This window comes from Coregonus lavaretus (genome assembly GCF_964263955.1).
Source record: "Coregonus lavaretus genome assembly, chromosome: 9".
NCBI classification, from domain to species: Eukaryota; Metazoa; Chordata; class Actinopteri; order Salmoniformes; family Salmonidae; genus Coregonus; species Coregonus lavaretus.
The window spans coordinates 26,206,321-26,278,409 of record NC_139996.1 but is presented as its reverse complement, the minus strand read 5'-3'; the positions used below and the strand labels follow the sequence as shown (position 1 = coordinate 26,278,409).

The 72,089-nt window shown below is 41.3% G+C and overlaps 3 protein-coding genes across 4 annotated transcripts; 1 reads left to right on the top strand and 2 right to left on the bottom strand.

The window, feature by feature from the left end:
• Window positions 1-8,385: 8,385 nt before the first annotated feature.
• Window positions 8,386-14,724, top strand: sephs1 (selenophosphate synthetase 1). Of its 2 annotated transcripts, none has more exons than XM_084168332.1 (10): window positions 8,386-8,412; window positions 11,554-11,682; window positions 11,997-12,093; window positions 12,183-12,286; window positions 12,500-12,607; window positions 12,701-12,855; window positions 13,041-13,131; window positions 13,334-13,433; window positions 13,584-13,796; window positions 13,914-14,724. In XM_084168332.1, exons 2-10 carry the CDS (start codon window positions 11,587-11,589, stop codon window positions 14,126-14,128), a joined length of 1,179 nt encoding a protein of 392 aa, XP_084024458.1. In that variant the 5' UTR covers window positions 8,386-8,412; window positions 11,554-11,586; the 3' UTR covers window positions 14,129-14,724. The 2 variants fall into 2 exon arrangements, with proteins under 2 accessions (XP_084024458.1, XP_084024457.1); XM_084168331.1 differs by having other exon boundaries at window positions 8,386-8,426; window positions 13,914-14,723.
• Window positions 14,725-17,593: 2,869 nt separating this feature from the next.
• LOC311134976 (carnitine O-palmitoyltransferase 1, liver isoform-like) lies at window positions 17,594-30,507 on the bottom strand. The gene is made up of 19 exons (XM_084168765.1): window positions 30,327-30,507; window positions 27,430-27,589; window positions 27,042-27,181; window positions 26,715-26,886; window positions 26,452-26,553; window positions 24,811-24,948; window positions 24,585-24,662; window positions 24,376-24,483; window positions 22,774-22,858; window positions 22,372-22,567; window positions 22,096-22,281; window positions 21,515-21,620; window positions 20,734-20,850; window positions 20,419-20,583; window positions 20,164-20,298; window positions 18,926-19,078; window positions 18,649-18,762; window positions 18,382-18,474; window positions 17,594-18,253 (listed from the first exon to the last, which is right to left on the bottom strand). The coding sequence occupies exons 2-19, from the start codon at window positions 27,568-27,570 to the stop codon at window positions 18,167-18,169; spliced, it is 2,316 nt and encodes a 771-aa protein (XP_084024891.1). The 5' UTR covers window positions 27,571-27,589; window positions 30,327-30,507; the 3' UTR covers window positions 17,594-18,166.
• Window positions 30,508-34,497: 3,990 nt separating this feature from the next.
• LOC311134482 (choline/ethanolamine kinase-like) lies at window positions 34,498-62,577 on the bottom strand. The gene is made up of 11 exons (XM_084168169.1): window positions 61,755-62,577; window positions 61,405-61,513; window positions 49,705-49,818; window positions 44,484-44,617; window positions 44,231-44,335; window positions 40,788-40,846; window positions 40,264-40,351; window positions 39,686-39,794; window positions 37,369-37,475; window positions 36,943-37,024; window positions 34,498-36,683 (listed from the first exon to the last, which is right to left on the bottom strand). The coding sequence occupies exons 1-11, from the start codon at window positions 62,102-62,104 to the stop codon at window positions 36,627-36,629; spliced, it is 1,314 nt and encodes a 437-aa protein (XP_084024295.1). The 5' UTR covers window positions 62,105-62,577; the 3' UTR covers window positions 34,498-36,626.
• Window positions 62,578-72,089: the final 9,512 nt, after the last annotated feature.

Below are 72,089 nucleotides of genomic sequence, written 5' to 3'. Positions count from 1 at the left end.
TCTCCAAAAGAATGTGGTGATCGATGGTGTCAAAAGCGGCACTAAGGTCTAGGAGCACGAGGACAGATACAGAGCCTTGCTCTGGTACCGTTAAAAGCTGAAGCGTTTCGTATACATTATTTGTCTTCAGGAAGGCAGTGAGTTGCTGTGGAACAGCTTTTTCAAAAATGTAGCTCTTTCAGTAGTTTAGTTGGAATAGGGTCCAGTATGGAAGGTTTAGAGGCCATGATTATTTTCGTGAATGTGTCAAGAGATACAGGATTAAAAAACGTGAGTGTCTCCATTGATCCTAGGTCCTGGTAGTTCTGTGCAGACTCAGGACAACTGAGCTTTGGAGAAATACGCAGATTCAAAGAGTAGTCCGTCAAAGAAGTTCAATTATTAATCGCTGCTGAAGTGAAAGCCATCCTCTGGGGAATGCTGTTTTTTAGATAGCTTCGCGACAGTATCAAAAATTAATTTAGAATTGTTTTTATTCTCCTCAATTAGGATGGAAAAATAGGCTGATTGAGCAGCTGTGAGGGCTTTTCGATATTGCAAGGTACTGTCTTTCCAAGCTAGTCGGAAGACTTCCAGTTTGGTGGCGCGCCATTTCTGTTCCAATTTTATGAAAGCTTGCTTCAGGGCTCGGGTACTTTTCTGTATACCAGGGAGCAAATTTTTTGTGACAAATGTTTTTAGTTTTTAGGGGTGCAACTGCATCTAGGGTCTTACGCAAGGTTACATTTAGATCCTCAGTTAGGTGGTTAACCGATTTTTGTACTCCAATGTCCTTGGGTAGGTGGAGGGAGTCTGGAAGGGCATCTAGGAATCTTTGGGTTGTTCGAGAATTGATAGCGCGGCTTTTGAAAATCCTTGGTTGGGTTCTGAGCAGATTATTGTTGCGATTGCAAACTTAATACGATGGTGGTCCGATAGCCTTTTGGAGTGGGTCTGTGGATTTTTCCATGTGATTATTGAAGTCACCAAAAGTTAGAATATTATCTGCCATGACTACAAGGCCCGATAGGAATTCAGGGAACTCAGTGAGGAACGCTATATACGGCTCAGGAGGCCTATAAACAGTAGCTATAAAAAGTGATTGAGTAGGCTGCATAGATTTCATGGCTAGAAGTTCAAAAGACGAAAACGCAGTCTTTTTTTTGTGTAAATTGAAATTTGCTGTCGTAAATGTTAGCAACACCTCCACCTTTGCGGGATGTGCAGGGGATATGGTCACTAGTGTAACCAGGAGGAGAGGCCTCATTTAACACAGTAAATTCATCAGGCTTGAGCCATGTTTCAGTCAGGCCAATCACATCAAGGTTATGATCAGTGATTAGTTCATTTACAATGACTGACTTGGAAGTGAGGGATCTAACATTATGTTGCCCTATTTTGAGATGTGAGATATCACAATCTCTTTCAATAATGACAGGAATGGAGGAGGTCTTTATTCCAGTGAGATTGCTAAGGCGAACACCGCCATGTTTAGTTTTGCCCAACCTAGATCGAGGAACAGAAACGGTATCAATGGGGATAGCTGAGCTGACAACACTGACTGTGCTAGTGGCAGACTCCACTAAGCTGGCAGGCTGGCTAACAGCCTGCTGCCTGCACCCTATCTCATTGAGGAGCTAGAGGAGTTAGAGCCCTGTCTATGTTGATAGATAAGATGAGAGCACCCCTCCAGCTCGGATGGAGTTCGTCACTCCTCAGCAGGCCAGTATTGGTCTTGTTTGTGGGTGAGTCCCAGAAAGAGGGTCAATTATCTACAAATTCTATCTTTTGGGAGGGGCAGAAAACCGTTTTCAACCAGCGATTGAGTTGTGATACTCTGCTGTAGAGCTCATCACTCCCCCTAACTGGGAGGGGGCCAGAGACAATTACTCGATGCCGACACATCTTTCTAGCTAATTTACACGCTGAAGCTATGTTGCGCTTGGTGACCTCTGACTGTTTCATCCTAACAGCGTTGGTGTCGACGTGGATAACAATATCCCTATACTCTCTACACTCGCCAGTTTCAGCCTTAGCCAGCACCCTCTTCAGATTAGCCTTTACGTCGGTAGCCCTGCCCCCTGGTAAACAGCGTATGATCGCTGGATGATTATTTTTAAGTCTAATATTGCTGGTAATGGGGTTGCTAATGACTAGGGCGGGGGGATTTATATTACTCTCTGTACTTACTTGTGGCACAGACGCTGTTTCATCCTACACTTAAATTGCCCTTGCCTAAAGATTGCATCTGAAGCTGGGCTTGCAACTTCGCTATCCTCACCATAAGGCGATAGTTCTCCTGCATATTATGAGTACAGCGACTGCAATTAGATGGCATAGCGTTAATGTTACTACTTAGCATTTCTGCTGGTGGAGTCCAGATAAAGAGTCCGGGGTGAAGGAAAAAAGTAGAGTGAGGAAAAAACGAAGAAGTTGGTAAATGTGTTAAATGCAGAGTTTAGATTCAACTGTTATTAAAGGTAAAAAACAAAAAGTTTGGCAGGTATCCAAGTAGCAACAAACAGCACAGCAGCACCAAAAAAAATCACTGTTCTGCATCATATGCTTAAAGATTTGAAGTATTTGCTGTACTAGAACTAAGGGATAATGTTTGCTTTATAAATGTTTTATGTTCTAAATCTAGAAAAACATGCCAAAATGCTAAAGAAATTAGCCCTGGAGCAATAGTGCTATAAAACAAAACAAAAATAAATGTGGAGATTTGTATTACATATTTGAAGAATGTAATATTATAATTAAACAATCAAGACATTTAAGCACTTGTTGGACAATAATTGTAAAAATGAAATGCCTATTATGGTGTCTGACAGAATTAAAAACAAAAAATAATATTAGCCCATCCAAGTTATACTGAACAAAAATATAAACGCAACATGCAACAATTTCAAAGATTTTACTGAGTTAACGTTCATCTGAGGAAATCAGTCAATTGAAATAAATTCATTAGGCCCTAATCTATGGATTTCACATGACTGGGAAGACAGATATACATCTGTTGGTAACAGATACCTTAAAATAAATGGGCCTCACAATGGGCCTCAGGATCTCGTCACGGTATTTCTGTTCATTAAAATTGCCATCGATAAAATGCAATTGTGTTCGTTGTTCGTAGCTTATGCCTGCCTGCCCATACCATAACCCCACCGCCACCATGGGGCACTCTCTTCACAACGTTGACAACAGCAAACCGCTCGCCCACACAATGCCACACATGTGGTCTGCAGTTGTGAGGCCGGTTCGACGTACTGCCAAATTCTCTAAAACCATGTGGTAGAGAAATGAACATTAAATTATCTGGCAACAGCTCTGGTGGACATTCCTGCAGTCATCATGCCAATTGCACACTCTCTCAAAACTTGAGAGATCTGTGGCATTGTGTTGTGTGACAAAACTGCACATTTTAGAGTGGCCTTTTATTGTCCCCAGTACAAGGCGCACCTGTGTAATGATCATGCTGTTTAATCAGCTTCTTGATATGCCACACCTATCAGGTGGATGGATTATCTTGGCAAAGGAGAAATGCTCACTAACAGGGATGTAAACAAATTTGTGCACAACATTTGAGAGGAATAAGCTTTCTGTGCATATGAAATATTTCAAGGGATCTTTTATTTCAGCTCATGAAACATGACCAACACTTTACATGTTGTGTTATATTTTTGTTCAGAGTACTTTTGGAGGACAAAAGTGACTTTGTTTTCACAGTTTTGTTTTTTTACAGGTGTTTTGTTACATATACACTACCATTCAAAAGTTTGGGATCACTTAGAAATGTCCTTGTTTTTGAAAGAAAAGCATTTTTTTTGTCCATTAAAATAACATCAAATTGATCAGAAATAGAGTGTAGCCATTGTTAATGCTGTAAATGGCTATTGTAGCTGGAAACAACTGCTTTTTTATGGAATATCTACATAGGCATACAGAGGCCCATTATCAGCAACCATCAGTCCTGTGTTCCAATGGCACGTTGTGTTTGCTAATCCAAGTTGATCATTTTAAAAGGCTAATTGATCATTAGAAAACCCTTTTGCAATTATGTTAGCACAGCTGAAAACTGTTGTGCAGATTAAAGAAGCAATAAACTGACCTTCTTGAGACTAGTTGAGTATCTGTAGCATCAGCAATTGTGGGTTCGATTACAGGCTCAAAATGGCCAGAAACAAATAACTTTATTCTGAAACTCCCCAGTCTATTCTTGTTCTGAGAAATGAAGGATGTTCCATGCGAGAAATTGCCAAGAAACCGAAGATCTCGTACAACGCTGTGTACTACTCCCTTCACAGAACAGCGCAAACTGGCTCTAACCAGAATAGAAAGAGGAGTGGGAGGCCCCGGTGCACAACTTCTAGGCAGAGTTGCAAAGAAAAAGCCATATCTCAGACTGGCCAATAAAAGATTAAGATGGGCAGTCTGAGATATGGCTTTTTCTTTGCAACTCTGCCTAGAAGGTCAGCATCCCAGAGTCGCCTCTTCACTGTTGACGTTGAGAAAGGTGTTTTGCAGGTACTATTTAATGAAGCTGCCAGTTGAGGACCTGTGAGGCACCTGTTTCTCAAACTAGACACTCTAATGTATTTGTCCTCTTGCTCAGTTGTGCACCGGGGCCTCCCACTCCTCTTTCAAATAATCACGAGTCCACTCTGAGTTACCTTCACCAACTCAACAGTCCCCAACCTCTCCTCCACCCAAACTGACACCACAAAAGCAAAGATCCATTCACTCTACAAATCTCACTCCCACTGGGCCAAAATCATCCTTATCATCCTTGGGATGAGGCCCGAATTTGGCGGTCCTCGCCGCAGGTACTTCACCCTCACCCTCAAAAAGTTCCATCTCTGAACTACTGGAGAAAGTATTGCTGTTTTTACACTTGACACCCACCTTCCTCACATCACTACTTCCCTCTACACTCAACTTCTTCTCAGCAGTCATCACTGCACCTGCTACCACATTCTCACTCGTCATGTTCCATTTCCTCCTCAAGCTCTTCCAAAAGTTCTGTGCGATCCTCCATTCCATATTCATTCAAAACATATTCCATATCTCTCCTTTTTTTCTTGTCCATCATGTTCTCCTTCACCAGAACTTTCAGAAGGCCTCTGTAATCCCCCACTCCCTGTTTATTCATAATATGCTCCAATTTCTTCCTTATTTCCTTTTCCGCCACCCCCCCCCCCCCCCCCTCCATTGCCTTGACAGCAGTGTCATGACCAGTAATACATATTACCATCATGAGATTTTTAAACCCAGCCCTCTGCTACTCTCAGCCCATCCAACCTATCTCCGTAGACCACCCCCTTTTGATTTCCACACGCCATAAAATGTTTTACTGTGCTATGATGTCTCACATGAACTATGAACTCCTTTAATCGCATAGTATCCACAGATTGTACGTTAAAGATAAATATTTTTCCTAAGAGCATTATTATATTGTTGATTGATTGACTATGGCTTTCCAAATCGCCCAGCACTGCTATTTTTATTTTTTAGCCATTCCTGAACCTGTGACCAGAAACAAGCTACATGGGGACAATACCAGAATAAATTATCTAATGATTCTATTTCTTCACAGCAAAATCTGCAGAGCTGAGATTTTTGTATGCCCCATATATATAACATTCTGTTGCTGGCAAGAATTTTGTATAATAATTTAAATTGAAAATCTCGAAGTGTTGAATCAAGCATTGGTTTGTGTATCAGTTCATCCACCATGTAACAAGAATTGGTACATCAAACATTTCTTCCCAGTTATTTTGCAAACTGTATGGTTGAGCTGTCTGATGGAGTTGACATAAATCCAGTAAATTGCATTTTATGAAGACGAAAAAACATTTAGGAGGTTGTTCCTTTACATAGTGTGATACAGTAGCTGATACTTTGGTCTATCAAAATATAGATTTAAAATGTTGTAAATATTTAGACAATTATTTGTGGAAATAAAATTGAAATTGTTCCATCTTTCAAGAATCCCTGAGCTATAAAACTGCACATTTTTCTCTCTGCCCCATGGCAAAAAAAATTATTTCACTAATTTTCACTTAAATATGTATTTTTGCTGGAAAATGATGGCCTAGCCACTTTTAATTATGCCCAGCCACACAGCAATTTCTGCCTACGCCGCTGGTCAGAATTGTGCTAGAATATGAAGATCAAGTGATATTGTCAGAAGTGATGACGAGCAAGTACACACAGTGTTGGGGAGAGATTAGGGTTAGAGTTAAGGTTCAAATAACTTTTGTGATAAAAAGAAAGGTGCCTTATGTCCTGTGTAGCATGGCCTGTGAGTGAGGAGGAGTGGTGATGGCCTAGGTTACTGTAACTTTTCAGCTGGGATGTGAGCTCATATCTTCCTCTAGTGTTTGCTAGGGGCCCAACACCTTTTTGGTACTGTTGGAACATTTCAAAAGCCTTCTCCCCTTTACTAAACACTGGGGAAAACATCTTGACATTAGGAATTGTCTACTGTAAATTATGGTTTATGTTCCCATGGCTCAACCCTCATATCCAACATGGACTCAGAGCATTTCATATCATTCTGTACGTAAATCCGCGACACTGCTTTTAGTATAATATTGTAGCGACCTTAACACAACACTCTTGGCGTAACGGTTAAGGCGTTGGCTTGACAGTTGCTGGACCTGGGTTCGAATCCCAGTTGGAGCTACCCCCCAAATTTGCTACATTGGTGTCAGAAGTGGGATGGTGGCTGTGGGGCCATTGGAGAGGTGTGTCCACGTGAGGGACTTGGTATAGAGAAGCGTGGGGACATGCTCTCCCAAAGGAAGGGGTTATGTAGTGATCTTAACACAACACCTAGCGACTTCATCAAGAGGTTTGGGCCTCTTGGGATAACAGATAAGGCATTAGCTTGACAGTCACTGGACCCAGGTTCAAGTTCCGGTTGGAGATACCCCCCCCAAATTCGCTTCAATATATGTTACATTTCGTATGGTGTGTATTAATTTGTGGATGTCCATCATCCATTTCGTATGATATGTTACGAATGCAAATCATATGATATGTTACGAATTTGCAATTCGTACGATATGTTCTGAATTTACTAAATGTACAATATGTTGTGAATATGCTAAACGTATGATATGTAACGAATTCCAATTTATTGTGGTTAACGTTAGCTAGAGGTGGCTAGGTAGCTAACACTATCTAGGCTAGGGGTTAGGGTTAGGAGTTAACTTAAAGGGTTAGCTAACAGGCTAAGTAGTTGCAAAGTTGATAATTAGCTAAAATGCTAAAGTTTTCTGTGATGTGATTCGAACACAACCTTTGGGTTTGCTATACGTTCACGTTATATGCCTACCCATCCAACCACCCTCTTTTTGTTTTTATCTTGTAGCTCAGTTGGTAGAGCATGGCACTTGCAACGCCAGGGGTTGTGGGTTTGATTCCCACGGGGGACCAGTACGAAAAAAGTATGAAAATGTATGAACTCACTACTGTAAGTCGCTCTGCTAAATGACCAAAATGTTAAAAAATGTACCTTAAGTAACCTTCTTTCTTATGTAACCATACCAAATGTAACATATCATACTAATTGGAATGTCTCAGATTTACGTTTACTATGTTACGTCTAGTCTATGAGACCAGTCTGTCATATCAGATCTATCCAGTAATTATCAGATGCATCAATGCTATGGTACCCCCTCATCTTATCAGTGCCTTAGTCCTGACATATAAGGTGTATAATTGTATGAGCTGATTAAAATTACATTTAGCAAGTCGGCTAATGCAAACCTTTCATTCAGGCATTATTTTAAAAGGAAAATGATCATTTACATTTACATTTAAGTCATTTAGTAGAAGCTCTTATCCAGAGCGACTTACAAATCAGTCTCTTTCCACATGGTTAAAACCACACACTACACATTTGATAAAAACAGATACTGTGCATATAACCTGGAATTCTGAGTTAATTTCACAATGAATGTACAATCATATAACAGTACGCATGCACTGTTTCTATTGTGAACTCTATAAACTTGATTAGAACATCTGTGATTGCATACTGATCTCTATCATATTGGAGGGAAGACTAAATTAAAGGTACAATCCATTGTTGACTTTTTATTGCCAGACTCTGCGGTTCTTTAAAGGGGAGGTAAAGGCGCCATTATCCTTGCGAAGGACCCTTTGTGATCTCGTGCTTTACCTCAAGATTTCCCCCCCCGTTGTGATGACTGTCCTCACCTTGTGATATTATCTGACGCATGTACATCTATTTATTTTATGCATTTCCCAACGCCGATAAAATGAAATATATTCTGTTGTAAAACAAAAAATAAAAGTGAATAGATTTTTCGTCAGGCTATCTTCAAGGTCACCCGATTTACTCCAAATGCATTCTGGTACTGTCCCTTCTCTTGTTTCGGGAGACCCGCCGCTAAAGCAAAACCGGTAAGGATAAACTGGTGAGAGCAATTAAAGGGGAAATGTTATACGAATATAACTCTGGTTCAGCCCAATAAATGCAAAGGGGGGGTATTTTAAATATATTTAATGCAGCATATGATTACAAACTGTGTGCCAATTGCATGTATTTCGCTATTTTATTGTTACAAAGTCTGTTGTAGCACGTCTCGCATGGCGCTGTACAGGAAGGGGTTAATTTTTTCCACCGCCGACATTTTTATGCACTGCTTTCCCGGTTACTTCGAAACATAAAATGCTATTTTTCGTTCTGGTTTCGATTATTTAAATTATTAAGAATACAGTATTGTTTTTATCCGCTTTTTAACTATTGTATGAAGCCCGTTTAGTCACACAAACGATGTCCCACTTGATTAATAGTTAGCACATCAGCTAGCTAAACTCATTGATTAGCAAACAGGCTATTACTTAGCTAACGTTAGCTCTCTGGCAGGCTACAATCATGCAGCTGCATGACAGGAAAAGCTCACAATTATTGATAACAGATTGTTTTATTGTCTGTAGATAGTTAATTGATTAATATTGGTCACTTATGACTGCCGAAATTGAGTTGGCTGAAAATGTCTGGTGCATGATTTAATTTGAGCTGGCGCACACTAGCTCAACTTCACATCCTCCTCGCACTGTTTCAGGAGCGTCAAAAACGCCCCTCTCAAAGTCTAACTAGGACCCCAAGCGCAACAATTTAGCCGGAGCCATGATAAAATACAGGATCACACAGTGACGCAAGTTAGCCTGCAGCTGGGATAATATAATATTTAATGTATTCTATTTTTGTTTTTATTTAGCCATCAAATTACATGACCAGATCGACTAGTTAGGTCTGATTCTATGTCCAACGTCCACGCGTCTCATCATTGATTTATATATAGACTGACTGGAGGTGCTGTTTTGAAGCCACCCCGCCTCCATCTTGGCACTCCCCTAACGTTAAACAAATAATATATAATAATAATATTCCATTTAGCAGACGCTTTTATCCAAAGCGACTTACAGTCATGCGTGCATACATTTTTACGTATGGGAAATATTTTGGAAGCTGTAGAAATGCATTTATTCATGTCTACATTTGTTATGCCACGTTTGTTCTATTAGACACTTTAATGTAAGCTAAACATGAAACAAACATATATATATATATATATAGAAACATTTCGTTTTAATGTTACTGTCCCCACTACAACAACAAAATTCTTAAATACATGTAATTTTGTCCTTGAAACATTTAATTGAATTACTGTAGAATTACATTAATTCCTATGGAGGACAGCTTCTTCTGGGTAGTGCCAATATGGCTAACCGGTGGCTCAAAGCCACTTATTGGCCAATACATAGCATCAGCAATTCAAGGTTTATATATACATCATTGCTATTAATCTGTCACTGCAAAGTGAAACAGACATGTGGATAAATAAATGGAAACTGGTCTCTGGTTGCTATGTCAGTGAGTGGTCAACAAAAGCACAGTTTTTATACTCTGATGATTTAGAGGAAAACATAGCTCAATGTAAAACCACGTTTGGGCTATGTGTTTTCTCGGCTGTACTTGTCACTTTAAACAGGTGTTTATGTTAAAGTGTATCAATGGAATAATTGTGAATTTGGCCAAAACGACAGGTAACTGCCAAAATAAAGGAAACACCAACATAGTGTCTTAATAGGGTGTTGGGCCACCATGAGCCGCTAGAACAGCTTCAATGCGCCTTGGCATAGATTCTACAAGTGTCTGGAACTCTATTGGAGGGATGCGACACCGTTCTTCCACAAGAAATACCATAATTTGGTGTTGTTGATGGTGGTGTAAAACGCTGTCTCAGGTGCCGCTCTAGAATCTCCCATAAGTGTTCAATTGGATTGAGATCTGGTGACTGAGACACACACACACCCTTTAAACCCCCTATGCTATTTTGAGACCCCTCTTTCAAAGTCACTGAGACCTCTTCTAGCCGTGGTAGCCAAAATAATGGCCAACTGGGAATTTTTACACATGACCCTAAGCATGATGGGATGTTAATTGCTTAATTATCTCAGAAAACCACACCTGTGCTCACTAGCTCACAAGAACAATCAAATACTAGCTCTCCTTTCTTAGACAAAATCCATGGAACAATCTGTGTGGATGGATTTATGCTACATATAAAATCGAACACGCACACACATTATCACACATGTACTGCTGCTACTTTACATTTTTACATTTACATCATTTAGCAGACGCTCTTATCCAGAGCGACTTACAAATTGGTGCAATCAACTTATGATAGCCAGTGGGACAACCACTTTTTCTTTTTATGGGGGTGGGGGTAGAAGGATGACTTTATACTATTCCAGGTATTCCTTAAAGAGGAATACTTTCTCTATCCGATGCCTATTCACTTTACCCATGTCTACATGTACATATCTACCTTAATTACCATGTATCCCTGCACATTGATATGGTGTTGGTAATCCTTGTATATGGCTTTATTCTTGTTTTATTTCTTGTGCTTTTTTCATTTGTCTTATTTAACTCTGCATCGTTGGGAAAGAGCTTGTAAGTAAGCATTTCACTGTAAGGTCTACAGCTGTTGTATTTGGTGCATTTGACAAATACAATTTGATTTGATCTAAGAAGTTAACTTTTCCCTTTTATCGAGCGATTCATTTATGCTTTATTCTAGATAGGATTTTGCAACAAATTCAAGCCATTGATCAACTGATTCAGCCTTAAAGATACATAAATGCAGTCATTTTTAGTTAGATTAGGTTTTTGCAAGTTAACTCACTTTGGACATTTTTTAGTTATAACCTAATCTCCAGTAATAGCACTTTGAGGTACTAAATCATTCTTCAACACTATTGATACCAGAGGGTAAATTGTTCAAATCAAATGTCTGCATAAGCATCCACTATGCCTTTACCTTTTCAGTTTAGTAGTAGTGACACCACAACTGAATATTTCATGTTTCAAACCCTCTCTCCTTTACTCATCCCTCGGTCGTTCTCTCCTTATTCACTGTATCCTGATCCTGGATGCTAATTGTTTGAACAGAGAAGAGGTGTAGTCAGTGGCGACTCCAGCCATGTTTCTCATCCCTCTCTCCCCTTCTCCCTATCTTCTGTCCTCAGGTTATTGACTGAGGTCCCAAAGTGTCTCCAGCCATGTCTGTCAGAGAGTCATTTAACCCAGAGAGCTACGAGCTAGACAAGAGCTTCAGACTCACACGCTTCACTGAGCTCAAAGGAACGGGCTGCAAGGTGGGTTTTTCTACACCCCTGGTGTTGTGAACAGAGCGTTATTAGGGTACATCAAAGACTGGCTACTGGTATAATGGCAGTGAATAGAATGTTATTGTCCACTTAGTCTTTGCTGCTTCCGAATGTTTCCTTGCTGTGTCTCTAGCTTCAACCTTAAATCATGTTTGGGAGCAATGAATAGACATTTACTTTATTTTTTAAACTATACAATGTAAAGTGTGGTGAGTTTGAGAAAAGCACTACAAATGCAACACATTAGGATGATGATTATGCTTGACTTGTAGTTCTAAGGTAATCTGCTTGTTATTCAATAGGTGCCCCAAGATGTGCTACAGAAGCTTCTAGAAGCCCTGCAGGAGAACCACTATCAAGAGGATGAACAGTTCCTTGGGGCCGTCATGCCCAGACTTGGTATGAACACACACACACACACACACACTTTATTCACATCCATTCTTCAGATAACTTTTACAGTTTAATAATAACTCTGTTCTTTGCAGGCATTGGTATGGACACCTGTGTCATCCCCCTCAGACATGGGGGCCTTTCTCTAGTCCAGACGACAGACTACATCTACCCAATAGTGGACGACCCCTATATGATGGTGGGTTCTCATTCTGTACCCCTCTTTGTGTTAATGTTTTCAGGTATACCTCACATGCTTTAGGTCCTATGAGTATCGTATAGATTGAGTAGTTACTGAGAGCTTTGGACTGGAGTCGTTTCTTTCACCTTGAGCAGAGTACATGTTATCTTCATTCATATCTACAGTAAATCATGTCAATAATGCCTTCTTTATACCTGTCTGTGTCTATAGGGGCGAATTGCGTGTGCCAATGTTCTAAGTGACCTGTACGCCATGGGAGTGACGGAATGTGACAACATGTTGATGCTACTGGGGATCAGTAACAAACTGTCAGAAAAGGTGCATGGCGATACACACACACACACACACACTCACCAATGTGTAGCACCCAGCCACTAAATAGTCCCTCCCCTGTCTCTGTGTCCCTGTCAGGAGCGGGACAAGGTGATGCCTCTAATCATCCAGGGGTTCAAAGATGCATCGGAGGAAGCAGGCACATCTGTGACGGGGGGACAGACTGTTCTTAACCCCTGGGTGGTCCTGGGGGGGGTGGCCACCACCGTCTGTCAACCCAACGAGTTTATCATGTAAGAACCCTCTACTCACAGACAGCTACCCTCCTGTCTTTCACTCTTTTGGGGATTTCACTGTTATTCAGATCTCTCTCTCGCTCTCTCTCTGAGCCTCTAAACTCTAATTGCTTTGATCATGTGAGCCATGTTCTGTGTTGTGATAGTAATGATAGCTATGGTGATGATGTGATGTCTTCCAGGCCAGACAACGCAGTGCCAGGAGATGTGTTGATTCTCACCAAACCTCTGGGGACTCAGGTGGCTGTGGCAGTACACCAGTGGCTGGACATTGTAAGTCTCAACACACTAACCTCTCCTTTGATTTACTGTATTGTAACTTAAACACTAAAATGTCAATGTAATGAACAAGGCATCTGTATCCGTCAAAAAATATCAACCTGTACAGGACAGTTGGACCCAATCAAAGCTTTATCAGTCGTTGCCGTGCCTCAAAAGTGGTCTAAAGTCATGTGTATATGTGTCTGTCCCTCAGCCTGACAAGTGGAATAAGATCAAGCTGGTGGTGACTCAAGAGGATGTAGAGCTAGCTTATCAGGAAGCTATGATGAACATGGCCCGGCTCAACAGGACAGGTACACACACAGCCTGACTCAACAGAACAAGTGCCTGTCCTCAAGTTGTTCTCCCCCTTCTCTCTTTTCCTTCTCTCCTGTCTAACTTCTACCATTGTTTGGACCAATGTAATGTGAATATTGATGTCGTTTTTGTTTTTCTCTCTCCAGCGGCGGGTCTGATGCACACCTTCAACGCTCACGCCGCCACTGACATCACTGGCTTCGGGATTCTGGGCCACGCCCAGACATTGGCACGGCAACAGCGTAGCGAGGTCTCGTTCGTCATTCACAACCTCCCTGTGCTCGCCAAGATGGCCGCTGTGTCCAAGGCCTGCGGGAACATGTTCGGACTCATGCACGGCACCTGCCCCGAGACATCAGGTGCGTGTATGTTTGTGTGTCTCTGGCCGTGCATGTGTTTTTGTCGGTCTGTTGTCTAAGTTCTCTCACCTCTCTTTCACACACATACTCATCAGCCACCTCTGTCTCTATCTATAGGGGGTCTGTTGATCTGTCTTCCCAGGGAGCAGGCAGCTCGTTTCTGTGCTGAGATCAAATCTCCTAAATACGGCGAAGGCCACCAGGCTTGGATCATCGGCATTGTGGAGAAGGGCAACCGCACCGCCCGCATCATCGACAAACCACGAATCATCGAGGTCGCTCCTCAGCTCTCCACACAGAATGTCAACCCCACACCCGGCGCAACCTCATAATACCTCCCCCCTGCAATGCAGACCGGAACCACAGAGCTCGGCCGAGTTTTTTTTTGACTCATTCTAGAAAACCATCCTAGAGTGTGTCAAATGTATACACGTACACTACCGTTCAAAAGTTTGGGGTCACTTAGAAATGTCCTTGTTTTCTAAAGAAAAGCTCAATTGGTAGAGCATTGGTAGAGCATGGCGCTTGTAACGCCAGGGTAGTGGGTTCGATCCCCGGGACCACCCATACGTAAAAATGTATGCACACATGACTGTAAGTCGCTTTGGATAAAAGCGTCTGCTAAATGGCATATTATTATTATTTTGTCTATTAAAATAACATAAAATTGATCAGAAATACAGTGTAGACATTGTTAATGTTGTAAATGACTATTGTAGCTGGAAACTGCTGATTTTAATGTTATATCTACATAGGCGTACAGAGGCCCATTATCAGCAACCATCAGTCCTGTGTTCCAATGGCACGTTGTGTTTGCTAATTTTAAAAGGCTAATTGATCATTAGAAAACCCTTTTGCAATTATGTTAGCACAGCTGAAAACTGTTGTGCTGATTTAATGAAGCAATAAAACTGGCCTTCTTGAGACTAGTTGAGTATCTGGAGCATCAGCAATTGTGGGTTCGATTACAGGCTCAAAATGGCCAGAAACAAATAACTTTCTTCTGAAACTCATTCAGTTGCAAAGAAAAAGCCAGATCTCAGACTGGCCAATGAAAAGAAAAGAATAAGATGGGCAGTCTGAGATATGGCTTTTTCTTTGCAACTCTGCCTAGAAGGTCAGCATCCCGGAGTCGCCTCTTCACTGTTGACGTTGAGACTGGTGTTTTGCGGGTACTATTTAATGAAGCTGCCAGTTGAGGACCTGTGAGGCGTCTGTTTCTCAAACTAGACTCTAATGTATTTGTCCTCTTGCTCAGTTGTGCACCGGGGCCTCCCACTCCTCTTTCTATTCTGGTTAGAGCCAGTTTGCGCTGTTCTGTGAATGGAGTAGTTCACAGCTTCGTACGAGATCTTCAGTTTCTTGGCAATTTCTCACATGGAATAGCCATTTCTCAGAACAAGAATAGACTGATGAGTTTCAGAAGAAAGTTATTTGTTTCTGGCCATTTTGATCCTGTAATCGAACCCACAATTGCTGATGCTCCAGATACTCAACTAGTCTCAAGAAGGCCAGTTTTATTGCTTCTTTAATTGGCACAACAGTTTTCAGCTGTGCTAACATAATTGCAAAGGGGTTTTCTAATGATCAATTAGCCTTTTAAAATGATCAACTTGGATTAGCAAACACAACGTGCCATTGGAACACAGGGCTGGTGGTTGCTGATAATGGGCCTCTGTATGCCTATGTAGATATTCCATTAAAAATCAGCCGTTTCCAGCTACAATAGCCATTTACAACATTAACAATGTCTACACTGAATTTCTGATCAATTTGATATTTTAATGCACAAAGAATTGATTTTCTTTCGAAAACAAGGACATTTCTAAGTGACCCCAAACTTTTGAACGGTTGTGTGTGTATATGTGTGTATATATATATATATATATATATATTATATATATATACACACACACACACACACAATTAACTGGGTTGCGGTGTATGTACACCTGCCTCAGACCGACAGAAGCCTTAGGGGCAGGTCATCACACAATGGACGCACTATCAACTAAAAAAGAAAACATCTCTAAAAAGTAAAAATCCATTTGCCTTTTGTCTGTTGTAATCTGTTATGTTTGACTGAAGAGGCAGGCAGCTTCTGGGTTTAAGAATAGATTATGATTATCCGATTCTGTTGATTCATTTAGAATCTTTAGGAGACTCTGGGTGTCCATTGCCTCTTGGGCTCTTTTTAAAGGGTGCTCGCTCTCGACAAGCATGTGTAAGAGATTTTTTTTTTTAAGCGATGGGTAGTGATATAGTGTTTTTGTTTGTCCGTTCACTTTGTGTACAGTTTAAAAACCTAGTTCTAGTTTAAAGCTGTAACCGATGCCTGGAAAGATTGAAAATCTACTTTCAAGAGGAGAAAAGTGTGCTTTTTTACTTTCACTTTTTGTATCCCCCCCCCAAAAAACAAATAAATCAAATAGATTTTTATTTTCTTGCCAGTTGTTTTACAAGAGCACTAACAAATTGATGGAATCTAAAGGAATGCATGATCAAATTGGACTCCCTCTGTTCAAATTGCTGCCTTGAACTTCAAATCAGTGATAGAATCAGTCATAACAAGGACATTAAATCCATTCTGTCATCTTACAGGCAATGAACAGAACGTCCTGGTATACTTTGGTATACTCGCCTATGGAGATGTGATCACACTGAGTAGGATGTCTCAACTCTGTTGCATTGCACACACCTACCTTTTTAATGAAGCAGGTATCATAAGAGGCAGATGAAATGGCAAGTGTTCAAGTCTTGGTTGACACTGTGCTCCATGAAAATAGTACCAGTGCATCCATCTGTAGCAGAGCTTACACCAGCTGATTCTCTGTATACTCTTCCAGTACCTAGAGGTTCCATACAATTTGTATACCGGTAGTGTACTTTTCTCAGATTTGCCAACACTGTAGTATTCCACACTATCCCAATAAATGTACAATCTGCGTCTAATCATCCTGTTTGGGATGAGTGTAGTCTTAGGCTTAGATTCAAATCAGATCGAGCATTAACCAGAATTGGCCGACATCCGCATAGCAGATGTTTTGGTTGTAACTGCGGTATGGCCTAACATATCGGTGAGCGGCTGCTTCTGTGTGTCACAAACCACTCCCTAATCCCTACCACGTTAGAAGTTCAAAACGGCGCTATAAAGTGTAGGCTCTATCGATGTTCGAAATAATGACTCAAATGTCAAACCGTTGATGTTAGGCTAATGCATGTTTTCATGTTCATTTGGATGGGGGATTTATATACTATCAGTCTGATTTGAGTGTTTGAACTTCTTACATGGCGTGTTGCATTATAGTCGGTGTGGTTTCAGTGTATCCGATGGCAGTGTCCGCAATAAGGTAACACAAGACGCTTCTGGATTTGACAGCTCTATGCAGTTCCACCTCCGACACCGCCAAAACAACCGCTATGCAGATGTCAATCTGATTGAATCTAGCCCTTAGTACTCTACAGTCATCTGATATAAGGCCTTCTCTAATGTCTGGTACCATAAAGGGTTGTATGGCACTCTGCTTTCAAACTGAAATAAAACTGGATCTTCTCTTACACTGAAGGACTGCGTTTGTTCTCTCCTATTGTTTCTTAAAGTAGGAAGTAGCCATCTACACACAGCAACATTAAGTTGTCATTATGCCATGTAGTAACTAACCAATTTGTACACCAGAATGTAATTCCTTTGCTATACATGGCAACTGGAAATGTATGTGGTGTAGTTGGCCACACAGCTCAGGTATGAGAGTATTCATTTTTATCTGTGTCCTCAAGTCCAAAGAAGAGGTAAAACAAACAATCAACATATCCTTTATTATAATATACTCTAAACACATAAATATGATTCAGATATAACAGATTCAGATATACTACCTTATATATTACAACACTTAAATACTCAAAACAGTGGTATTTACAGGTGTACACATATACACATATTACAATCAGAAGCAAATACAGCTGCCTCTGAACTAAACAGATGCGCTGCCTATCCTTAAAAAGCTACATCACTATATCATTTTAATACAATCTAAATCATATGACTCAATGTTCTTTAAGGCCACCAAGGCATTTTGTGCTTCATTGCTCTTGCCAGAATCGGTTCAATACTATGTTAGAAATTCACTGCCATTTTATAGAAGAGATAGTGCGAAATAAAGTCAAAATGCTTTATTAAATATGTATTTCTGCAAAACAATTCCCTCCTGCTATCTGAGTAAATATCCAAAAGATCTATAACTTGACCCAGTCTAAAGCCGTTACCCAGAAGAGACTAGTCGTGACCCGCCGTTTGGGAAATAATGTAAAGTCACAGAGCATGAAAATGTGGTAGGAAGTCTATAAAGACCTTCCAGTCTGTCTACTTATCACATCTCTTTCTTGTCTTTTTGGTCGAATAGCGCACGAATGTCCAGCATGGCCTGTCGAATGTTCTGTCCAAAGCGGTACGAGTCCTACAGAGAAAGAGACAGACAGTTGTTTGACCTGATACAGATCCAGCTAGATTGCCATTAAGTTAGTATGTGAGTGCTATATACTCTATGGTTCATTAGGTTTGTGTAGTGTTACACAATGGTCTCACTGTCTCAGGGCTGGAGAACTTGCTGGAGATGTGGAATGTGATGAGGTTCTCTCCTACAATGATGTAAGAGACGCCATAGCCGTCATCAGCCACCTGGGGGCGCAGGAGAGACATCAGTACCACTCACCCCTAACTCTGACTACTTCATAGAAGTAAGAAGCAGACATAGACGAAGTAACAGAGAAGGACACAATGGCAGTAGGACTTGAAAATCTGGTCCCAGCTAATTTCTTTGTGTGTGTGTTTGTGTGCGTGCAGTAGACTCACAGGGCCAAACCCCCCTCCTGCCCCCACGTATCTGGGGAACTTGTTGATGTCGACCATGTTGAGCTGCTGTTGAGGAGTCTGACTAGTGGACAACCTCCAGGGCTCTGACAACACCTACACAGAGGGGGAGCGAGAGAAGGGGAGGAGAGAGAGGGATGGGGTCACTTGAGGAGATGAGTAAGCATAAATCTCTGATATTATGTCACTTGGCCTCCAAAGTATAATTTAACACATATAATGGCGTTGACTACACACACACTGAGAGAAGCGAGCTGACCTGTTTGAGGAATGGTGAGTCGATGCTGAGGTACTTGGACATGATGTAGAGACAGAAGAGGTGTCTGTCGATGCCAGAGCCTGTCATGGCCAGACGATACATGTTCTGGTGTTTGTCTGCAGCCTTCCGGAAGAGGTCCAACCTCTGGGCACTCTGCTCACAGAGACAACAACAGAGGATATTCAATCAAAACCTAGATCCAGCTAAAAAACACAACAGATAGTGCAGTGGTGGCCAACCTCCACCTGGAGAGCTACTGGGTGTGCAGGGTTTTGCTCCAGCCCTACTCAGACACACATGATTGTACTAATCAACTGTTCATCAGCACCTTGAATAGCTGAATAAGGTATGTTAGTGCAGGGCTGGAACAAAAGCAAAAAGTGCATAGCCAGTAGCTCTCCAGGCCACCCTCCTCTGGCTAGCCAGGTACAAGTTCAGAGTCCAGAAACAGACATTTGGGTCCTGGTCACCTATTTCTCAGAGTCAGAATGACCTGAGCCTCACTGGCAGAGTTACATCATGTCACTCTCTATCAGTAACTCCCATGGACAAGGCTACTGACCTACTGTGTTTAACATCAGATACAGTCAAACGTATCTGTTGAGTCCCCTGTAGCTCAGTTGGTAGAGCGTCGTCCAGGGTAGGGGAGGGAATGGCCGGCAGGGATGTAGCTCAGTTGGTAGAGCATGACGTTTGCAACGCCAGGTTTGTGGGTTCGTTTCCCACGGGGTGCCAGTATTACATTTACATTTTAGTCATTTAGCAGACGCTCTTATCCAGAGCGACTTACAGTTAGTGAGTGCATACATTATATATATATATATATTTTATACTGGCCCCCTGTGGGAATCGAACCCACAAACCTGCCGGCCATTCCCTCCCCTACCCTGGACGACGCTGGGCCAATTGTGCGCCGCCCCATGGGTCTCCCGGTCGCGGCCGGCTACAACAGAGCCTGGATTCGAACCAGGATCTCTAGTGGCACAGCCTTAGACCACTGCGCCACTCGGGAGACATGAAAATGTATGCACTCACTTAACTGTAAGTCGCTCTGGATAAGAGCGTCTGCTAAATGACTAAAATGTAAACGTCTGGTCTAGATCTAGCATGTATAACATGTATGTGGAAGGTGACTGTTACTGCTCTTGGGCTGTCATTAGTGCATTCTATATTGCCTCTGAAATTATTAACAAAGGCACACAGTAAGAGAGGTGTGTGTTTAAGGTGTGTGTCCTCACCTTAGTGTTCTTGTCCTCCATGGCTCTGACGAAAGCTGTGGATTCTATGGTGCAGGAGCGAACCGTCTCTGTCCTACCCTCACGGAACATCCGGGTCATCGAGGCCTCATACGTCAGACAGAACTCCCCCTTATCCTACAACACATAGACAACAAATACATTCAGTTTCATTGCTAGAGATATGATATTGTTCATCTGTTGTCTATTCATGACACACACACACACACACACACACACACACACACACACACACACCCTGAATTGAGCCAGCTGCAGTGCTAGCTGTATGAAGGCATCAGGACTGGTCCTACTGTTCTTGATCAGGCCTTTCCCAAACTCATCAAACAGACAGCAATGGAAGTCCACGTCATCAGCTATCTCCTTTGCAACCATGTAGGAATCCTCGATGACCTCCTGGCACTGAGGGAGGAGGAGAGACCAGAAAGGGTCAGACAAGACACAGGACAGCCTGTAGAAACTACTGACTGGTCTACTGAACACAACACTAAACTAGCTTTTACTCTTTACTAAAGCTACAACTTCTTATCCCTAACACATTAGAAGCCATACCTCCAATGGAATGTCCCATTGTAGTTTGGCGGGGGGAGGCAGGCCCTTGCTGATGTCTCCTTTGCAGTGCCCCTCCTCTGTGTAGCCCAGATGGAAGCAGTCCGTTGCTAGGACGTACTACACAGAGAGCACAGCAACCATTAGATTCACACAACACACATCCCAATGAATCACACCATGTCATATATTGTGTTTTAGAAGAACAATATTTGTAATACATCATTAATACACCATCAATAGGGCCGGCTCCAGACATAAGTGGCCGCTTAGAGCCACCGGCCACTAGAGGGCCCCCGACCCCAAAAACTCAGTCAGGGTCTCAACTTACTGTTGAGAGTAAGAATAGTAGAATACACCAGGTGCAATTAGCTGACAATTAGCCATGTACATTTTTTGATTGGTAGTTAGTCTAGCCAGCTTGTAGTAATCATGGCCGAATACCGACCGGGCACGACGCAGGGCACGTGCCCAGGGGCCCTGACCTCCATGGGGCCCACATAGATTTTTTAGTCATTCTCACTCAGATATCATATTAATATGACATAGTCATGGCAAAATGTGTAGAAGTTTTGGAAATTAGCTTTAAAATTTCAAAAATATCTCTACACCACATGGAAAATGGTAGAATTGCAGGAAATTAGGTATACATCGTAAATTTTTCTCTTCGCCGTCAATAGGGGGGCCACAACATTTTTTGCCACGAGGTGGGGGCCCCCCAACCAAATCGCCTTAGGGCCCCCAAAAGGCTAGAGCCGGCCCTGACCATCAATAATATTGTTACCTCCCACATGTGTCCTACAATGGGAGCGTCTGCCCACGCGTGTTCTGCATTGACCCCCAGTTTACCGTTCTTATAAGCGATCAGGGTGAAGGATTTGTCAAACCACCTGAGAGAGAGAAGGCATATCAGGTTAAACACTGAAACACACTCATCATAAAGGCAGTGCACAGAACAGCAATATAGCACTAAACTATCCTCACTGAAATAGGCCTACTTTACAACACATATTTTCTTCCTTCTTTCCTGTCCTGTCTCACCTGTCATAGCACTTCCCGTTTGTTTCACCTGTCATAGCACTTTCCGTTTGTCTCACCTGTCAGTATGAAAGAAAATAAAAAATGTATGCACTCACTAACTGTAAGTCGCTTTGGATAAGAGCGTCTGCTAAATGACTAAAAAAATAAAATAAAATAAAATAATAGCACTTCCCGTTTGTCTCACCTGTCATAGCACTTCCCGTTTGTCTCACCTGTCATAGCACTTCCCGTTTGTCTCACCTGTCATAGCACTTCCCGTTTGTCTCACCTGTCATAGCACTTCCCGTTTGTCTCACCTGTCATAGCACTTCCCGTTTGTCTCACCTGTCATAGCACTTCCCGTGCAGCAGGGACTTGGCGTACAGGTCCAATGATCTCAGCTTGTCAGGGTCGTAACCGTGCGCCTCGTCGTCAAGGGTGAGGAAGAAGGCTGATGTCTCGATGGCCTCCAGAGAGGCTTTGTTAACACCCTGGCTGAAGTACTTCAGACGAGCCCGCGCCCAAGGAACTCTGGGAGAAGATAAGAGGTGGCCTTTTTATTTCTGATGTGTGTGTGAGGAAGGGGGGAGGTTGCGCTTTCATGTCTATATGTGTGAATACCTGTTGCCGGCTGTGAGGGCAGCCAGTTTGAGTTCCCCAGGCTGTGGCTCTGTGGTGTCGTTGAGGATCCTCTGGAACTGAGTCTCCAGCTCCGAGGGCCAGAGGTGACGTCCCCCGTAGTACAGCCACACCTTAAAGAAGCGCCCCTTATGGTACACCACCAGGTGCTTCCGGTCACTCAGGTGCTGAACAAAGTCTGGACCAAGGAGTAGGAGAGGGGGAGAGGACATAGAAAATTATAAGGGGGTGGGGGGATGCACATGACACTCCTCTTGAATGATAGCTTTTGTCTAAGATGGTTGGAAGATGCGTCTGACACAAACTCATGTTCATATTGATTCATGCAACTACCCAGCGATAGTCTGATAGTGTTATGCCCCCAGAAGGCAGCAGTGTACGCACCTGTCTCTATGCCAGGGATACGTGTGGTGTTGAACATCCTCTCCATCTGATAGGAACACATGGGCACCACCCCCAGAGCCCTCAACTAGAGAGAGAGAGTGAGAGGAGAGAAAAGAGAGAGGGGTTACTTTAGTAGAGGGCAACTCCACGGCAACAGAATAATGGTGAGACCCTTTAAAAGTATGCCAAACAAAAACCATTGACTGCAAAGATAAACAAACCATACAAATCTATGCACAAGGACTACATTTAAAAGTTCAATGCAGCCATTTTTATCTCAATATCAAATCATTTCTGGGTAACAATTAAGAACCTTACTGTGATTGTTTTTAATTAAAATGGTCAAAAATTAACAAAAATGGCTTCTTAGCAAAGAGCAATTTCTCAAGCAAGAATTTCGCTAGGACTGTCTGGGAGTGGTCTGAGTGGGGAGGGGAAAACTGAAAACTAGGTGTTAATGGCATCCCACCAAAACAGGCTGAACTTTTAGGTGGTCTTTTCAAACAGCTCTTACACTAAAAGGGCATTATCATAATTTTCACAATTTCACAGTATTATTCCAACCATACAGTGTGGAAATATATATATCAAACACTGGGAAATCTAGTTTTTGACTACACTGGGCCTTTAACAATTTCCACAGAAGATTTTACAAAAACACATTTACGCGAAGAACAGTACAGATGTGAAGTTTGGTAACAGAATGACTGTGAAATCTTCCTCAGTTTATTAGGTGACCATGTTTTCCAAAAACTCTTAAATATCTACTCCGAGTTAAGATTAAAAGATCTTTGCAGAAAGAATGGGGTGTCAGCTATGATATGACCCCTTGAACTCCAGTAAGTGGAGTGGAATAACAGCCAGTAACAGAATGATGGTAAGATAAAATAATGGGTCCATTTCACGACACGTTTTAATCACTTAATAAATCATCAACCAAATTGTTATCAGTAAAAACACTATAACTAATTGGTAGGTCTACCTTTACTTTTTACTTCTGTGAACGTTCTTTATCCTCCCTCCTCATAAGGGAGTTTTATTTAATTTTTTTTATCTCAAAGATATGTGGGTTTTTGGTCACAGAAATACAATATCTATTAAACTTACAGAAGGCAAATAATTTCTGCAAAACTAAATATAATGTTGATATTAGTTATTGTGTTATTATGTATTTCTAATACCGTAATAATTTTTCTGCTAGAAGTTTTCTAGGACCTCTTTTCCATCTGTTTGACCAAAAATCTAAGCATTTGCTTATTCCTAATTTTCAGGAGGGAAAATAGTTAGAAAATGTATATGTGCCTTCATTTAAAAAAAATGTATACTGTTAGCTTTCATTTGACACCAAATTTGATGTGCTCCTATGATCTTCAAATGTTAGTGTTCATGGGGCTTTTTACATGGAAATGCCCTAGAGTATAAACAAGTCGAAGGCAGTGGGATGATGATTTAGGTGAACAGAGGGAGATGACCTGGGCTATTTAGGGGGTAGAGAGAGGGCCGAGGGTCAAAGGGGAAATGGGGGAGGGACCTCAATACTCTCAGGGGTACAGAGAGGGAGAGAAGGGGGGTGAGAGAGACAGAGAGAGGGGTACTCGTTACCGGTGCATGTTCTCCTCTCTCTAGTTTGCGTCGGTACTGCAGCATCGCGTGAACCACATTCCCTGCTCGAGCTGCCTGTCTGTGTGTGGGAATCACGTACAGCAGATCCTAAAGCAGATCATCAAATACATCATTAGGTAAAGGTTACTGGATACATCTCAAGCAATGCCATGTTAACCTGTATGAGTACACATATAGACATGTCTTACCATGGTGTAGAAGTTACTGTTGACCATGATGGGACTCCTGCCTCTCAGGTAGATGTACTCCTCCCACCAATCACTCACCTGTAAAACATAATCTATTACAATCATTTGTTCAACTACTATTACTTTGTTTTAAAGAGCACTTTGAGCACTCACCAAAACAGCTTAATAAATAAAGTTACGACATTATCATTTCATGTAACCTGACATCACACTTCGGAATACGTACGTAGTTAGTAGCCCACCAGGATTTGAGAATGAGGTATTTCTGGAGTTTGGGTGCCTGGTCCTTCTTGAAGTCATTGGCCACCACCTCCATCTGGTTGTACTGCTCATCATCTAGCAGGGGGCGCACTGATTCCAGGTACTGCAAGGTCACAGAGATTATATGATATAATACTGATATGTAGTGTACAGTTGATGTCGGAAGTTTACATACACTTAGGTTGGAGTCATTAAAACTCGTTTTTCAACCACTCCACAAATTTCTTGTTAACAAACTATAGTTTTGGCAAGTCGGTTAGGACATCTACTTTGTGCATGACACAAGTCATTTTTCCAACAATTGTTTACAGACAGATTATTTCACTTATAATTTACTGTATCACAATTCCAGTGGGTCAGCCGTTTACATACACTAAGTTAACTGTGCCTTTAAACAGCTTGGAAAATTCCAGAAAATGATGTCATGGCTTTAGAAGCTTCTGATAGGCTAATTGACATAATTTGAGTCAATTGGAGGTCTACCTGTGGATGTATTTTGTAAACGCAGTGCCTCTTTGCTTGACATCATGGGAAAATCAAAAGAAATCAGCCAAGACCTCAGAAAAAAAATTGTAGACCTCCACAAGTCTGGTTCATCGTTGGGAGCAATTTCCAAACGCCTGAAGGTACCACGTTCATCTGTACAAACAATAGTACGCAAGTATAAACACCATGGGACCACGCAGCCGTCATACCGCTCAGGAAGGAGACGCGCTCTGTATCCTAGAGATGAATGTAGTTTGGTGCAAAAAGTGCAAATCAATCCCAGAACAACAGCAAAGGACCTTGTGAAGATGCTGGAGGAAACAGGTACAAAAGTATCTATATCCACAGTAAAACGAGTCCTATATCGACATAACCTGAAAGGCCGCTCAGCAAGGAAGAAGCCACTGCTCCAAAACCACCATAAAAAGCCAGACTACGGTTTGCAACTGCACATGGGGACAAAGATCGTACTTTTTGGAGAAATGTCCTCTGGTCTGATGAAACAGAAATAGAACTGCTTGGCCATAATGAGCATCGTTATGTTTGGAGGAAAAAGGGGGTTGCTTGCAAGCCGAAGACCACCCTCCCAACCGTGAAGCACGGGGGTGGCAGCATCATGCTGTGGGGGTGCTTTGCTGCAGGAGGGACTGGTGCACTTCACAAAATAGATGGCATCATGAGGAAGGGAAATTATGTGGATATATTGAAGCAACATCTCAAGACATCAGTCAGGAAGTTAAAGCTTGGTCGCAAATGGTCTTCCAAATGGACAGTGACCCCAAGCATACTTCCAAAGTTGTGGCAAAATGGCTTAAGGACATTTTGTAAACTTCTGACCCACTGGGAATGTGATGAAAGAAATAAAAGCTGAAATAAATAATTCTCTCTACTATTATTCTGACATTTCACATTCTTAAAATAAAGTGGTGATCCTAACTGACCTAAATGTCAGGAATTTTGAAAAACTGAGTTTAAATGTATTTGGCTAAGGTGTATGTAAACTTCAACTGTACATACATGGTTCTACACTGGTCCTGGTCTATCACTCTCCTAAACAAATGTGATCAGTTTCATATTGTATTTCATCCAAGCATATGAGACACATAACCACCTTTCTCACCCTGGTTATGGTGTCGTCCACGCTAGGCACAGGTAGTCTGGGTAGGGAGGCCTGGAAGCTGTAGAGGAGAGGTCTGCGCCCAGAGAACATCTTCACCAGACTCTGAGGACAAACAACACAATGACTGGGTTAATTGTCAGAATAATCAAATACTCATGGATGAGAATAAGAGCTCAGAAAATATATTGTCTTGATTCTGAGCTATGAGTGAGCTGCTCTTTTGGTCATGTTTATTTTGAAATAGAGACATTTGACAGACTTACCAGCCAGAGTTTGGTGCAGAAGCTCATTTTGCCGTGGGACTCAAAGATCCAGGTGTGGTAGGAGAGAAGGGCCTTGAGAATGTACCTCAGCATGAGGATGAGGGAGAGCCACAGCCCCGTGGCAAACAGGATGGCACTCAGCACTGTCTGGGTCTGCACTGTCATGTAGCCACTGGAGAGAGGAGAGAACATCAAACAATCTAAATGTTTATTGTCCTTCAAAAGAAAATTATTTCAACAGATAACCACAGTTACATACTTTATCAGAAAAAATATGCATCGCTCTTCCCCAAAGCCTGTTCATCATTGTGTTATTTGCTCACTGACCTGACAGGCAGGGTCCTCTTGATGGTGTCTATCATTCCCAGTGATGGGTCTATCCTGGCATACATGGTGCTCATGATGGCTATCACCGCGATCAGCCAACTGGATGGACTGGCAGGGTAGACCCCTGTCAATATCCCATTCTGAAATAAAATAATATAATTCAATGTTCATTTAGATAGTTAGACTACAAACAGACCAACAAGGCTATTCCTGGATGTGCAAGCATTTATCCCAGCCAAGCACTAGGCTTCACACACCTGATTTAATCAAGGTAACAATAATAGCTTCAATCAGTTGTTTTAGTGCTGGACTGCAACAAAAACCAAACAAGCTATCAGGTCCAGGTTTGGTAATGACCGTAGGGCTACTTAATCGTTGGAAAACAAACCTTAAATCTTATGGCACGCTTTCTCCATGACGTCACTCCCGACAGGTAGATGTGTTTGAGTACCTCACGGCTCAGGTGGAGGTCGATGCCGTCTGGGGTGACGGTGAACTGGAAGCCAACCGCCTGATGTGCCTCCGCCATCCCGGTGACGTTGAAGACTCTGTTAAGAGAGAGAGATAGACAGAGGCATTGAACTTCAACTGTTTACACACGTGAAGGTATTTTAAAATGTTTGCTATTGCGCAATTATCAAACCAAACCAACTTTAGGTGGGAATGAAGTCAACCCTTAATCAATTTCAGCTGAGAGAAACTGGGCTGCACTGCCTCCTTGGGACCCCCCACCACCAATTTGTATATACAGTTGAGGTCGGAAGTTTACATAAACCTTAGCCAAATACATTTAAACTCAGTTTTTCACAATTCCTGACATTTAATCCTAGTAAAAATTCCCTGTCTTAGGTCAGTTAGGATCACCACTTTATTTTAAGAATAATAGTAAAGACAATGATTTCTTTAAGCTTTTATTTATTTCATCACATTCCCAGTGGGTCAGAAGTTTACATACACACAATTAGTATTTGGTAGCATTGCCTTTACATTGTTTAACTTGGGGCAAACGTTTCGGGTAGCCTTCCACAAGCGTCCCACAATAATTTGGGTGAATTTTGGCCCATTCCTCCTGACAGAGCTGGTGTAACTGAGTCAGGATTGTAGGCCTCCTTGCTCGCACACGCCTTTTCAGTTCTGCCCACAGATTTGCTATAGGATTGAGGTCAGGGCTTTGTGATGGTCACTTCAATACCTTGACTTTGTTGTCCTTAAGTCATTTTGCCACAACTTCAATATATCCACATAATTTTCCTTCCTCAGGATGCCATCTATTTTGTGAAGTGCACCAGTCCCTCCTGCAGCAAAGCACCCCCACAGCATGATGCTGCCACCCCCGTGTTTCACGGTTGGGATGGTGTTCTTCGGCTTGCAAGGTATCCCCTTTTTCCTCCAAACATAACGATGGTCATTATGGCCAAACAGTTATATTTTTGTTTCATCAGACCAGAGGACATTTCTCCAAGTCTCCATGTGCAGTTGCAAACCGTAGTCTGGCTTTTCTATGGTGGTTTTGGAGCAGTGGCTTCTTACTTGCTGAGCGGCCTTTCAGGTTATGTCGATATAGGACTCGTTTTACTGTAGATATAAATAGTTTTGTACATGTTTCCTCCAGCATCTTCACAAGGTCCTTTGCTGTTGTTCTGGGGTTGATTTGCACTTTCCGCACCAAAGTACGTTCATCTCTAGGAGACAGAACACGTCTCCTTCCTGAGCGGTATGACGGCTGCGTGGTCCCATGGTGTTTATACTTGCGTACTATTGTTTATACAGATGAACGTGGTACCTTCAGGCATTTGGAAATTGCTCCCAAGGATGAACCAGACTTGTGGAAGTCTACAACTTTTTTTCTGAGGTCTTGGCTGATTTCTTTTGATTTTCCCATGATGTCAAGCAAAGACGTACTGAGTTTGAAGGTAGGCCTTGAAACATATCCACAGGTACACCTCCAATTGACTCAAATGATGTCAGAAGCTTCTAAAGCCATGACATCATTTTCTGGAATTTTCCAAGCTGTTTAAAGGCACAGTCAACTTAGTGTATGTAAACTTCTGACCCACTGGAATTGTGATACAGTGAATTATAAGTGAAATAATCTGTCTGTAAACAATTGTTGGAAAAATGACTTGTGTCATGCACAAAGTAGATGTCCTAACCGACTTGCCAAAACTATAGTTTGTTAACAAGACATTTGTGGAGTGTTTGAAAAACGAGTTTAAATGACTCCAACCTAAGTGTATGTAAACTTCCGACTTCAACTGTATATATATATATTTTCCTTCAGTTTGAAAGCTAATTTCATGGAATTTTACATATTTTGCCATTGCTCATGAGGTGTTCATATGCCATCTCAGGGGCCCCGCGGCACATACCCTGCGTGCCCATTCGGTAATCCGGCCCTGGAGAGAATTTTTATTTTCATAGGCTCATGTAAACAATGACAAATAAATTGCCCCAGGCAGGCCTCTTGTAATTTTAGGGATTTGTTAAATATTTTGAAACTGTATGTGGAGGTCATAAGTCTGTTTATGTTGTGGCCCGGTTGACTGAAAAGTTTGCTTGAATTTCTTTTTCCATGTCATATGACGGGCCAGCAGCCAAGTGGAGCAAAGTTGAAACACCAATTATAGTCTAGGCTACTGGCATGCTCTCAGACGTAGGACTGGTTTAAAAATATAAACACTGCAGACTAGGAAGAGCATGTGAGGTCTACTACACCACAGACCACATAATGAAACATTTTACAAGGTGAATTCATTCAAAATATTATAATAAATAGGCTAGATCAGTGGCATAATACACAATACAGTGCCATCAGTGCCAAATTGATATTTTTCCAGTATAGCTTTATATTATGTGTCCGGTCACCTAAAAGTTTAGATTTAGGCAAATTTAGTTTTTAACAATATAAACACTGAAGAATGACACGATTCATTCCCTTCAGCTAACATTTACTTTAGCAAATGAATTGTGATGATGCAGATTTCCTATGATAAACATTTGTCTAGCCTATTACACACAAATATTGTGTGGCACAAAGGGGCCTACAGAATAACTCACTTTTGGCTTGCTTTTGTTTGTCAAACATCAGAAATGGTTTCCATAGCTATCAGGTGCATGGACAGTGAGAGCACTATACCCAGCACCAGCAACAAATCCATATGGTACCTAACTATACTAGGCTACAGTATTACATACTTTAGTGTCTCAGAGTCATGGACAGCTACAGTAGCCTAAGAAATTATACATTATAGCAATCTAAAAACCAAACATTCAGTAATTCCATACCTTTTTGCAAATGGATTCAATTCAAGCTTGCTGAAGTGAAACAGAAGAAGGCAGTGACTGTGGTTTCTCTCAGTGGAATTCCTCTGGACCAGGGCTGAACCTCTCTCTGTGTTCTGTGAGTGACTCCTATGCCCTTGAAGTGTCTTTCCTCAGGTACTGAGAGCAATGCTATCCCCTATGCTTTCTCCCTTCCTCCCTCTCTCTCTTTCTCTCTCTCCGTACGTCCCCTATGCCCCCCCCCCCCCCCCCCCCCAACCCCCCCTTCTAGACTTTTCTATCTGTAACTGGACACCATCTAGAGCTAGACTGTAACCTCACGTGGCTGCTGACTACATAGCGTTCAAACCCCTACAGAGTACACCTATAAATACTTGATGTTTATTCATCAATCTATTTACGTATATATTCACTTTCAGTCATGGCAACCAGTGACAAATGGTTAATTAATCATTCATAGTTATAAGGTATGTTTTGAGGCAAGTTTAATCTCTCTCTCTCTCTCTCTCTCTCTCTCTCTCTCTCTGTAAACAGTGTGTCTATGGTGGCTGTGTTATGTAATAACCCACCATGTTCCGTTTTTGTGTCACTACACCTGTGGACACCTCACTCCCTGTTTTTCTCATGGTCTGACAGGCTTTAAGCTTTAGTCAGTCAACCAAGTGTCCTGGGATTAGTTAAGATCAATGGCTTTATGTTTCAAATACGTTTTATTCTTCTTTAACCTATTAACCTATTTCACAAATACGTTTGTCACAAATTGCTTATTAGTAAGTAAACCCCCCAAAAGAGTAAACAAAGGCAAAGGTTGGAAAGACAAACTCCATAGGAATTCTTTAAAAGGAAAAAAAAAGAGGTTGGGAGCCCATCCTCCTCTGGGTAGAGATTTAAGGCACAGACAGATCGGTAGTATTGTCGAGTGTCTGCCGGCCGAGAGTACGTAGCACCTCTGAACAGAGTGCCGGACGTAAATTGCAAATCGAGTACAAACCGATGTAGAACCAATGTAGAAACAGGATAAAATTATTTTTATATATATGATATTACACAACGCACCGTCAGCAAGCGAACGAATGGCAAACAAATGACTTCCTACTGTACCGACAATCGTCTGGTGAGTTTTCTCCTTCAGAGTACTTTAGTTCAAGTTGTCATTAAAGGCAGAGCGAAAGCATGGCAAGGCTTATTGTTGCTGACACAGAATGGTACTGTCCTCATGTAGCAAAGATCCACCTTGACGATGAGTCTGCGTTTTTCCAGATGCGCTCAACTAAAATCTGGGCCTGAACCCCAAACAGAGCAAGCCAAGGCAAATCAGATTGATTGATGAAAGTTTGTGTCAGAAGGAGAGGTGAAGTAGGGCTTCATAGCGGGTGTAGATGGGTAGAGGAGGGAAGACAGTGAGAGAGAGGGAGTGAAGATCCAGCGTTTCAGCAGTGTTGTGTTCTATACCTGGCATGTACACCTGGTCACCCAGCACTGTCCCCTGTCCAGCTAACGCCATCTTCTCAGCCCCTTCCACCTAGGACCAGATACGGGAGGATTAGATAGGCCTATGGCATTAAACGCAACTTCATATCATTCAAGAGAACACTCAGGTGGTGGTCTCACCTGCCCCCACTGCCCAGACTGATGCCACCACATTCTCAGAGTTATTTCCTCCAATCACAAACAGCCGGTCGGTGGTGCCAAGGAAGTAGAGGCTGGGAAGGTCAACAGTGGCTTTGGTTTGGGTAGGGAGCAGCTCAGCCCACAAGTCTGGGAAAGAGAGAGAAAACAGGAGTATGTGTGCACGTACGAACGTGTGTGCATGTGTGTGTCTGTATGTTAGGGGGTCCAAGGCTGTTATTCATTAGACTGCAGCCTGCAATTGACCAACATGTAAGGTTGAAAGGAACAACTCCACTCACTACCTGGATTGAGACAAGACTGTTTTACCTCGCCTGGGGTCATACTGTAGAAGCAGCTTTTCTCCAGTCCTCTGGATGTTCCTCAGGACATAGAGACAGGGGCCCAGGCTGGTGGCCAGAGGGAGGTCATGGGACAGGAACATGGTTAACTGAAAGTCAGTCAGAGGCAGAAAGGAGACAACAAACCTGCAGCAGAGCACACACACACACACACACACACACCTATGGTTGGACAGAGTCAGTTAACTCAAGTTCACTTTTTGTAATTTTAGTACACACATTTTTTTGTTATTGTGATTAATCGCATTGTCTGAAAGTGTTCAAAATACACTGAAAACATCCAAAATACAGAATCTATACAGCTAGAAACCACAATGTGATGTCCAAACAAGCTGACATTGAGGTTAAAGAAAGTGTGCTTTATCAATTTACCTGATTTTGCTTACTGTTACTTTCGACAAGCTTGCAGGTAGCTGCCCACCTCCAGAGCCAGACACAGAGAGAGAGCATTGCAACATTATAAACATTACAAACAATAAATTGCTGGTGCTATGTGTGATCTGCCAGCCTGGGCCAGATGAATTTCCATGAGTGGAAAATAAGGTATGATATATGAGGAATAAGACCCAATTGGATGTGTTCTCCCAGCTCCTCCTGGGGAATGCTGAAGTCATTCCAGAAGCAGAATTCTAGGAGGGAGTGGAAGACTGAGAAGGGAATGTGGTCCAGGAGAATCAGTCTCTCTGAGATCTCTCTCATACTGGACTGGGACAGGGCTTTGAAGTACTCATTACAGTCCGACAGACGACCCAGGTTTACCTTATACACACAGATGGAAGAACAAAAAAACACAGATGGAAGGTTAGCTTTGTCATTATGCCAAACTATGGAAAAATGCTGCAAAATGTCTGATGGGACACTCTACATAATGGAGAAGTGAGGTGTATCATTTCTGAAGGCAATGCAGGGATGATGTTATGACATACAGTAGCTGTTAACCTCCGTAGAAGGCATATGTGCTGGTCTGGACTGTAACCATGACTAGCTTCCATCTCCATGGTGATAGGTATGATATGCCTCATTGGTCTGCCACTCCTCTGACACCCTGTCATACAGTCCTTCACCTGAGTCGCCTGGTGATGTCAGCCAGGTGTGTGGCACAGAGAAGGGCGTTCGCCACACCCTCTCTAAAGCATACTTCAACCACCTGCTGATCCACAGCAGCACAACTGTCACATACTGTCTGAGAAGACTCATCATACTGAGGAGACAAGATTATTTACTAAGGGTGCGTTCGTAAATTGCCTACAATGTGTCAGAGTGCGCTCAGTGTCATTGGTAAATTCAGAGGGTTGTCAGATTGCCTGTTCGTAAATTCAGAGCATTTTGCTTTCTGAGCTTTCATAACGCCAACTGGATGCTCTGGCCGAGGAGTAGGGTTGATCCGAGCATTGACCTTACAACGGCAGTCAAGCACCCAAGCTAACTGGCTAACGTTGGCTAGCTTGCTAGCTACTTCCAGACACAAATGAGAGAACACCTCATTCTGACCATTTTATTCGCCCTAGCAGAGCTGGTTAGGCTATTTTCATGTTATCTAGATTGTTAGTGACTGTAACTGTGCTGTTGGGAACAATTTAATTAGATTTTTACTGACACCAGTCATATTCAACGGGTGTTGAACGTTCGTAAATTCATCAGTTATTCTGCGCTCTGGCACACTCCGACGAGAGTGCTCTGAAATCGGACTAGCTAGCCAGAGTGAATTTACAAACACACCCTAATATTAAAAGGGAGTTACTTCATCCATCTCATGAATCTATCTTGTACAGAACTTTCTCTCTCAAAACAGTGTTGGGACTAGTCAAAATAAATCTGCATAATTCTTTGAATAATTATGTAATACATTTGAACAATTATGGTACTCCCCATATCCCCTACCTTCTTTGCACTGAAAGTAAGGAATAGATGTAAGTGATATAGTGAAACTACCACCTAGTTAAGAGGTGCAGCTATTGACATATTGAATATCTCTCCAATCTTTGCAGACTGGCATAAAGTGCCTTGAAGCCAGGGATCAATTTGAAATGGACCAAGTCTGCAAGTCAGAAATAGGACTTCCCTAAATCTGTTATGAATTGTACCATCAGGGGGAGCTCCGGTTCCTGAAAATGTATTGCTATTCTACAGTATAGATATAAGATATAAATAACTGTTGCCATACCATTCTATTGAATTTCTAATCATCAATAAATGAAGACATATTCAATCAGCATATTTATTAGCAGTTCAGTTATAATACTTACACATCAGCTTTTGGACAGGATTGAGGTGTAATGAAAGAAAGTTACTTAATTTAGCTAGTTGATGAGGCACTGGCTTCTAAACTAGGCAGTTTCATATGCTAGCAAATCGAACATTGGCCTACATCCACAGCATACATTCTAATTCTGATATTATACCAAAGGTAAAGTCACAGGTCATACTTTATTATAACTCACATCAAAACAAAAGAGCACTTCACTCCGCAAACAAATATACTAAATAAATTAAAACAAATTATACTAAAAAACATTTTCACGTGTTCAAATGATTGCCATTCCAAGGAAAAAAATAAATTTCTTTCAACATGATCCCATTTTCATAATCTTTGGATCTGAATACCAAAAGCATGCAGATATTACATTTGGTTTTAATAATATGTTAGGCAGACACACACAGGAGCCAAATGCACATTTAAATCAGATGCAAAATCTGTTGTTCAAAGTTATGGACAGCTTTCTTTAACCATTGTGGTTCTTGGTCTGAAATGGAAAAGAACAAACATCCAAACCTTGGGCATAGTCAAACCGTGACAGACAGTTCTATACCAGTTTACTAGTAATGGAACAGCTTTAGAATGAAAGGTAAACCTAGTCAGAATGCAATGACATCATAAAAGCCAGACAAAAGCTATATATAAACAGAGATGATTATTTTCATGAGCTGCTCTCCTCTGAGAAGTGTAGTGCAATAAGCTTTCATTGTCTATAATCAAAACATGTTCCTTTTTTAATCATTTAGTTTCATGCCTACATTTGCTTGTTTGTCATACAAACATAAAATGTGTAAAATGACCCCCATTGTTGTGAAGAGGTAGAATGACACTAGAGACTTAAAACATACGACGCCTCCTGCCAGCCATGTTGGAAGACCACCGCATCAATTATTCTGACAACAGCTGAGTGGCAACCCCAAGCTGCATGATAAAAGTGCCTAAAACTACTTGGTTCATCACCATGGTCAATTTCTGTGCTGTATTTGGCAGCCAAGACACAACAAACTGTAGCTGAGAAAACAAATTGCCTTGCTAAGAAATAATTTGCTGTGCAATGCAGTGTACATGTTCACAAACAGCCAGCAGGCTGCGCCATTCTTCCACCACAGTGACTGGTCTTCCAACATGGCGCCTGGTGTGGTTGCTAGGTGATTTCTGACAACTGCAACCCCTCTATTTATAGTTTGAATAGAGAGAATGCTAAAACAGACAGGTCATACATGGAGTTTAAGCCCAATTCAATCAGAACCCGTCATAGAGAAAGGTAAAAAAACAACATCCTGTTTAAGAACATATTTCACTTACTATGCAATTGAGCATGTGCTTTTTTCCACAGGGTTAATATTTTTATGAATAGGGCCATCAGTCTGTGTTCCCTACTGTACTACAAAGCAACAGAACTACAGTATGATCAGAGTTCTGATATGCAGCTTGATTCTCTGCCATGCTGCATTGTGTCCATGCACAGAACAGACATTTAACAAACAAGTCATGGAAAGAAAACAGACGGCACAAAATGAGCATATTTCGACCCTGTTGTCAAGGGTGTATTGAAGTACAACAATCAATTAAATTACGATGTGGGGTAAAAAAAGAAGCCGAGTTGAATGACTGTAAAAGAAAGCACATGACTACAGAAGAATCTGACTACAGGTTTTGAAACATAAATGTATGGAACCAGTAGATGGTAACTAATGTAAACATGCTTTTTTGCTGTGCATTTTCACAGAATTTCACATTTCATAGTAGGGGTGGATAAGTGCATTTTGTTGGATTGCAGCGAAGTCCCTGCTTCACTGTTAATTTTCTCAGGCAGAGCAACGTATTGGATGCTACTAGATGGACAGGGTCGTGGTATATTATAAATATCAAGTTCAAACAATGGATCATTTTGTAAAAAGCCACCTAAGACTCTTCAGTGGGCGTTTTTACCCCTTATTTGGTTTGGTTTCAACACTTAACAAATCTGCCTAGCTAATTATGTTTCTGCTATGTTACCATCAGGACAGTTGAGTACAGGAATAATAATAAAAATGACAGTACATTCCATTGAAGTCAATCTGTTCTTTTAACGATTTAGGAAAATAGCTTTTTCTGCTTGAAGTAGGCATCAAATCGAGACTGGGCATAGTCCTGAAACGACAGAAGTCAAATGAACAGGTGTAAACTTTGAGACGGATCATGTGTTTTGGAAGCACTGTTTATCCAGGTCATAGAACAACTCACTCCGCAAATAAACAGAGAGACAGGGGGAGTGACCATAAAACACCTACAATGTCATGCGGATGACATTAATCGATGTTCCAGTATGCTGAAGCTCTATTGTATTGTTTCATTCTAGTGAGGTGAAGTCTATCTCACCATGTGAAGTAAAGTCTACTAATGTACTTACCATGTATCCAAACTCGATCTTGGATATCGTGGCTTGAATGATAGACCACAGGCCCCAGAGGAAGTGAGATGCCAGGGCAAACCTGTGGAAAAATCACTCAACCCTAAATTAACTGCCAACGGACTGGCTACTTACTGTACATGTGGATACAGTAGCAGTGAACATTTCATACCAAAATCAATGCTGGTTAGACATTTTCAAAAGCAAGCACCACCTTGGTGGTGGTAAAGGTGAGTTTTCCCTCTTATTATGTAAAGCACTTTGAACACCTAGGTGGAAAAGCGATATATAAATCCAATCAATTATGATTATTATTACAAAACAGAGCACATATTGTAGACTACTTTTAAGGTTAGAAAATCAATCTTTGATTTATGAGTGAACTGTCCATTTTGGATTAATATGTGGTAGAAGTCTGTGTCCTACCGATTGGCTTCGACCAGCATCTGCTGCTCTATTCGAGCTTGGTCCTCGTGCATGGTGCTCTCTGAATAGCCTCCTGTCTCCACCAGGTAGTTACGGATGAAATGCAGCTGCAGAGATAAACACACTCGCTCAGAGAAGAGGGACGCCACATAGACTTAATCTATAAATGAAGTTCCCTGGCTTGTATCAATAACTTGAAAATAATGCATTGGCAATTGTGTCATTGTATTAGACCAGCTGACTTCATGAGTTCTGGAAATGTGCATGCATAGTTTTGTTTCCACTAGATGTGGTCAGAAAAAGACTGGACAGACATACAGTACGTCACACACGGAGGAAAAATAGATATACACTGAGGCTACTGGTAGTGTGGTTGGTTAAAAAAGTTACACTAGCTACAGTGTGTTTATTTGAATAATGCTGTAAGATTGGGATACCAACAGTGAACGTGACATGTTGTGCTCATCGTAAGGATTTCTGTGGTGGAATCATGAACATGTCATAGTGACTGATGACAGACAATGGGTATGTTTGAGTAGGCTAACGAAGCCGACTGTAGACAGTTGATGAGTGAAGTCGGGGCAGGTGCATCTGCGACAGCTGAAAGTCGGACACTGTAGAGGTTTTCCAATTGCAAGGCTCATATCAACATGGCAGTGTTAACATAGCTGCTATTGTTTAAAGGTTTTTCTTTATTAATGTCGTAATAAAAGTTTCTATATCCCTATATCACACACTCACAAACTGAAAACTTAAGTGTACAATTAATTGGTTAGAGAGAGATCTCAAATATCACACTAATTTGTATCCCCTGTACCTTTAGAATAACGGCAAAGTTGGTTCCTGTTTCAGTCAGGTCATGTTTGCATGGGTCAACCACAATCTAATTATTGATTGACAAATAGTGCCTCTCACTAGCCAGGCGATGGCTGTACGGTGCAGTTGGTGAGAAGCAACTGCAGCAGCTTGAAGGCGACTTCATCAAAAACATTTACAAAAAACATGTGCAGTTGACATGTAGGTACAAGTCAGACAATTTTTATCCCCATAATACAACACACTTTTAAAAGGCGGTGACTAACGATGGTAACCAACTAGACAAAATGGATCTGCTTGAACGCGCCCATTGATCTAGAAATTATCACTATACCTAAAATTCACCTTAACTGCATTCCTTTGTATGGATGCTAACCTTTGCGTCACACTCCTACCAGAAGAAAAGTCAAGAGAGAAATGTCATACTGATAGTTCATAGGGAGAAAAGGGAGAGTGTGATAATGGGGAGAAGAAGTATGCATGAGAGAAAGTGGCTGTGTCCAAATACCCATACTTGCGTCCTAAATAGTAGGCCGTTTGAGTATGCGAAAATAGAATGTTTAATAGTATGCCACATTTAGAAATGCCACACTTTAAATGCCCGGATGTCATACTCATTTCGGCTTTGAAAAGTGTTTCTTGTTCTCTTGGCCTACGTCAGAGCTTTTAAACTAAATGCAAAACCATCTTTTGATTTCTGAATGTGTCGGCACCGGGGACTCAGGATTTGGCTGCGTTATTGATGTCATGGTAATCAGGCGTTTTGATTTGAACATATGGATTGTTTTAGTTTTGTAGGCTAGGCTACCCATTTAATTATTACATTTATGGATCATGCCTTAGCAGTCATTCTGATCCCAATAATCAGTGCTTTAGTGTATTATGTTGCTGTCCAGCGGTTCTGAATTAGCGATTCACCTGACTGTCCACATTGTTCTGTGCAATAGCCTTTTGATTTGAACATTTAAAAAGTTTTGGTGTGTGTACTAGGCTATTTGATTTAATTTATATATGTTACAGCACTTTGGTTTCACTAATAAATCATGTTGAAATGGAACCAAATTATCTGTTTCAGTCTTCAGTTCTTTTTAAATAGGATAGATGGGCTATGGTATAGGTTGAATGTGATGCCTATAACCAGCATGAGTAGGCATATAACTCTTCCTATTCTATTCAGAGTTTACAGAAATGTATCGAATTGGAAATGAGCTATTATCAGACTGGTTAATGCGATGCATGTCTATCGAATTTGGAAAAGTCCACCAGCACTCTGCCCTATCACACCTACTCAAACAGTCAGGAGCCACTACTGCGTTACGGCCGTGGCATACTGCATACTTTTTACTAAACGGTACCTGTTAAATAGTATGCGAGAATGAGTACATAGTATGCAGTTTAAGTATGTAGTACGCTAGCATGGGTATTCGCACTCGGCCAATGTGTTTGCATGATGTTGGAGGGTATTTTGATATACAATAGGTGTGGTAGAGGTTGTAGTCACCTGTTGTTCTCTGCTGGGGTAGTTGTCAGGTGTACACTTGTAGAAGGGCCACTGGTTGTATGTGTAGTCATAGCACCACTCACAGAAGTGGTTCCCAAAGTCAAAACCCCTAAACAAACAACAAACACATTGCAGCACAATCTAAGATGACAATCATAAAGAAATTGAGTCAATCGCCGCTACATATGGATAGCATAGTACTTAGACCTGTCCCTTTTACTTATAGAGACATACTTTAATCAATGCTGTTACCACCAAGCTGTTTGTGCCTTTGATTGGCGGCAGGTAGCCTAGTGGTTAATAGCATTGGGTCAGTAACCGAAAGGTCGCTGGTTCGAATATTAGAGCCGACTAGGTGAAAAATGTGTTGATGTGTCCTTGAGCAAGGCACTTAACCCTAATTGCTCCTGTAAGTTGCATTGGATAAGCGCGTCTGCTAAATGACTAAACTGTAAATGTAATTGATGTACAGTATATGGGGCTATAAGCATTCCTGTGTAGTTGTAGCTGAGTGTGTGTGGTTATAACCCTTTTACCTGTAGTTTTAATTGAGTGTTTATGTATACAAAGGCCTTTACCTGTAGTTGTAGCTGCTGTACTCAAAGTCTATGAGCATGAGTTTCCCAGAGGAGGTGCGGTCTCTGTCCTCCAGCATCAAAATGTTACCTGAGGACGAGAGACAGGAGGTTACAACACTCCCACTTCCCCCTCGAGAGTTCAATAGCACTGTACATTCAGAGTGTGTCCTGATGTGCACTTCAGGAGTCAACTGTAAGTATACATAGGCAATCTACGGCCACCACCTCTACCATCTACTCTATTGGTTGACTTGCCTGAGGGTATGTTGCATACGAATGTGATCAGTCTCTAAAAATAGATACCCTCCACCCCTTCTTTCTCGAACTTATGTAATATCCTGTCCTTGCAGGAAGTGACGGACATCCACTGTTGAGTCAGGGGGAGGGTCAAGCAGCCCAAATTAGAGGTGGGAGGTTTAAAGTTAATATGGTTAGAGGGGAGAGAGAAAGACAATGAGGGGAGAGAGAGAGAGAGAGATGGGTAGATAGAGTGAAGGGAAGAGAGCACAAAGATAGACCTTTACCTTCTTGCACATCATTATGACAGAACACCACTGGAGATGGGGTCGCTGCCAACAACACGCTGTCAGAGAGGGAGAACTGTTTTATCTCATGAGAACATGACATTAATATATTATGTACACACTTCAACTTTCAGTGAACTTTAAGGGGCAGAGGTTATGGTACATTTCAACAGCTCATTATTTATGTTATCACCCTGTACAATATTTAAAAATATATGTTTTATTGGAGACAAAGAGACTACGGAATTACATAACACACATTCCCTTTACTATATGGAAGACCCGATTACTCCCTTCACTATTTCAAGCACATGATCATGATGGTAGAGTAGTTACGGGGAAGCAGTGAGTACTGGACACCATGGCATAGCAGGGTAGTAACTATGTAGTGGGATTGTGCAATAATGGCATGTCCTGCATGCCTCTCTCTGACTCTCCAAGGGTAGCTCAATAGGAAATGAAGGTTGTAACAGCAAATCCCTGACAGGGAGAGAAATACGTGATTGTGATATTTGTGATTGAGCAGCCATGTTCAGAATGCAGGTCCTGTAAGATATGTTGATCTATGCTCCTGATATAATCACAGGTAGATATACAGAAGATAGTCTCAACCACACTAACATTAGGCAACCGTGGCTGTGGCTGTAGGTGTAGATACAGTCCCCTCCGTAAGTATTGGGACAGTAACATATTTTTTGTTGTTTTGGCTCTGTACTCCAGCACTTTGGATTTGAAATGATACAATGAATATGAGGTTAAAGTGCACTCTCAGCTTTCATTTTGGGGTATTTTTTATCCGTTTAGATATTACAGCACTTTTTGTACATAGTCCCCAATTTTAGGAGACTAAAAGTATTGGGACAAATTCACTTGTGTGTGTAGTATTCAAGTAGGCAAAAGTTTAGTATTTAGTCCCATATTCCTAGCACGCAATGACTACATCAAGCTTATGACTCTACAAACTTGTTGGATGCATTTGCTGTTTGTTTTGGTTGCGTTTGACATTATTTTGTACCCAATAGAAATAAATGGTAAATAATGTATTGTGTCATGTTGGAGTCACTTTTATTGTAAATAAGAATAGAATATGTTTCTAAACACTTCTACATTAATGTGGATGCTACCATGATTACAGATAGTCCTGAATGAATGATGAGTGAGAATGTTAGACGCACAAATATCATACCCTCAAGACATGTTAACCTCTCACCATTACAATAACAGGGGAGGTTAGCATTTTTTGGGGGGTATGATATTTTTTAATATCGTATAATTTACAATCCAAAGTGCTGGAGTACAGAGCCAAAACAACAACAAAAAATGGTCACTGTCCCAATAATTACGGCGGGCACTGTATGTGGTAACACTTAGAGTAACTCTACAACTAAACTATTACAAAGCAATTAGTAGCTACTACATTGACATGTAGATACACCATGAGTCACTAATGATATAACAAAGCTGTACAGATGTGTATAATATTGGTCCAGGTTGCTGTTAAGCATGTGATAAAATGTGACTGGTTGACTGAAAGCACCTTGACGTAGTAGAAAACTATATGAATGTGATCTATCATTATTATTAGATCAGGCGACCTTGAGGTGTGTAGGGGACTGGCTGCCAGACAGTAAGGGCACACCATAGACTTAGATAGACATCTCTAGTGCCCAAAAGCACGTTTGAGCATGGGCAGAGCCATTGAAGACTTTCAACATTTTGAAGTATTTTACTCGACTTCCTATGGGTTACGGAAGGATCAAATAATTCCATCCAGGTCATTAGGAAGGATCAGCCAATTCATTATACTTGTGAACGAACATTCCATAACGGCAGTACATTTCCAACCTTTGCTTTATACCTGTTCAAACAACACACTCCAGAGTGGTGTACTACAAAGCAAGCTAGATCTACTCAGGCTTTTATAAAGCTAGCCAGCTTCAGTTAGCTTCACATTCCAGGTCAGGCTTCATCTGTACTACGACGGTGGATATTGCTCTTCCGGCTGCCGCTAACTCTATCAGGCTTGTAACTGCACGTGCATGTCGCACATGGCTAGTCAAACGCCAAACTCTTCATTGAGACAATGCTGAAACGTCAATCCATGGGCGAGTCAGTGCCACATTTTCATTTGTGCAGATATCAAAATTAAAGAAAAGTTATTTTGCTAATTCAGCAGGCTATGGTGTAAAATAGGCTTTTATGTGCCGTCCTTATTTATTGTTAATGCCGTCTTTGGTGTGCTTATCAAACAATGAGCACCTTTTTCCCACTCCTATTGCTCCTTCTTCTATCTTTGGAACATCTTATTGTGTTGTGGTCATAGACATATAATCCATAGAAGGGTTTTGGAACCTTCATTTGACTGTTAAACTCATGGGTACACTAGCAAAGGCTGCCAGTCTTGAGTTGAATGGAAACTGCCATCTATAATTATATGTCTATGGTTGGTTGTGGCTGTCAGTTTGCCTTTTGCTAATGTCTAAGTACAATCGTGCAAAAAATGTACAGTTTGGAAAGCAAATGGTTATTACTAAATGTGTAATGTGATTTTTTATTTTATTAATAAAATATTTGATCAGTCGTCTTCCTCAAATGAAGGGGATGATGATGCAATCTTTGCCAGAGGGGAAGGTATCTGATTTCATTAGTCCTCAACTCATGGCTCAGACACTTCATTCAGGATAAATGTTGAAATGTACCTGGCTAAAAGGTGAGCCATTTCGTATGACCGGTTATCTTGAGTTGAACTCAGAGTTGACCAATGTTACCTCACTAACTCCTCAAACCTGGTACATAGTATACCCCTCAGGTGGCAGTATGCACCCTTTCAGTTGGTTTACCAACTCATAGAAGTAGTAGAAGAAAATGGACTACTTCAAAATGGAGATGGCCTCCATGGCGCTGCCCATGCTCTGACAGACGCATAATAAGCCAGATACAAAGTTGCTTCCTTCTCTAACTATCTCTATGGGGCACACACACTGCTGGTCTGTGTGTGTGTGTGTGTGTGTGTGTGTGTGTGTGTGTGTGTGTGTGTGTAGGGTCACAGGAAGCTACAGTCTCCTGATTGGGCAGTGTCAGAGAAAGGCACTGGGGGAGAGGTCAACTTTCTAACAGGCTGCAGAGAGAACACTACATATTTATTAGAGAGAGTAACATGTTTGTGGATGTGAAAGAGATAGTTCATGTTGTGTATGATGTGTGTGTGTCTTTATGTGTGTGTGGTGGAGAGAAAGAGAGAGGTCTATTGTGACGTGGATGTCCCAACGCTCCTGCCTTCCCTAAACATTCCTGTTTTTTTCCTTTAGCTCCCCTGCCATAGCATTATTGTCCCCAGCCATTTCCACCTCCTCTCCTCCCATTGCCTTGCCATTCCCAGACATCTCCCCTGCCAGATCATTGTCCATTCCAGCCATGCCCTTCCCCAGCATCTCCTAACTCACCGGAGACTCTCCAGCTCTGCCGGGAGGTCGTACTTAATCAGCTTGTTGTATTTCTTGACGTGAGCCTCGCGGGCAAACTTCAAGTTCATCACCTGATCCATGTACCTGAGACAACACCAGACAGAGCATTATGAAAAGCTGATGAAAAGTACTACTTGCAAACGGTTACATCAAATTCAAATTTTTACAGTACTCCTCAGTCAATACTTGGTGTAGGCTTTGACTTAGAGAGAGCAGTCCTATCCTACCTCACCTGCCTATGGTCCCGAACAGCCACTTGGGTTCCTTGTTAAAGGGCATGTCCATCCTGTGGAAGCGGGCCATCTTTGAGGCTATCTCAGCAGACAGTTCCGGAACAAAGAGCTGCTCTGTACGCAAACGGTTGCTCTGGGAGATTAGGACAAAGACACAGGACTTTACACTCACAGTCACTGTTAAAATGTATGGGACTTTTCTGATACATCTGCCCAAAGGTCTGGACCTTTATGGAAAAGGTGCACTCGCCAGTCGTAAATCCCAGCTCCGGTTGTCCCCCCTCAATCAGTACAAAGACGCTAACTTGAAACTGTAAATTGTGATATGTCTGTTATTGTCAACCTGTACGTTGTGTTCGATATTTGAGTTTGCATACATTTTAATGCATACCTACACTACCGTTCAAAAGTTTGGGGTCACTTAGAAATGTCCTTGTTTTCGAAAGAAAAGCAATTTTTTTGTCCATTAAAATAACATCAAATTGATCAGAAATACAATGTAGACATTGTTAATGTTGTAAATGGCCCTCCTGTAGCTCAGTTGGTAAAGCATGGCGCTTGCAACGACAGGGTTGTGGGTTCGATTCCCATGGGGGGCCAGTATGAAAATTGTATGCACTCACTAACTGTAAGTCGCTCTGGATAAGAGCGTCTGCTAAATGACCAAAATGTAAAATGTAGCTGGAAACGGCTGATTTTTTATGGAATATCTACATAGGCGTACAGAGGCCCATTATCAGCAACCATCAGTCCTGTGTTCCAATGGCACGTTGTGTTTGCTATTCCAAGTTTATAATTTTAAAAGGCTAATTGATCATTAGAAAACCCTTTTGCAATTATGTTAGCACAGCTGAAAACTGTTGTGCTGATTAAAGAAGCAATAAAACTGGCCTTCTTGAGACTAGTTGAGTATCTGGAGCATCAGCAATTGTGGGTTCGATTACAGGATCAAAATGGCCAGAAACAAATAACTTTCTTCTGAAACTCGTCAGTCTATTCTTGTTCTGAGAAATGAAGGCTATTCCATGCGAGAAATTGCCAAGAAAATGAAGATCTCATACAACGCTGTGTACTACTCCCTTCACAGAACAGCGAAAACTGCCTCTAACCAGAATAGAAAGAGGAGTGGGAGGCCCCGGTGCACAACTGAGCAAGAGGACAAATACATTAGTGTCTAGTTTGAGAAACAGACGCCTCACAGGTCCTCAACTGGCAGCTTAATTAAATAGTACCCGCAAAACATTGGGCAGTGTCAGAGAAAAATTGCTTTTCTTTCGAAAACAAGGAAATTTCTAAGTGACCCCAAACTTTTGAACGGTAGTGTATGACAAGTGCGTATGTCTGTGTGTGCGTGGTAAAATATCCATAAGACAAAATTGGATATGCAGACATTTCTCTCTAAACATGGAATGTGAAAGTGAGTCTGTATACAGTATGTGTCTATTTAGCTCACAGTGACTAGTGAAAAACACATATGCAGAGAGATACTTTCAAACACGATTGAAACGGACAGTTTGCAAATGTCAAAGCTATTTGGGGCTTTGCCAGAAAGTAGAAAGGACATGTAACATGATGGTCAGAGAGAGAAGACCTGTCAACATCATGCATTCTGGAAGCACTCGCGAATGGATTCCATTTCAAACTGATTGATCAATATAGCGACGCTCAGGTGGTAACTAATATTGTACATTGTTAAACTAACAGCTACTGTTTTTAAAGGGGCACTCTGCAGTGCAAACAATAACAAAGGGGTATTCCCACCACAAATTTGGTAAACAGCTAAGGGATGGGGCTGGAGAAATGTAACCACCCTTAAATTCATAGACAGAGGTACAGATGCAAGGACTGACCATTCATGAGATTATAGTTTTAACCATGTTTCGAGGGTATACAGTGTTTGTTTACAATTACATTGTTTATAAACAATGGTGTAAAGAAATATTTTATTTGGGGTTCTGATAGGGTACTACAGTTGAACTAAACTCATGACGCATTCATAAGTTGTATTATTGGTGTATATACACTACCAGTCCAAAGTTTGGACACACCTACTCATTCAAGGGTTTTTCTTTATATATAATAATAGTGAAGACATCAAAACTATGAAATAATGTAGTAACGAAAAAAGTGTTACATTTTATATTTGAGTTTCTTCAAATAGCCACCCTTTGCCTTGATGACAGCTTTGCACCCTTGAATGACTAGGTGTGTCCAAACGTTTGACTGGTACTGTATATATTTTCCTTTTTTATGTTCCCCTAATGGATTCATCAGACCAGAGAATCTTGTTTCTCATGGTCTGAGAGTCTTTAGGTGCCTTTTGGCAAACTCCAGCGGCCTGTCGTGTGCCTTTTACTGAGGAGTGGCTTCCGTCTGGCCACTACCATAAAGGCCGGATTGGTGGAGTGCTGCAGAGATGGTTGTCCTTCTGGAAGGTTCTCCCATCTCCAAAGAGGAAATCTGGAGCTCAGTTTGACCAGGCGGCCAGCTCTAGGAAGAGTCTTGGGTGGTTCCAAACATCTTCCATTTAAGAATGATGGCAGCCACTGTGTTCTTGGGAACCTTCAATGCTGCATCAATGTTTTGGTACCATTTCCCAGATCTGTGCTTCGACACAATCCTGTCTCGGAGCTCTATGGACAATTCCTTCGACCTCATGGCTTGGTCTTTGCTCTGACATGCACTGTCAACTGTGGTACCTTATATAAAACAGGTGTGTGCCTTTCCAAATCATGTCCAATCAATTGGATTTACCACAGGTGGACTCCAATCAAGTTGTAGAAACAGCTCAAGGATGATCAATGGAAACAGGATGCACCTGAGCTCAATTTCAAGTCTCATAGCAAAGGGTCTGAATACTTATTTAAATAAGGTATCTGTTTTTTATATTAAATACATTTGCAAAAAAATCTAAAAACCTGTTTTCGCTTTGGCATTATGGGGTATTGTGTGTAGATTGATGAGGAAATAAATTATTTTAATCAATTTTAGAATAAGGCTGTACCGTAACAAAATGTGGAAAAAGTCAAGGGGTCTGAATACTTTCCGAAACACCATCCAGTTTTGATTTCTATTTGCCATACTTTTTAAAAACTGTGCTATGATGTTTGACAAAAGTTCTGAACCTTTGTATTCCCATAGTTTCTACAGATTGTACATAAAATAAAAATTTGTTGCTAAAAGTATTATATTATTGATCGATTGACTATGACTTTTCAAATCACCCAGCAGTGCCATTTGCAGAGTTAGCTCACTTCCTGAACCTGTGACCAAGAACAAGCTACATATGGACAGTACCAAAGCAAATTATCTGGTGATTCTGTCTTTTCACAGCAAAATCTGCAGCGCTGGGATGGTTGTATCCCCCATTTATATAACATTGTATTGTTTGCAAGAACTTTGTATAATAATCTGGCGTCGTTTTGTGCTTCAGCTCATAAACCATGTGCCATGGAATCGGTACATCGAAAATGTCTTCCCAACTGTTTTGCAATCTATATGACACAGGTGTCAATTTTTTGGTCCTTAAATGAAACTGCTATTCTTTTTTATTTATCACAACTTTCTGTAAGCATTTTCTTTAATGCAGGGCCGACAGACAAGTTCCATACTTTTTCCACCTTCCAATTGCCTCTTCCATTTTTGCGGTAATGTTGCAATTAGTTGGTTGTAATTTTGGGTAGAGCAGACATTTCCATAGATTTTTGTTAGCTGCATGTGTGACATAACTCCACCAGTTCTATTTATGATATCATTTACAAAGATCATACATTTCTTCAATTTTTCCTGGTGGATTAAACTGAAATTGCAAGCAATTTTATATGGCTTGTTTTAAGAATAGCAATATTTTTTAGATTATTTTACTTTCAAATAACCGAAAGTGAGAGGTTGTAATCTGAATAAAGGGACAAAGGCCATTCTTGAACAAGGGGTGAGACATTCTTACTAATCTACTAGAGAACCAGTTTGGATTTAAGTATAACCTTTGTATGACTGAAATCTTTAGTGAGAGGTCTATTGCTTTAATATTTAACAATTTCTGCCCTCCGAATTTATATTTATTTATATATATATATATATATATATATATATATATATATATAGGCTAGTTTAATTTTGTCTGGCTTGCCGTTCCAAATAATATTGAATATTTTTTGCTCATATATTTAAAAAACACGAGTCGCTAGGTGTAGGCAAGGCCATAAGGAAATAGGTAAACTGGGATATGACTAAAGAGTTAAATCAGAGTGATTTTTCCACAAATAGACAGGCATTTTCCTTTCCACTGTAGCAAGATCTTATCTATTTTTGCTAACTTTCTATTAAAATGTATTGTAGTGAGATCATTTCTTTCGGGATAGGAATACCGAATATGTCCACATCACCGTCAGACCATGTTATTGGTAAACTACACAGTAATGTCAAAGTTGTATTTTCTAGTGATCCAATACGTAATCCAGGCTCTGTCGCAGCCGGCCGTGACCGGGAGACTCATGGGCGGCGCACAATTGGCCCAGCGTCGTCCAGGGTAGGGGAGGGAATGGCCGGCAGGGATGTAGCTCAGTTGATAGAGCATGGCGTTTGCAACGCCAGGGTTGTGGGTTCGTTTCCCACCGGGGGACAGTATAAAAAAAAAAAAATATGTATTCACTAACTGTAAGTCGCTCTGGATAAGAGCGTCTGCTAAATGACGTAAATGTAATGTAAATGTAATATAGTACACTTAACAACATTTGGTTGTAATCCAGAGGTTAGAAAAAGTATCTACATCCTCTATGAGGCTGTGGAGGGATCCAGATTGTGGATTTAAAAGAAAACATGAATCATCAGCGTACCATGACACCTTTGTTTTTAAGCCCTGGAATTTTAGCCCCTTAATATTGTTGGATCTGATTTTAATAACTAACATTTCGATGGCCATAATAAATAGATATGCCGATAGTGGACAACCTTGTTTTACTCTGACAGTAGCCATTATTTAATATTTTACACCTTGGGTTACTATACATAACTTCAACCCATTGTATAATAGATTCTCCAAAATTGAAATATTCCAGGCATTTATATATAAATTCCAGTCGTACTTTATTAAAATACTTTTCAAAGTCAGCTATGAATACCAGTTATGAACGTGTGACTACGTAGCAGACAACAAAAGTTGCAATGTCTGGCTATTATAATATTTTCTCTTGGTTTTATTATTCTTGTGTGTGCGCGTACCGGCAGGTACTGTTCCAGGCGTCCCTCAGGGAAGATTCCATAGAGCCGTGGCCCCAGTGCTCTCTCCGCCAGGATGGCAAACATCACACTCTCCAGGACCAGAGAATCCACTCCCTGTTCTCTCACACACACACACACACACACACACACACACACACACACACACACACACACAGAAGAGATGAGTCAGAGACCATTTCATGGGCTGCTGATGAGGACTGATGATGTTCTGTTCAGGGACTGTGTAATATTGAGTACATAACATTCATCTGTTTGATGTTAGGTCTAGCCTATGCCATGTCTCTTTCTGTAATGAATCCTTTCCTATCGCATTTTTTTGTACATAAAGCAAATATGAGAAAAACAGACAATATCTATCCATCTGTCAGCTCTACATGACTGATCTCAACACAGGACTTCTCATCTTGTGTAGATCTACAATGTACATATTGTATGTGGAATGTGTTCATTCTTAGCTCATGTGACCACATGATTATGTGGTCCTCTGTAGCTCAGTTGGTGGAGCATGGCACTTGCAACACCAGGATAGTGGGTTCGATTCCCGGGATTACTCATATGTAAAATGTATGCACACATCATGACTAAGTTGCTTTGAATAAACGCAATGGCATTATTTTATTATAATACGATGTGCAAGTGACACGTCAACTTTATTTCTGTATTCCTTGTTTTGTAGGCTAAGAATGAGCCTCAAATTTGCATCATCAAAGTCATGAAAATGCGACCATTTAAGATACAGTGGGGAGAACAAGTATTTGATACACTGCCGATTTTGCAGGTTTTCCTACTTACAAAGCATGTAGAGGTCTGTAATTTTTATCATAGGTACACTTCAACTGTGAGAGACGGAATCTAAAACAAAAATCCAGAAAATCACATTGTATGATTTTTAAGTAATTAATTTGCATTTTATTGCATGACATAAGTATTTCAGAAAAGCAGAACTTAATATTTGGTACAGAAACCTTTGTTTGCAATTACAGAGATCATACGTTTCCTGTAGGTCTTGACCAGGTTTGCACACACTGCAGCAGGGATTTTGGCCCACTCCTCCATACAGACCTTCTCCAGATCATTCAGGTTTTGGGGCTGTCGCTGGGCAATACGGACTTTCAGCTCCCTCCAAAGATTTTCTATTGGGTTCAGGTCTGGAGACCGGCTAGGCCACTCCAGGACCTTGAGATGCTCCTTATGGAGCCACTCCTTAGTTGCCCTGGCTGTGTGTTTCGGGTCGTTGTCATGCTGGAAGACCCAGCCACGACCCATCTTCAATGCACTTACTGAGGGAAGGAGGTTGTTGGCCAAGATCTCGCGATACATGGCCCTATCCATCCTCCCCTCAATACGGTGCAGTCGTCCTGTCCCCTTTGCAGAAAAGCATCCCCAAAGAATTGTTTCCACCTCCATGCTTCACGGTTGGAATGGTGTTCTTGGGGTTGTACTCATCCTTCTTCTTCCTCCAAACACGGCGAGTGGAGTTTAGGCCAAAAAGCTCTATTTTTGTCTCATCAGACCACATGCCCTTCTCCCATTCCTCCTCTGGATCATCCAGATGGTCATTGGCAAACTTCAGACGGGCCTGGACATGCGCTGGCTTGAGCAGGGGGACCTTGCGTGCGCTGCAGGATTTTAATCCATGACGGCGTAGTGTGTTTCTAATGGTTTTCTTTGAGACTGTGGTCCCAGCTCTCTTCAGGTCATTGACCAGGTCCTGCCGTGTAGTTCTGGGCTGATCCCTCACCTTCCTCATGATCATTGATGCCCCACGAGGTGAGATCTTGCATGGAGTCCCAGACCGAGGGTGATTGACCGTCATCTTGAACTTCTTCCATTTTCTAATAATTGCGCCAACAGTTGTTGCCTTCTCACCAAGCTGCTTGCCTATTGTCCTGTAGCCCATCCCAGCCTTGTGCAGGTCTACAATTTTATCCCTGAAGTCCTTACACAGCTCTATGGTATTGGCCATTGTGGAGAGGTTGGAGTCTGTTTGATTGAGTGTGTGGACAGGTGTCTGTTATACAGGTAACGAGTTCAAACAGGTGCAGTTAATACAGGTAATGAGTGGAGAACAGGAGGGCTTCTTAAAGAAAAACTAACAGGTCTGTGAGAGCCGGAATTCTTACTGGTTGGTAGGTGATCAAATACTTATGTCATACAATAAAATGCAAATTAATTACTTAAAAATCATACAATGTGATTGAAGTGTACCTATGATAAAAATTACAGACCTCTACATGCTTTGTAAGTAGGAAAACCTGCAAAATCGGCAGTGTATCAAATATGACTGTAAGTCGCTTTGGATAAAAGCGTCTGCTAAATGGCATATTATTATTATTACTTGTTCTCCCCACTGTATATATTAAATTGTTTAAACGTGTTTTCAAGTGAATTAACTTAACATTTGCCATATTTGACGGCCAAGAAGTAGTACGAAGTCGAAAAGTTTAATCTGTTTCATTAGATCTACAGGCATGAACTACAAATCTTTTGACAGCTCGCCGGTCCACAATCAAACATTTTTTTAAAGTATTGGCTGCCAACGTTCTGTAAAAAAAAAACTGCGTATTCCAATATAAAACACAAATGGCCTGTAACGAATGGGTTCTTACCAAGTCCTGAGCAGGCACGCTCTGGCATGCTATCAAAGCAGCAGGAGATGTAGTCCAAATTAGACTTTTCTAACTTTCGGCAACTTGTCTTACTTAATGAGCGTCAAATATTTTGATAAAAGGCATCAGGTCTGGCTAAATCAATACATAAATAATAAGAATATAATTTTATACAGTGCCTTCGGAAAGTATTCAGACCCCTTGACGTTCATATTTTGTTACGTTACAGCCTTATTCAAAAATACAATTATTTTCCCCCTCATCAATCTACACACAATACCCCATAATGACAAAGCAAAAACAGGTTGACATTTTTGCAAATGTATTAAAAATAAAAAACAGAAATATTACATTTACATAAGTATTCAGACCCTTTACTCAGTACTTTGTTGAAGCACCTTTGGCAGCGATTACAGCATCAAAGTCTTCTTGGGTATGACGCTACATGCTTGGCACACCTGTATTTGGGGAGTTTCTCCCATTCTTCTCTGCAGATCCTCTCAAGCTCTGTCAGGTTGGATGCGGAGCGTTGCTGCAGAGCTATTTTCAGGTTTCTCCAGAGATGTTCGATCGGGTTCAAGTCCGGGCTCTGGTTGGGCCACTCAAGGCATTCAGAGACTTGATCCGAAGCCACTCCTGCGTTATCTTGGCTGTGCGCTTAGGATCGTTGTCCTGTTGGAAGGTGAACCTTTGCCCCAGACTGAGGTCCTGAGCGCTCTGGAGCAGGTTTTCATCAAGGATCTCTCTGTACTTTGCTCCGTTCATCTTTGCCTCGATCCTGACTAGTCTCCCAGTCCCTACAGCTGAAAAACATCCCCACAGCATGATGCTGCCACCACCATTCTTCACCGTAAGGATGGTGCCAGGTTTCCTTCCAGACGTGATGCTTGGCATTCAGGCCAAAGAGTTCAATCTTGGTTTCATCAGACCAGAGAATCTTGTTTCTCATGGTCTGAGTTTTTAGGTGCCCTTTGCTAAACGCCCAGCATGCGGTCATGTGCCTTTTACTGAGGAGTGGCTTCCGTCTGGTGACTCTACCATGAAGGCCTGATTGGTGGAGTGCTGCAGAGATGGTTGTCCTTCTGGAAGGTTCTCCCATCTCCAGAGAGGAACTCTAGAGCGCTGTCAGAGTGACCATCAGGTTCTTGGTCACCTCCCTGATCAGGGCCCTTCTCCCCCGATTGCTTAGTTTGGCCGGGCTACCAGCTCTAGGAAGAGTCTTGGTGGTTCCAAACTTCCACTTAAGAATGATGGATGCCACTTACGGACCTTCAATGCTGCAGGCATTTTTTGGTACCCTTCCCCTGATCTGTGCCTCGACACAATCCTGTCTCGGAGCTCTACAGACAATTCCTTCGACTTCATGGCTTGGTTTTTGCTCTGACATGCATGGTCAACTGTGGGACCTTATAGACAGTTGTGTGCCTTTCCAAATCATGTCCAATCAATTGAATTTACCACAGATGGACTCCAATCAAGTTGTAGAAACATCTCAAGGATGATCAATGGAAACAAGATGCACCTGAGCTCAATTTCGAGTCTCATAGCAAAGGGTCTGAATACTTATATAAATAAGGTATTTCTGTTTTAAATTTTTACTAAATGTCCTAACATTTCTAAAAAGCTTTGTCAATATGGGGTAGTGTGTAGATTGCTGAAGATTTTTTATTCATTTAATCCATTTTAGAATAAGGCTGTAACTTAACAAAATATGGAAAAAGTAAAGGGTTTGAATACTTTCAGAAGGCACTGTACTTTCACAAGGCAGTACTGTGAAAAAGTTTTTGCCCCCTTTCAAATTCTCTACTTTTGCATATTTTTGAAAGTGAACGTTATCAGCTCTTCAACCAAAACCTAATTTTAGATAAAGGGAACCTGAGTGAACAAATAAAACAACAATTACATACTTATTTCATAAAACAAAGTTATGCAACACCCAATGCCCCCGTGTGAAAAAGTAATTGCCCCCTTACACTTAATAACTGGTTGTGCCACCTTTAGCTGCAATGACTCCAACCAAATGCAAGAAAAGTTATACTTTTGACTCATTTGTCCATAGAACATTCTTCCAAGAGTCTTGATGATCATCCAGGTGCTTCTTGGCAAACTTCATTCAACCTTTTGGACGAGATAGGTCCCATTATGTGTGGCGAAAACCAAACACTGCATTCCACAGTAAGAACCTCTACCAATGGTCAAGCATGGTAGTTGTAGTGTGATGGTTTGGGGATGCTTTGTTGCCTCAGGACCTGGACGACCTGCCTTAATAGAAGGAACAATGAATTCTGCTCTGTATCAGAGAATTCTACATGAGAATGTCAGGCCATCCGTCTGTGAGCTGAAGCTGAAGCGCAGCTGGGTCATGCAGCAAGACAATGATCCAAAACACACAATCAAGTGGTTAAAAAGCAACACATTTTAAGTTTTGGAATGGCCTAGTCAAAGTCCAGACCTAATCCCAATTGAGAAATTGTGGCAGCACTTGAAACGATCAGCTCATGCTTGAAAATCTGCAAATGTCACTGAGTTAAAGCAGTTCTGCACGCAGGAGTGGGCCAAAATTCCTCCACAGCGATGTGAGACTGATCAACAACTACAGGAAGCATTTGGTTGCAGTCATTGCAGCTAGATAAAGGTGGCACAACCAGTAATGCGTGTAAGGGGGCAATTACTTTATCACACAGGGGAATTGGGTGTTGCATAACTTTGTAAATTAAATAAAATAAGTATATATTTGTATTTTATTTAAAACTCAGGTCCCCTTGATCTAATATTAGGTTTTGGTTGAAGATATGATAACATTCAGTATCAAAAATATGCAAAAATCTGAAAAGGGGCAAATACAGGTAGTGTATATACATTGCCGTGAAAAATTAAAAAGTTTGGACACACCTACTCATTCAAGGGTTTTTCTTTATTTTTACATTGTAGAATAATAGTGAAGACATCAAAACTATGAAATAACACATATGGAATCATGTAGTAACCAAAGAAGTGTTAAACAAATCAAAATATATTTTATATTTGATATTCTTCAAATAGTCACCCTTTGCCTTGATGACAGCTTTGCACACTCTTAGCATTCTTTCAACCAGCTTCATGAGGTAATCACCTCATAACCGGTGCCCCCGCACACCGACTCTGTACCGGTACCCCCTGTATATAGCCTCCCTACTGTTATTTTATTTTACTGCTGCTCTTTAATTATTTATAATTTTTTTATGTGTTTTCTTCTTTTCTTATAAACTGCATTGTTGGTTAAGGGCTTGTAAGTAAGCATTTAACTGTAAGGTCTACCCCTGTTGTATTTGGTGCATGTGGTAAATAACATTTGATTTGATTTTAATGCATTTCAATTAACAGGTATGCCTTCTTAAAAGTTAATTTGTGGAATTTCTTTCCTTCTTAATGCGTTTGAGCCAATCAGTTGTGTTGTGACAAGGTAGGGAGGGGGGGGGTATACAGAAGATAGCCCTATTTGGTAAAAGACTAAGTCCATATTATGGCAAGAACAGCTCAAATAAGCAAAGAGAAATGACAGTCCATCATTACTTTAAGACATGAAGGTCAGTCAATACGGAACATTTTAAGAACTTTGAAAGTTTCTTCAAGTGCAGTCGCAAAAACCATCAAGCTCTATGATAAAACTGGCTCTCATGAGGACCGCCACAGGAATGGAAAACCCAGAGTTACCTCTGTTGCAGAGGATAAGTTCATTAGAGTTACAGAGTTACCAGCCTCAGAAATTGCAGCCCAAATAAATGCTTCACAGAGCTCAAGTCACAGACATCTCAACAGCAACTGTTTAGAGGGGACTGTGTGAATCAGGCCATGGTCGAATTGCTGCAAAGAAACCACTACTAAAGGACACCAATAAGAAGAAGAGACCTGCTTGGGCCAAGAAACATGAGCAATGGACATTAAACCGGTGGAAATGTGTCCTTTGGTCTGGAGTCAAAATGTGAGATTTTTGGTTCCAAACGCTGTGTCTTTGTGAGACGCGGTGTTGGTGAACGGATGATCTACGTATGTGTAGTTCCCACAGTAAAGCATGTAGGAGGTGGTGCTATGGTGTGGGGGTGCTTTGCTGGTGACACTGTCTTTGATTTAATTAAAATTCAAGGCACACTTAACTAGCATGGCTACCACAGCATTCTGCAGTGATACGCAATCCCATCTGGTTTGGGCTTAGTGGGACTATAATTTGTTTTTCAACAGGACAATGACCCAACACACCTCCAGGCTGTGTAAGTGCTATTTTACCAAGAAAGAGAGTGATGGAGTGCTGCATCAGATGACCTGGCCTCCACAATCCCCCAATCTTAACTCAATTAAGATAGTTTGGGATGAGTCGGACCGCAGAGTGAAGGAAAAGCAGCCAACAAGTGCTCAGCTTATGTGGGAACTCCTTCAAGACTGTTGGAAAAGCATTCCAGGTGAAGCTGGTTGAGAGAATGCCAAGAGTGTGCAAAGCTGTCAAAGCAAAGGGTGGCTATTTGAAGAATCTCAAATATAAAATATATTTTGATTTGTTTAACAGTTTTTTGGTTACTACATGATTCCATATGTGTTATTTCATAGTTTTGATGTCTTCACTATTATTCTACAATGTAGAAAATAGTAAAAATAAAGTGTCCAAACTTTTGACTGGTACTGTATCTTAAATGACCACGTTTTCATGAATTTGATTATATAATCTTGAAGCACATTCAAAAGAGCCGGGACATGACCCCAGAAGTATGACGTCACTTGCACATCGTCTATTCTTCGTCTAAATATTCTAGGGCTGGGAATTGCCAGGGACCTCACGATATTATCACGATTCTTAGGTGTCGATACAATATGTATTGCGATTCTATACATATCACGATTCTATATGTATTGCGATTCGATACTGTGATTTTATTGCGATTCGATGTTCCAATACAGTGAGCTCCAAAAGTATTGGGACAGTGACACTTTTTGTTTTGGCTCTGTAAGTGCAGACTGTCAGCTTTGATTCAAGGGTATTTCCATCCATATCGGGTGAATCATTTAGAAATTGCAGCACTTTCTGTACATAGTCCCCCCATTTTAGGGGACCAAAAGTATTCGCACAAATTCACTTATATGTGTATTAAAGTAGTACAAAGTTACAGTGGGGAAAAAAAGTATTTAGTCAGCCACCAATTGTGCAAGTTCTCCCACTTAAAAAGATGAGAGAGGCCTGTAATTTTCATCATAGGTACACGTCAACTATGACAGACAAAATTAGAAAAAAAATCCAGAAAATCACATTGTAGGATTTTTTATGAATTTATTTGCAAATTATGGTGGAAAATAAGTATTTGGTCAATAACAAAAGTTTCTCAATACTTTGTTATATACCCTTTGTTGGCAATGACACAGGTCAAACGTTTTCTGTAAGTCTTCACAAGGTTTTCACACACTGTTGCTGGTATTTTGGCCCATTCCTCCATGCAGATCTCCTCTAGAGCAGTGATGTTTTGGGGCTGTCGCTGGGCAACACAGACTTTCAACTCCCTCCAAAGATTTTCTATGGGGTTGAGATCTGGAGACTGGCTAGGCCACTCCAGGACCTTGAAATGCTTCTTACGAAGCCAATCCTTCGTTGCCCGGGCGGTGTGTTTGGGATCATTGTCATGCTGAAAGACCCAGCCACGTTTCATCTTCAATGCCCTTGCTGATGGAAGGAGGTTTTCACTCAAAATCTCACGATACATGGCCCCATTCATTCTTTCCTTTACACGGATCAGTCGTCCTGGTCCCTTTGCAGAAAAACAGCCCCAAAGCATGATGTTTCCACCCCCATGCTTCACAGTAGGTATGGTGTTCTTTGGATGCAACTCAGCATTCTTTGTCCTCCAAACACGACGAGATGAGTTTTTACCAAAAAGTTCTATTTTGGTTTCATCTGACCATTACACATTCTCCCAATCCTCTTCTGGATCATCCAAATGCACTCTAGCAAACTTCAGACGGGCCTGGACATGTACTGGCTTAAGCAGGGGGACACGTCTGGCACTGCAGGACTTGAGTCCCTGGCGGCGTAGTGTGTTACTGATGGTAGGCTTTGTTACTTTGGTCCCAGCTCTCTGCAGGTCATTCACTAGGTCCCCCGTGTGGTTCTGGGATTTTTGCTCACCGTTCTTGTGATCATTTTGACCCCACGGGGTGAGATCTTGCGTGGAGCCCCAGATCGAGGGAGATTATCAGTGGTCTTGTATGTCTTCCATTTCCTAATAATTGCTCCCACAGTTGATTTCTTCAAACCAAGCTGCTTACCTATTGCAGATTCAGTCTTCCCAGCCTGGTGCAGGTCTACAATTTTGTTTCTGGTGTCCTTTGACAGCTCTTTGGTCTTGGCCATAGTCGAGTTTGGAGTGTGACTGTTTGAGGTTGTGGACAGGTGTCTTTTATACTGATAACAAGTTCAAACAGGTGCCATTAATACAGCTAACGAGTGGAGGACAGAGGAGCCTCTTAAAGAAGAAGTTACAGGTCTGTGAGAGCCAGAAATCTTGCTTGTTTGTAGGTGACCAAATACTTATTTTCCACCATAATTTGCAAATAAATTCATAAAAAATCCTACAATGTGATTTTCTGGAAAAAATTCTCAATTTGTCTGTCATAGTTGACGTGTACCTATGATGAAAATTACAGGCCTCTCTCATCTTTTTAAGTGGGAGAACTTGCACAATTGGTGGCTGACTAAATACTTTTTTTCCCCACTGTAAGTATTTGGTCCCATAGTCATAGCACACAATGACTACATCAAGCTTGTGACGCTACAAATTTGTTGGGTTTGCTGTTTGTTTTGGTTTCAGATTATTTTGTGCCCAATAGAAATTAATGGTAAATAATGTAGTGTCATTTTGGAGTCATTTTTATTGTAATTAAGAATTGATCATGAATAATGATGAGTGGTAAAGTTAGACGCACAAATATAATATTCCCAGGACATGCTAACCGCTCACCATGACAATAACAGGGGAGGTAAGTATTTTTTGGGGGGGTATGATATTTATGCCTCTAACGTTCTCATTCATCATTACTCACGATTAATTCAGGATTAGCCGTAATCATGGTAGCATCCAAACTAATTTAGAAACGTATTCTATTCTTATTTACCTACTACCATACCCTGTTCAAAGGCACTTAAATATTTTGTCTTGCCCATTCATCCTCTGAATGGCAGACATACACAATCTGTCTCAAGGCTTAAAGATCCTTCTTTAACCCGTCTCCTCCCCTTCATTTACACTGATTGAAGTGGATTTAACAGGAGACATCAATAAGGGATCATAGCTTTCACATGTTCAGTCTATGTCGTGAAAGCGCAGGTGTCCCTAATGTTTTGTACACTCAGTGTATGTATGCATGTATAACAAAAATATAAACGCAACATGTAAATAGTTGGTCCCATGTTTCATGAGCTGAAAAAATGCTTATTTCTCTTAAATTTTGTGCACAAATTTATTTACATCCGTGTTAGTGAGCATTTCTCAATTGCCAACACAATTCATCCACCTGACAGGTGTGGCATATTAAGAGGCTGATTAAACAACATGATCATTACACAGGTACACCTTGTGCTGGGGACAATAAAAGGCCCCTCTAAAATGTGCAGTTTTGTCACACAACACAATGCCACAGATGTCTCAAGTTTTAAGGGAGCATGCAATTGGCATTCTGACTGCAGGAATGTGCACCAGAGCTGTTGCCAGAGAATTTAATGTTCATTTCTCTACCATAAGCCGCCTCCAAAGCAGTTTTATAGAATTTTGCAGTAAGTCCAACCGACCTCACAACCGCAGACCACGTGTATGGCGTCATGTGGGCGCACTGTTTGTGTTATGAACAGAGTGCCCCATGGCAGTTGGGCTATGGTATGGGCAGGCATATGCTGCACAGAGATACCGTGACAATATCCTGAGGGCCATTGTCATGCCATTCATCCGCGAGTTGGGTACTACCAACACATGTCTAGAGTGCATAAGAGGAGATACCATGACTCAACAGTCAAGTGGAATTTTACTGTGGTCATGACTCATGACTGCTGGTGTGGCAGTAATACAGTCACTGCAGCAGCCCTAGTAACAACATGAATTGGTTCATGAGTCAGAATTATTACATGAAGTGCGACTCGAGTTCACGCCATCAGCTGGAAGACAGTGTCCCCTTTTTGGAGAGGCAGCCTCTCCGCTGCTCCCTCTCCCCCCTCAGGAAAGAAAAGTTTGCTCCTCTCGAAAGTGGAACAATATATGGGGCAAGCGAATTACTTAAATCTGTCTGGAATAAATGCAGGCAGCAGCAGCCAGCCATTTATTAGCCTATTTCGTTGATAATTGAATATGACTAAGGAAGTAAATCATGTGCATTTTCAGCTGTCAGTATCATTTCTTAGCTTTTAACAATGTGCTTTGAGATGCGCTCTGAGTGATAGCGCAGTAATGTGCCCTTGAAGTATAGGCTTTACCGGCATTTAAAGCGCACTTCCGGGTTTTCCGATTAAGAGTCAATCCAATTACGAATATCAAGTGTGATAAAACAGAACAGATATGATTACGAATATGATGAGATCGGCACACCCCTAGCAATCACAATTTGTTTGCTCATCACCTAAGGCACAGTGAGATGGAAGTAGATGCACGCGATGCATGCATACTAACCAAGTTTTGCAGGTGTTTACATGGTTTTGCGCATGTGCCAGGTGATAGAAATCTTGACGGCAGTACCAGCGTTTTGAAAAGTCGGTTTAATAATACTTTCCGGTGGATATTTTTTTCTCAAACGTCAACCCAAACAACGACCAAACGCACAGACAACTGGTAGATTAAGTTCAACTGTAATTGTATTCAACATTCTGGCTTGTAAGGAAACTAGGCAAGTTTTTGCAATGCTTTAATTCAGACTGTGTTCCAGAAAGCTAGTATCAGTCTGATTTATTTATGTGATTATAAGTTCCCAGTCATTTCAATGTGAACAGGCACAGGCAAACGAAATCTAGGCTATAGCTTGACAAACTACATTAGCCATCTGGAACAATTATCGACTTAAGGTGGCTGACCTGTAGGATGGCCCCATACACTCGCAACAGGACCCTGCGAGGTTCATCTCCAATAGTGTGGGCATGGTCTGGCAGACTGCACATGAACAGCAGGTTGCTGAGTCCACCACTGCAGACAAACAGAGAGAGCGAGAGAGAGAAGTTGGACATTGGACTGTCACTTTCATATGTGCTAACGTGGACAGAGTGGAGCATAGTACAATATCATACAGGATATTCATAAAGTTATGTCAGAGAGTGTGGCGTTATTTTTAGTGTGTGTTTCAGAGAGAGACAGACAGAAAGGGAGAGATTATTATTTGCCTGTGTGAGAAAAAGACCCTGATCTTTCAGTCCGCATCACAGATTACCTGACAATGCTGATCTGAAAATCTGCCTCGGGAATGGTTTTCCATGACCCGGAGAGGAAGTCTCGGCACCAGGCGAACGCTCTGCCTTTCGTATCCCTGTCCACCTCCTCTGTCCGCCCATCCCGGTACGACTCCGCTTCTGAGTCGTCATCACCATTTGCTCCACGGGGACTCGGCGCCGCGAGGTTGCTCTCATTGATGACCACGGTGTCCCCAACCTTTTTATTATCCACGGTTGGACCAGTGTCCTCCGTCTTCAGAGTGGGAATGTATCTCAAAGTCGCCGTCTTGTCAGATTTGCCAAGCGCCCCTTCGCTGTGACACTCCATCACATTTTGGCCCGACTGCATCGCAGTTTAACTTGTCTGGTTGTAGTTCAGAATAAATTCAGTCCCAACTCGCTGTCAGATTCAGTTAGCTAGCTAAATTAACTTCAATGATCAGACATAGCTAGCTAGTTAGTAAAAACTGATAGTGTGTAAATTATGCAGTAACAGTTAGCTATCGTTAGTTAGTTTTCAAACTTCAACCAAAACGAACTAACGTACGTTACAGTAGCTAGCTAGCCAGCTATCTAACATAAATAAAACGGGGATGAAAGGGTACTGTACCACTGGTGAGACGTCCACCTTGAAGGCTGGAGAGTAATGGCAAAGATATTTATAACTAACCGTGTTAGTAGCTAGCTCCTTCTTCTATCTGTGGTAATTTCGCCTCGGTAGATTAATTCATGCACCCGTCAAATACTTCCTCCAGAGATACAGTACTTTATATCTCTGCTTCCTCGTTCTCTGCTGGATTTGACCAGCGTCAGCGTCTCATCAGCAACACTAAAGCAGTACTTCCGGGTCACGGAATTTCGGAAACGTTCACAATAAAAGTCCCCCACGTAATAGTAGGAGTGTCATTATTAACCTGTATTTATTAATGATAAATGAAAATAAATCTAAATATTATCAATAATTAATATTTGTTAATATTTAAGTGATATTTCCATTACATTTGGGGTTTAAAACATGTTCCAAGGGAAAATAAATGCCCCCAATGCAATACACTGTATATACAATTATATATACACTGCTCAAAAAAATTAAGGGAACACTAAAATAACACATCCTAGATCTGAATGAATGAAATAATCTTATTAAATACTTTTTTCTTTACATAGTTGAATGTGCTGACAACAAAATCACACAAAAATGATCAATGGAAATCAAATTTATCAACCCATGGAGGTCTGGATTTGGAGTCACCCTCAAAATTAAAGTGGAAAACCACACTACAGGCTGATCCAACTTTGATGTAATGTCCTTAAAACAAGTCAAAATGAGGCTCAGTAGTGTGTGTGGCCTCCACATGCCTGTATGACCTCCCTACAACGCCTGGGCATGCTCCTGATGAGGTGGCGGATGGTCTCCTGAGGGATCTCTTCCCAGACCTGGACTAAAGCATCCACCAACTCCTGGACAGTCTGTGGTGCAACGTGGCGTTGGTGCATGGAGCGAGACATGATGTCCCAGATGTTCTCAATTGGATTCAGGTCTGGGGAACGGGCGGGCCAGTCCATAGCATCAATGCCTTCCTCTTGCAGGAACTGCTGACACACTCCAGCCACATGAGGTCTAGCATTGTCTTGCATTAGGAGGAACCCAGGGCCAACCGCACCAGCATATGGTCTCACAAGGGGTCTGAGGATCTCATCTCGGTACCTAATGGCAGTCAGGCTACCTCTGGCGAGCACATGGAGGGCTGTGCGGCCCCCCAAAGAAATGCCACCCCACACCATGACTGACCTACCGCCAAACCGGTCATGCTGGAGGATGTTGCAGGCAGCAGAATGTTCTCCACGGCGTCTCCAGACTCTGTCACGTCTGTCACGTGCTCAGTGTGAACCTGCTTTCATCTGTGAAGAGCACAGGGCGCCAGTGGCGAATTTGCCAATCTTGGTGTTCTCTGGCAAATGCCAAACGTCCTGCACGGTGTTGGGCTGTAAGCACAACCCCCACCTGTGGACGTCGGGCCCTCATACCACCCTCATGGAGTCTGTTTCTGACCATTTGAGCAGACACATGCACATTCGTGGCCTGCTGGTGGTCATTTTGCAGGGCTCTGGCAGTGCTCCTCCTGCTCCTCCTTGCACAAAGGCGGAGGTAGCAGTCCTGCTGCTGGGTTGTTGCCCTCCTACGGCCTCCTCCACGTCTCCTGATGTACTGGCCTGTCTCCTGGTAGCGCCTCCATGCTCTGGACACTACGCTGACAAACACAGCAAACCTTCTTGCCACAGCTCGCATTGATGTGCCATCATGGATGTGCTACACTACCTGAGCCACTTGTGTGGGTTGTAGACTCCGTCTCATGCTACCACTAGAGTGAAAGCACCGCCAGCATTCAAAAGTGACCAAAACATCAGCCAGGAAGCATAGGAACTGAGAAGTGGTCTGTGGTCACCAGCTGCAAAACCAGTCCTTTATTGGGGGTGTCTTGCTAATTGCCTATAATTTCCACCTGTTGTCTATTCCATTTGCACAACAGCATGTGAAATTTATTGTCAATCAGTGTTGCTTCCTAAGTGGACAGTTTGATTTCACAGAAGTGTGATTGACTTGGAGTTACATTGTGTTGTTTAAGTGTTCCCTTTATTTTTTTGCCTTATAGAGAGAAAATTATTCTAGATGCCGAAGTAAAAGTGGGGTTGGGAGTATTCACTAGGGTCTGTAGAATCTATATATGGTGTTATTTCATGGGGGACTGAGGTTTATATGCCCAGCAACACTTTCTACTTCACCAACTCCATGGCCCCCAATGCAATACACTATAGGCCTATAAATTACATATTGGCTTAGAGAGAAAACTTTTTTAGGTGCCGAAGTAAAAATGGAGTTGGGATTATTCACTAGGGTCTGTAGAATCTATATATGGTGTTATTTCATGGGGCACTTTCTACCCCTCTTTCTGCTCTTTCCTTGACATACGTAGACTGACCAGGTGAATCCAGGTGAAAGCTATGATCCCTTATTGATGTCACCTTCAAACTGTTTAGATGAAGGGGAGAAGACAGGTTAAAGAAGGATTACTAAACCTTGAGACAATTGAGACATGGATTGTTTATGTGTGCCATTCAGAGTGTGAATGGGCAAGACAAAATATTTAAGTGCCTTTGAACGGGGTATTGTAGTAGCTGCCAGGCGCACTAGATTGAGTGTGTCAAGAATTGCAACGCTGATGGGTTTTTCATGCTCAACAGTTTCCGTGTGTATCAAAAATGGTCCACCACCCAAAAGACATCCAGCCAACGGAAGGCCAGTGGTTGAAAATGGGTAATTGATGAAAGAGGACAGAGGAGGCTGACACGAATTGTGCAGAGCAACAGAGGGCTACAATTAGTCAACTGACAGTCCAGTACAACATTTGTCCCCTTAAAAGAATGCACAACTTGTGTAGCTCAGTTGGTAGAGAATGGCATTTGCAATGCCAGGGTTGTGGGTTCGATTCCCACGGGGGGCCAGTATGAAAAAAAAAGATGTATGCACTCACTGACTGTAAGTCGCTCTGGATAAGAGTGTCTGCTAAATGACTAAAATGTCGTACCTTGACACGAGTATGGTTTGGCAGCTGACGACCTTACAGAGTTCCACTTCATTCAGCAAGAAACTGTGGTTGCAGTGGACTAAGGAATGAAAACACTGGACAATTGGAAAAACATTGCCTGGTCTAATGAATCCCGGTTCCTGCTGTTTCACTCTGATGGGAGGACTAGGGTATCCATCATGCCACATGTTAACATTGCAGGCTGGTGGTGGGATGGTGTGTTTTCATGGCACACATTGGGCCACTTGATAAAAGTGGAGCAACGTTTGAATGCCTCAGCATATCTGACATCATTGCCAATCAGGTGCATCCCTTCATGGCAGTGGTGTATCCATCTGCGAATAGATTTTTTTCAGCAGGATAATGACCCACGCCACAAGGCTATGATTGTCCAGGAATGATTCCACGAACATGACAGTGCATTCAGCTTACTGCAGTGGCCTGCCCAGTCACCAGATCTCAATCCAATTGAGCGTCTGTGGGATGAAATTGAACGATCTATTCGGAGTAGAGATCCACTATCAGCCAACTTAAAACAACCATGGGAAGCATTGGAGTCAACATGGGCCAGCATCCATTTAGAATGCTTTTGACACCTTGTAGAGTCCATGCCCCCGACGAATTGAAGCTGTTCTGAGGGCAAAGGGGGGTGCAACTCAGTATTAGGAAGGTGTTCCTTATGTTTTATGCACTCAGAGTAAATTAAATATTGGCTTATAGGGAGAAAACGATTCTAGATGCCGGAGTAAAAGTGGGGTTGGGAGTACTCACTGGGGTCCGTAGAATATACATCTGGTGGGGTTCTACTAAGCTATATGGAATTGTTTTAAGAAAGTCATACCAAGGATCATTTTTCTATTACATTTTTTATTTGAAGACTGCTTGAATAAAAATGTATTTGGACATACTGCTATTAGCCCATACAATCGCATTGAATAACATATTCACTACCTGGAACAACAGATAGTCCCACCCACAAAATCAAAATAAAGTTTGTTCTGAAGTGTCTGTCCTATATCCGAGAGATATACGAAAGATCAGGAAACATTTGTTGTTGTTTTTTACATGTATTTAACCCCTTATTTTTGGCACTATAAATAATTGGTATACACATTACATTGAAATATAATCAAAGCCTACTGGATGACAACTTGTTTTTAACCAAGACAGAAGAATTTATAACTGACTTTTTCCTACATAACATAGGAACAGCAGATCACCTTATTGTATGGGACAATTTTAAATGTGCCTTTAGAGCACATGGAAATCAATACTCATCTTTTAAACAAAAACAATGTACTCAAAATAATACATATTAACAAAGGAAATAGAGGAACTAACAGCACAGATAGGTAGCAATAAAAAACTAACATAGAGGCACAGAATAAGTTAGAGTAAAAACTAAAAGAAATGGAGGAACTTATTCAAGAAAGATCAAGTGTAATATATTATAAAAGTAAAGTGAACTGAATGGAACACAGGGAAAAAATGCATCAAATTATTTGTAATCTTCAACATAGAAATGCTAACAAAAATAATTTACACAAACTTGTTACAAATGTCGAAGTCATCCATGATTCACCAAACGATAGTTTGAAGCAAAGTACTTTAAAGAATGGAATTTTCCCCTTTATTCAGATTACAACATCACACTTTTGGTTATTTGAAAGTGAAATCACCTCCAAAATATCGCTATTTTTAAAACAAGCCATAGAAAGTTGGTTGCAATTTGAGTCTAATCCACCAGAATAGACAGAACAAATAATACAACAAATATTGTGGTTAAACTCAAATATACTAATTTATAAAAAATTAAAAAAACATAATCTTTCTAACAAATTTTTTAAAAAGGTATAATCTTTGTAAATTATATCATAAATAGGACTGGTGGAGTTATGTCACACATGCAGTTAACAAAAATATATGGAAATGTCTACTCTATCCAAAATGACAACGAAGTGATTGCTGCGTTACTGCAAAAATGGAGGAGGCGTGTAGAAGGGGAAGAAGGTAAGGAACTTGTCTGTCGGCCCTTCATTAAAGACCAAAATTGGTTAAAGAAAATTGTGATAAATAAAAAGGTATACCAGTTTCATTTAAGTACCAAAAGATTTACAGCGACCCCATACAGGTTACAAAATAGTTGGGAAGATATTTTCGATGTACTGATTCCATGGCACATACAGTGGCTTGCGAAAGTATTCACCCCCCATGGCATTTTTCCTATTTTGTTGCCTTACAACCTGGAATTAAAATTGATTTTTTGGGGGGTCTATAAGCTTGGCACATCTAGCCACTGGGATTTTTGCCCATTCTTCAAGGCAAAACTGCTCCAGCTCCTTCAAGTTGGATGGGTTCAATTGGATTGAGAACTGGGATTTGACTAGGCCATTCCAATATATTTAAATGTTTCCCCTTAAACCACTCGAGTGTTGCTTTAGCAGTATGCTTAGGGTCATTGTCCTGCTGGAAGGTGAACCTCCATCCCAGTCTCAAATCTCTGGAAGACTGAAACAGGTTTCCCTCAAGAATTTCCCTGTATTTAGCGCCATCCATCATTCCTTCAATTCTGACCAGTTTCCCAGTCCCTGCTGATGAAAAACATCCCCACAGCATGATGCTGCCACCACCATGCTTCACTGTGGGGATGGTGTTCTCGGGGTGATGAGAGGTGTTGGGTTTGCGCCAGACATAGCGTTTTCCTTGATGGCAAAGAAGCTCAATTTTAGTCTCATCTGATCAGAGTACCTTCTTCCATATGTTTGGGGAGTCTCCCACATGCCTTTTGGCGAACACCAAATATGTTTGCATATTTTTTTCTTTAAGCAATGTATTTTTCTCGACACTCTTCCGTAAAGCCCAGCTCTGTGGAGTGTACGGCTTAAAGTGGTCCTATGGACAGATACTCCAATCTCCGCTGTGGAGCTTTGCAGCTCCTTCAGGGTTATCTATGGTTTCTTTATTGCCTCTCTGATTAATGCCCTCCTTGCCTGGTCCGTGAGTTTTGGTGGGCGGCCCTCTCTTGGCAGGTTTGTTGTGGTGCCATATTCTTTCAATTTTTTTATTATGGATTTAATGGTGCTTCGTGGGATGTTCAAAGTTTTGGATTTTTTATAACCCAACCCTGATCTGTACTTCTCCACAACTTTTCCCTGACCTATTTGGAGAGCTCTTTGGTCTTCATGGTGCCGCTTGCTTGGCGGTTCCCCTTGCTTAGTGGTGTTGCAGACTCTGGGGCCTTTCAGAACAGGTGTATATACAGTGGGGAGAACAAGTATTTGATACACTGCCGATTTTGCAGGTTCTCCTACTTACAAAGCATGTAGAGGTCTGTAATTTTTATCATAGGTACACTTCAACTGTGAGAGACGGAATCTAAAACAAAAATCCAGAAAATCACATTGTATGATTTTTAAGTAATTAATTTGCATTTTATTGCATGACATAAGTATTTGATACATCAGAAAAGCAGAACTTAATATTTGGTACAGAAACCTTTGTTTGCAATTACAGAGATCATACGTTTCCTGTACGTCTTGACCAGGTTTGCACACACTGCAGCAGGGATTTTGGCCCACTACTCCATACAGACCTTCTCCAGATCCTTCAGGTTTCGGGGCTGTCGCTGGGCAATACGGACTTTCAGCTCCCTCCAAAGAGTTTAGATTCCGTCTCTCACAGTTGAAGTGTATGGATGGGAGAAGGTAATGTGGTCTGATGAGACAAAAATATAGCTTTTTGGTCTAAACTCCACTCGCCGTGTTTGGAGGAAGAAGAAGGATGAGTACAACCCCAAGAACACCATCCCAACCGTGAAGCATGGAGGTGGAAACATCATTCTTTGGGGATGCTTTTCTGCAAAGGGGACAGGACGACTGCACCGTATTGAGGGGAGGATGGATGGGGCCATGTATCGCAAGATCTTGGCCAACAACCTCCTTCCCTCAGTAAGAGCATTGAAGATGGGTCGTGGCTGGGTCTTCCAGCATGACAACGACCCGAAACACACAGCCAAAATTCCAGACCGCTACATGCTTTGTAAGTAGGAAAACCTGCAAAATCGGCAGTGTATCAAATACTTGTTCTCCCCACTGTATATACTGAGATCATGTGACAGATCATGTGACAATTAGATTGCACACAAGTGGACTTTATTTAACTAATCATGTGACTTCTGAATGTAATTGGTTGCACCAGATCTTATTTAGGGGCTTCATAGCAAAGGGGGTGAATACATATGCACGCACCACTTTTACGTTATTTATTTTTTAGAAATTTTTGAAACAAGTTATTTTTTCCATTTCACTTTACCAATTTGGACTATTTTGTGTATGTCCATTACATGAAATACAAATACAAATCCATTTAAATTACAGATTGTAATGCAACAAAATAGCAAAAACACCAAGGGGGGTGAATACTTTTGCAAGGCACTGTAGTTTAATAACTGATACCCAAAACAACACCGGATTCAAGACTTTGTGTTTTTCAATTTAAATTATACAAAATTCTTGCAACCAATAGAATGTTATATATATGGGGGCTACAACCATCCCAGCACTGCAGATTTTTATGCGAAGAGACAGAATCAATAGATTCGTCCTGCCCATATGTAGCTTGTTTTTGGTAGCAGGTTCAGGTATGGCTGAAGAATCCCAACATTTACCTGGAGCTAACTCTGCAAATAGCCCTGCTGGGTTATTTGAAAAGTCATAGTCAATAGATCAATAAAATAATAATACTCTTAGCAAAAATATGTATCTTTAATTTACAATCTGTAGAAGCTATACTGAACAAAAAAATAAACACAACATGTAAAGATTTGGTCCCATGTTTCATGAACTGAAATAAAAGATCACAGAAATTGACCATATGCACAAAAAGCTTATTTCTCTCAAATTTTGTTCACAATTTTTTTTACATCCCTGTTAGTGAGCATTTCTCCTTTGCCAAGATAATCCATAGACCTCACAGGTGTGGCATATCAATAAGCTGATTAATGGCTGTGATAGGAGAAAACTGAAGATGGATCAACAACATTGTAGTTACTCCACAATACTATTCTAAATGAAAGAGTGAAAAGAAGAAAGCCTGTACAGAATAAAAATATTCCAAAACATGCATCCTGTTTGCAATAAGGCACTAAAGTAAAACTGCAGAAAATGTGGCAAAGAAATGTACTTAATGTCCTGAATACAAAAGGTTATGTTTGGGGCAAATCCAACACATCACTTAGTACCACTCTTCATATTTTCAAGCATGGTTGTGGCTGCATCATGTTATGGGTATGCTTGTCATCGGCTATGGACTATAGAGTTTTTTAGGATAAAAAGAAAAGGAATAGAGCTAAGTACAGGCAAAGTCCTAGAGGAAAACCTGGCTCAGTATGCTTTCCAACAGACACTGGGAGACAAATTCACCTTTCAGCAGGACAATAACCTAAAACATAAGGCCAAATATATGCTGGAGTTGCTTACCAAGACAACATTGCATGTTCCTGAGTGACCTAGTTACAGTTTTGACTTAAATCGGCTTGGAAATCTATGGCAAGACTTAAAAATGGCTGTCTAGCAATGATCAACAACCAACTTGACAGAGTTTGAAGAATAAAAAAAAAAGATAATGAGCAAATATTGTACAATCCAGGTGTACAAAGCTCTTAGAGACTTATCAAGAAGGACTCACAGCTGTAATCACTGCCAAAGGTGATTCTAACATGCATTTACTCAGGGGTGTGAATACTTTTGTAAATGATTCTGTATGTAATTTCTGTACATAAGTATTCACACCCCTGAGTCAATACTTTGTAGAAGCACCTTTGGCAGCGATTACAGCTGTGAGTCTTTCTGGGTAAGTCTCTAAGTGCTTTCCACACCTGAATTGTGCAACATTTGCCCATTATTCTTTTTAAAAATCCGCTGACGCTGTACTTTGATTATAAAGGTTTATTTATATCAAAGGGTTCCAGCTTCAATTTACAGATATCTGCAGAATATCTGGAGAATAACCGGACCCCAATCTGCAATATGTTATTCTGTCCTCCTTTGTTTTAACCGTGGTATTTATATCCTATGCCCTATGTAACATAATATGGGTGTTTTCCTACCGACCAATCCCATGACTCCACACAACAGACTTCCTCTGTTTTATGGGGTGCCCCTATAAGACTACTCCCCAGATGCTCCCTTTAAGCTGAGTCAACATCCTCTAAAACCATTTGAAACCATTAGCAAAGTCATAAATTCCTCAGATACCACATATTCCCCCCTTCGAGACAAATTAAGTCTCGAAAACAAAAAGAATAGGTTTATGACAAATAAAACATTTTCTCTTATTGAGTATCTTTTAACAATAAACCAAAAACAAATTTTTCTATGGAGTGTATATAAATTTCTATGAAATACGAACAAATCTCTATGGAGTGTGAATACATTTCTATGAAATATGAACAAATCTCTATGGAGTGTGAGAGCGAAAAACCTGTCTGGCAGCTTTCTTTCCAAATATCCATCCATCAATCAAGACAGTAAAATTCTCTCACGGCCCCTCTGCCCCAGGCAACCACTTAAGTACTCCAGATCAATTCATACATCTTTATCAATGCATTTTAAACTATGATGCAATTAAATACACATGAAAGCCTCAGCAAACAAAATACAATCAAAAATGTCCACATTCAGGCTGGTCAACCCATCGGATACTCCTGTGGATTCTCTCTATCCCTGCCTAGACCCAATATCCCTAAGC

What these genes read in the sequence shown, in the direction of transcription:
- sephs1 (XM_084168332.1), top strand. Translation starts at nt 11,587, where the DNA reads ATGTCTGTCAGAGAGTCATTTAACCCAGAGAGCTACGAGCTAGACAAG. An exon ending in CAACCCAACGAGTTTATCAT is followed by an intron (nt 12,856 to 13,040) that starts GTAAGAACCCTC and finishes GATGTCTTCCAG; the next exon opens with GCCAGACAACGCAGTGCCAG. An exon ending in TACACCAGTGGCTGGACATT is followed by an intron (nt 13,132 to 13,333) that starts GTAAGTCTCAAC and finishes TCTGTCCCTCAG; the next exon opens with CCTGACAAGTGGAATAAGAT.
- LOC311134976 (XM_084168765.1), bottom strand. Translation starts at nt 27,570, where the DNA reads ATGGCGGAGGCACATCAGGCGGTTGGCTTCCAGTTCACCGTCACCCCA. An exon ending in TCTGCACCAAACTCTGGCTG is followed by an intron (nt 26,554 to 26,714) that starts GTAAGTCTGTCA and finishes GTTTGTCCTCAG; the next exon opens with AGTCTGGTGAAGATGTTCTC. An exon ending in TGGAGGACAAGAACACTAAG is followed by an intron (nt 19,079 to 20,163) that starts GTGAGGACACAC and finishes CTCTGTGAGCAG; the next exon opens with AGTGCCCAGAGGTTGGACCT.
- LOC311134482 (XM_084168169.1), bottom strand. Translation starts at nt 62,104, where the DNA reads ATGCAGTCGGGCCAAAATGTGATGGAGTGTCACAGCGAAGGGGCGCTT. An exon ending in CTGTTCGGGACCATAGGCAG is followed by an intron (nt 44,336 to 44,483) that starts GTGAGGTAGGAT and finishes GTGTTGTCTCAG; the next exon opens with GTACATGGATCAGGTGATGA. An exon ending in AGATCGAGTTTGGATACATG is followed by an intron (nt 36,684 to 36,942) that starts GTAAGTACATTA and finishes CTGTCGTTTCAG; the next exon opens with GACTATGCCCAGTCTCGATT.